General features: G+C 34.4%; 2 protein-coding genes across 4 annotated transcripts; both read left to right on the forward strand.

The window, feature by feature from the left end:
• The first annotated feature begins 8,219 nt into the window (after positions 1-8,219).
• LOC127093464 (gibberellin-regulated protein 1) lies at positions 8,220-51,719 on the forward strand. Of its 2 annotated transcripts, XM_051032392.1 has the most exons (4): positions 8,220-8,522; positions 8,633-8,672; positions 8,784-8,885; positions 51,403-51,719. In XM_051032392.1, exons 1-4 carry the CDS (start codon positions 8,442-8,444, stop codon positions 51,480-51,482), a joined length of 303 nt encoding a protein of 100 aa, XP_050888349.1. In that variant the 5' UTR covers positions 8,220-8,441; the 3' UTR covers positions 51,483-51,719. The 2 variants fall into 2 exon arrangements, with proteins under 2 accessions (XP_050888349.1, XP_050888348.1); XM_051032391.1 differs by lacking the exons at positions 8,220-8,522; positions 8,633-8,672; positions 8,784-8,885 and adding exons at positions 50,745-51,067; positions 51,151-51,190 and having other exon boundaries at positions 51,301-51,719.
• Positions 36,292-42,573, forward strand: LOC127093465 (gibberellin-regulated protein 1). 2 transcript variants are annotated; one of them, XM_051032396.1, is made up of 4 exons: positions 36,292-36,538; positions 36,802-36,841; positions 36,949-37,145; positions 42,447-42,573. In XM_051032396.1, exons 1-3 carry the CDS (start codon positions 36,458-36,460, stop codon positions 37,128-37,130), a joined length of 303 nt encoding a protein of 100 aa, XP_050888353.1. In that variant the 5' UTR covers positions 36,292-36,457; the 3' UTR covers positions 37,131-37,145; positions 42,447-42,573. The 2 variants fall into 2 exon arrangements, with proteins under 2 accessions (XP_050888353.1, XP_050888350.1); XM_051032393.1 differs by lacking the exons at positions 36,802-36,841; positions 36,949-37,145 and adding an exon at positions 42,104-42,143 and having other exon boundaries at positions 36,376-36,538; positions 42,250-42,573.
• Positions 51,720-72,089: the final 20,370 nt, after the last annotated feature.

The raw sequence follows: 72,089 nt of genomic DNA on the forward strand, positions 1-72,089 counted from the left end.
TTTAATCCTAACACACATATCCTACAATAATGTAATCAAATGATTTTATATACAAATTACTTCATTGAAAAGGAATGCAACTTTTGAAATGAGCTTTTTCAAGAACTTTTACACTTTATGTTGAAAAAGTAAGCACTTGTATTGATTTAAATATTGTTTGTTCTATGTGAGAACTTAAATTTTAAACAAAAAACACTTTATCATTTCACAAATCTTAATTTCATAAAATGGATAAGTTACTTATATTCTTTGAGAAAAAATAGATACTAAGTTGTAGTAAGTTATTTATATTGAGAAATATAAGATATAGTCACTTGGATGAGGAAATACTTTATTAAATATAATTAGTATATTGAGAAATATAAGGTATAGTCACTTGGATGAGGAAATACTTTATTAAATATAATTAGTTGGATTATAATAAAAAACATCTTACGTGTAAAGGGATTAGACGTAGCTTTGAATTGTGGGTGAGAAAGGATAAACAACGTGTGTCTACTCTCTCCGTTATCTCTTAACCTTATCCTTTTTATTTATCATCTATGTTCATCTTCAGCGAAACACCAAAAAGTTTTTAAACTCAACACAATTCAAATATTCCATTCTTGTATTTTCATACCTTCAAATATGTGTCATTTATATAAATTAGATGAAAGTTTCTTCCATAACTTACGAGTTAATTTGTGGTTGTTGAACTGGTTGACTTGGAATGAGTGAAATGTTTTTCTTCATGATAAATTTTAAGGATTCCTCGACCCAGGATTATAGGTGTTGGAATATGGAGGGTTGTCATATCCTTGGAAATTTCCCATGAAATACAATTTTTGAATAGTTCTTTCTTACAGAGTGAATTTCCAATTTACAAGACCCATTCCATAGAAATAAAATCGAAGGATTTGTTATGGAGTGTATTTTCCATATTTATTGTAGCCAATTTCTTAGTATCGTCTCGAGTTGGACACTAATTAACTTGTTGTTTGCTAGAATACATTACTATTGTCAACCTCTAACATACTTCTATGTTTAACACCCCTAATGAGTGCACAATATTCATTATGCACCATGTGTTTAATCATTTCCTTGGCCTTTTCATCCAACTTGTTGTGAATTGTACTTCAACCTAAAACATCTAGAAACACTCAAGTAGTTTGAGCTCTTAACCATTGTATGAACACCAACCTATGAATCATATACTATAACAAGTGATCGAGATTTTAGTGCGTGAGACACTTTTAGTGAGGAGAGAAAGAGAGAGAGAGAATGAAAAATAAGGATTGTTATTATGGAATGTGATTATGAAAATTGAATTACAAATGCATATATACAAAAGTAACTAACTTCCAAGCCAAGTAACTAATTTAGACATGTGTTTGGGTTACACAACTTGTATTATATCTCAATATACCCCCTTATAATCCAAGTTGTCGAACACGAACTTAGTCATAGTCGATCTGAACTATTTTTAATTTCTTTCTCAAAGTTAGGAATTTGTCGATCTTCAGTCCTTTGGTGAGAATGTCGGTCAAATGTGCTTCACTCGAGAAATGCCTCACTTCAAGTTCACCCTGATTTACGTTCTCCCTTAGGAAATGAAACATAACCTCAACGTGCTTACTTCTTCAATTTTCACCTTCATTAATTCTTCAATATATCTTATTCACTTTTAAATATCCAAGACCAAAAACACCTATCCAATGATCTCCATGATCTTTCAACCAAATATCATGTATTTGTTTCTTTAATTCTATCTAATTGATATGCATATTTCTTCTTCTATGATGAGTGTGCTTTTTTTAACATTTGATTTTTAATTTTGTTTTTTTGGGATGTTCTCTGAGGAACACAATTGAGTTTTTTAAATGCATATTTACATCATTTTGTTGTGGTCGAGGGGATCCGTTGCAATTTGCGTTTGCAAAAAGTTTCAAGTTTTTTATTTCCCCTACTAACAACTTTAGGTTACACAAATAGCAACTTAAGGATACATCACAACAAAGCAACAACATTAAAAACCAATTAAAATCATAATATTGCTTAAATGACCTAATACACTACAACAATTAAAATAGTTTCATCTCCACCATTTGTAGCTTGCCACAACATATATGACACATCAACATTATGTTTAATTGGTTGCCGTTATCATCCACAATTGATATGTATTACATATATTTATTAGCCGTTCTTTTTTTTTCTTCTATTCAGGTGTTCTCTTAATAAATAATTTAAGCATTCCTCCAACTGCGTTATTTTCTAATAAATCTCAAAGTTGATGTTGGGATGAGGCTTGTTACTCATAAAAAAAAATATCACCAATAACAGTCATGTTAAAGAACTAAAAACAACTTTCTAAAAAGAAAAGAGGAGTAGGTGTGCAAAAATAATTCACAATACACTTCTATTTATATAAGATTCGTCACATACATCTATATGATAAAATAATATGTAATAAATAAAGAGTTTAATTGAAATGCATTAACCGTGTAAAGAAATTTTACACTGTCAGTTAATCACAACCATTGATTTTTTTAGAGAAGTTTGACTTTTTCTATAATCACATATAAAGTAATCCAAACGGATGATTGTGATGTATTAACAGTGTAAAATTTTTTACACTGACAGTGCATAACAATTAATCTCATAAATAAATATTATATAAATGAAGAAAAAAACAAGAGCATATACTCTTAAGTTATTGACGAATCCTGTTAAAATTAGAAAGACACTCAAATAACATTTGAAAATAATGAATATGAGTGAAGTAAAACAATATTCTTTTCAAATCACTGAAGCTTGTACCCAATTTTTTTTTATCATTCTTTTTAACATATCAAATGATTTTTGATTTATTTAAAATTTTATAGACGTGATCTATATGATAATAGTTTTCAATCCAACGATAAATTATATTATACTGACATAGAATGAAGAGTTATCGAAAATGTTATGTTATTAAATTTGTTTGATTAATTTAATTTAGAATGAATTTTAACAATCATAACAAATTTTGCATGCTATGCAGAAAAAAAAGTGTGTTTACTTTAGATAGCCTACCACATTTGATTAGCACAATACAGCTGGAGTGCCTTCACAAACAACTGTCAAGGTCGGCCTTCTCCACATCTTTCATGCATCTAATTCCATATATATCACCATCTGCCAAACCCATATATTTCATGACACTTTTTCTTTGTTGCTAATTTTTGGATATCCAAAATTTAATTCAGCTCTTGTAGATTTCTGTCTGCATAAAAAAAATTGAACTCCTACGTCCATTTATGATGCAAACTAGCTAACTCTATATTTAATAATCGGAAGCTTACATGTCAAATCATTTATAAAGTGAAAATTTAAAACTTTAATTTTAATAACCTAAATATTTTTTTATATAAGATTTAAGATATTATTTAAAAGTTATAATTTATGTAAAATCCGTATATATTTAGCTACAACAATAAAAAGTAATTTTAAGAACTATAACAAGTACTTATTTTTTAATTTGTTTTTAGATTTTCTTCAAAAACAATTTTCTTATTGATATAATATTTAATATTTAAGAACTATATATATAATATTTTCTTATATATATATATATGTGTGTGTGGAGGAACAATTTTCATTTTAAAATTCAGTTTTATAAATTTGAATTCGATTCAAGTATAATTCTAGAAAAACCAACACATAAATGTTATTATTGAATAATTTGATGAAAAAAAGACAAATGTAATTATATATGTTGATCACATTTTTTGTTCGCGTGAAGAAAGTGAACTATTATTGGATGACAAGCTCCGTTGTTTTAGAATATATCATTTCATGTTGTAGCATGTAATAGATTAGACCAAACATTTGAATGTGTAAGAGTTTGTAAGTATAGATCATTATGCACATGTGTAAAGGAATATTGCATGTCGACATGAGTTCTTCATGCATGAGCACTCCATGCATGAGTTAATATAAATATGAGAGTGCTATGACTTATAAGGTTAATTCATTAAAGCATAATGCTACATAAAATTCACATATTTTATTAGGGTATCATTCACCTAATTCAATCTATTCTGCATTTTAACCAACTCTAGTTCGGTTGTAACTAAATTTTTGTTACAATGTTTTGTAGTTTTAAGTCTGGTTTGTTGACTCAGGTACCTCTCATCATCATCTTACTCTCTATGCTTATTTCTTGCCCATCAAAAAAATCTTATGCAGGTCAAAGTCATATGCATAGCAAATGGTCATTCCTTAATCATTAAGTGTGTATGGTTCTCATGTGTGATTCTCAAATCCAATCAAACTATTCCTCATGCTCTTAATGTTATACTATATGTTCCTTACATAAAAAGAAAATTTCTTTCAATCTCTGAAATTTCAAAAGATAATAAGGATGTGTTTGAATTTGTTACTGATAAGTGTTATGTTAAATCTCAAAATTTTAAGCTTACTCTTCTTAGAGGCTACATTGACTCAAGTAACTTTTATTGCTTTCCACAATTGCTAGTGGAGCCTTCAAGGACATCTTCCCTGAGTCACCGTTGTTCTTTTTCATCGCACAAAACTGTAAATTCCATTTCTTATTTTGTTATTTATGATGTAAATAAGCCTAACACCACCTTTTTATGACCTTGTAATATACACGACCTTTTTATGACCTTGTAATATCAATAAAGTCTGACTCATTTTATTACTACTAGACTTGCCTAGCTCATTTTATTACTATTAGACGTGCTTTAAAACATTGTAATACCAATATCTCCAATAAAGGAACTAATTTATTTTGTAAATCTTGTTTCTTAAGAAAATATCATAGAATACATGTTCTCTTATCTTCTTCTATGTATGTTGCTCCCTTTAAAGTTGTGCAACTGGTCTTTGGGGCCCTGCACCCCATCCATCTAGTTCAAAGTTTTACTACTACATTGTCTTTGTGGATGGCTACACCAAATGCATTTGGACATGTTTCTTGTATTATTAGTAAGAGGCCTTACACGCCTTCAAATTGTTCCTTAGTTTTGTCAAAACTCAGTTTAACACTACTATCAAGACATTACAATTTGATTATGGGATAAACCTTTCGTTAAGTATCTTTCTGAAGTAGGCATCTCACATGGGTTGAATTATCCTCAACCTCTCATCAAAGTGGCACAGTTGAAAGAAACATAGACACATTGTGGAAAAGTGGCTTACTTTGTTGTCTCATTCTTCTATTCCCATCAAGTTTTAGGATCATAGCTTTACTACCTCAATACACATTATCAATAACTCTAAACTATTGGCCTAACCAAGTTACACCCCCTTTTTATGCCTTGTATCACAAGTTACCTAGCTACCAATCAATCAAAGTTTTTGGTAGTGTAAGATTTCCCTTTTACAAGACCTTATAACAAACACAAGTTAGAATTCAAAAAACAAGACTGTACATAACTAAGAGTTTCATCTTAAACACAAAGGTTTCAAATGTCTTAGCAAATATGGGAAAATGTTCATTTCCAAAGATGTTTTTTTATGAGAATCACTTTCCTTTCCCTATTATGTTTCAATATGATCTCATTCCTTTAGGCCATCATAATTATCAATCGAAGTCCCTTACATTTCCTCAATTGTCCTTTTATCAACCATCCAATATAGTCACAAATTCAATGAACATTATCGTCTCTCCTAAAATTTTGCATGATATCATGTCATTTATTCAGTCACCAACTGACAATTCAAGTCCTAGTACTAACATTGTACTTGAACACAACTGACCTCAAAGTACCTTAAGCAATCATTCTCAATTGTCTCAACCTAATAATAGAGTCACTCCTTTTTAAAATGTCTGTGATAGTACATATCTTGATATGACATTTCCTACACCTTCAACCATTGGTCATGGACCACATGTCCTTACTAATATCAATTGGTATGAGGAGTCTCTTTCACCCTCCATACATATATCCACACAACCAAAAATATTGCATATCAATGAACATCCTATGTTGACAAGGGATAAAACTCATCATTCCAAACCTAAAACATTTCTTAAATATGTGGAACCTCAATCTGTCAAGCAAATTATATCCCAACATAAGCAGCATCAAGCTATGCAGCTTTAATATGATGCTCTCTTGGCCAACCAGATTTAGACTTTGACATCTCTCCCACCTCATAGAAAATATGTTGGATGCAAATGGGTTTTCAAAGTCTATCAATTGATGACTTTGACATTTCTTTTAGTTTAAATAAAGACTATCAATTGATGACTTCCCCTTATGATTCTCATTTATCTGCAGTTAATAGGATTTCGCGTTATCTAAGTGGCATCATTACACGTGGATTAACTTTCACTCTAGCTTCATTACCACAAAAAATACCTCTAAGGGCCTATAGCGACTCAGACTAGGAAAATGATCCAGATGATCGTAGATTTACTTCTGGTTCCTACGTTATTTTTGGCCTAAACTTTTGCCATGGAGCTCCAAGAAGCAACCTCTTATTGCTAGATCAAGCGTTGAAGTCGGACATCGTGTTTTGGCTCACACTACCTCAATAGTGCTTTGAGTATACTCTATCATCAATGAACTTGTTGTGTCATTCCATTCTCCCACTCTTCTTTGTTATAGTCTTAATTCAATGCTTTTGTCACACAATCCAATTCTTCATGCTAGGACAAAACATATTGAGCTAGACATCCACTTTGTTCTTATAACAAAGAGGGTGAAGATCGAACATATTCCTAGCAGTGTGCAAGTGACAGACATCATCACAAAATCGTTTTCCACTTCTTCCTTTCAAAATCTTCTAACCCAACTCAAAGTCACAACTTACATCCCTCCTTGATCTTGTGGGGGAGTATTGGAAGAGTAGTATAAGATAACATTTCATGGTGTAACATGTAATAGATTACACCAAACATTTGTATGTTTAAGAGTTTGTAAGCATATAGTAACATGCACATGTGTAGAGGAATCTTGCATGGTGACATGAGTTCTCCATGCACGAGCTTCTATAAATACGAGAGTAGCATGACTTGTAAGGTTAACTCATTAATGTACAATGTTAAATGAAATTAACATATTTTATCACGTTGAAGATCCAAATGTTCTTCAGCTCTAACTCATTTGTCATGTTGAAGATCCAAGTGTTCTTCAGCTCTAACCCATTTATCATATTGAAGATTCAAGTGTTCTTCAGCTCTAACCCAACATCAGAATATTTCCAAACACCCCAACGTTCAATTTAGTGACAGTTGTAAATGATAGATTTTAAAGTTAAAATAATATGTACATAAATATGATTTTATAATAAATTTTCGACAAAATTATACCAAGGATCCTTTAAGTTATTTTTTTATAACAAGTTGATCCTTTAAATTTTTTTTTATAAAAACTTGATCCTTTAGGTTGATTTCTACATCATTTTTCTCACATTTTAAATATTTAAAAATGTATGACTGTTGTATTTTTTGTTGTACTTCATCATTTTCATACCACTCAAAATAATTGCATCCACAATTAACACTTTCCATCTGCTAAAAATAGATAACGGTGCATCTGTTTAGTAACTTAAAGGAATAAGTTGTTATAAAAAAAGCTTAAGATCAACATGTTCCATAAAAATAACTTAAACAACCCTTAATATAATTTTGACTAAATTTTCTAAGTGATATCGTGATATTTGAATTTCTAAAACATTCTTTAAAAAACATCTATTTTGGATAACAAATGTATTTGTAGGTCACATATCCCCCGAATTTGACAACCTAATTTATCATCATTTTTTGAGTCTGATCAAAGTAACTCATCTAAACTCGATATTTCACTCTTCTTACCCGAAATCCAATTGCAGCAGTAAATTTAAGAAAATTTTGGATCGGACAAAGCGGGTCACGAGCGGGTACGAAGTTCTTGTCGACCTCTATTTAAAAGATATATAAGTTAAGCTATTTAATTATTTGAAAAAAAGAAATTGATGTGTCCATGGCATCAACCATCCAGCACGCCTTCAATTTAGAGAGACCGACGTCGGTAATACAAAGCAATATGCGAATGAAACTGAACTAGGTAACCCTTCCTTTGACTCATGTTTCAATTATTATCTTTAAAATTGACTCGAAATATACATATATTTTTGGATAAGCATTACTCACACGCACAATTTAATTAGACAAGAATTGTGGGGTTTTGTGAGAGTGAGGCAATCATATGAAAACAAAAATAGAAAGATCAACTATGCACTATTCAAAGCCAGCCATACTCACCCACCATGCAAATTTCACTTTATCATCATCCCTGGTTGCCACCAAATTATATACAGAATTTACATAATTTACTTTACTCCAAGAAAAGCAATACTCCAGCTAGCAAATTTTGTTGATATTCTTCTCATAAAGCTGCTCTCATCACCTATAAATACTACCTCATCATATCTCAATTTTCTCACACTTAATTTCCATTCTCTCAATCATGGCTTTCTCTAAGCTTCTAGCTGCTTCCCTTCTTGCTTCACTTCTCTTTCTCCATTTTGTTGATGCTGCACATCAATCTGTATGCTTTTTTTTCTCTTTTATAATCTAGTTACGTTTTTTTTTTATGGAAACTGTTAGAAATAACACGATCTACTTTTACTAATTTATGTATTTTTTGATGAACTGCAGGAATATACCCAAACACAGGGTTCTCTTCTTCAGCAAATAGGTACAACTACAACATACAAATTCATGCATAATAGTATAATATAAGAGTATTTAATATATGTGTGTGTGATTATAAATTTGATTAATTTGAAAACGTGATTCAATATTTCAGATTGTAATGGATCATGTGTTGCAAGGTGCCGTTTATCATCTCGACCAAGATTGTGCCAAAGAGCATGTGGGACTTGTTGTAGAAGATGTAACTGCGTGCCACCTGGCACTGCTGGAAACCAAGAAAAGTGTCCCTGTTATGCCAGCTTGACTACTCGTGGTGGCAAACCCAAGTGCCCTTAAAAAAACAAAAATTACCTTAAATGGAATTTGGAATCGGAATCTTTTAACACAAATATCCAAAACATTACTACCATGCATTAACAATAAATAAATAAATATTTGCTCACTATAGGCTGAGCCACATGGAAAATAAAATCCGTTCATGTTTTCAATACCTATTGAATTATCGAGTGTTAATTTAAAATAATAACAATCTTGTTTGTGATATGCTTTCGATTCTTGTGTATTGTATTTACTTCTTTTGTACTACTATCTATCGTTAAATAAGAGTTTCTTTTTTTCTCCGGACTCTTGTGCTAACATTTAATTTATTTAATTTTTTAAATTATTATTGATATCGCCTTATCGTGTCGGAGTCAAGTTTATGGTATATGTGTTTCATAGTTCATGGGTGAGGAGAAATTCCCTGCAACAATAAGCAACAGACTCTCCATCCATAACCTTTAAATTTGATAGCCTGATGAACACTGGTTTTTGAGATCTCCAAAGCAGACAACTTGATCATGCAGCATACCAGTGGCCAAACAAAACAAACACCTCATATTTATTAAAAAAATTTTTTTTGTGTTGAAGTCGAAATAATATATTTGTATTCGACGAATATAGAAATTAATTTGTGTTGAATAAAGTTTGTATTTGCTATATTTGATAAAAATCAAATATAGTCCGTCAAAGCATGAAAACGAATCATGAAAACTAATCATGTAGTTGAAGGAATCAAGATTAGTTGAAATGGTTAACTTAGTTTAATTTTAATTGAGTTAGTTATTTTATGATTATTTGGAGTGCAAGTAATTTCTTCTATAAATTGAAAAGAGCTCTATTTCAATTGAAAATGCAAGATTCAGTTTGCAATAGCTTTGTGTAATTTCGGAAATCGCAGTTATGATTAACACACATTATATCAAACACTTTGAGTGCAATTTGCACAACAATATACATTCATCTTCTTCCTCCAAAATTTCTCTTTTCTCTCATTTTCAATTATCTTATTTTCTTCTTTCAATTCTCCGTGTAATGTAGAATCATCTTGCAACCAAGGAGTGGTTGTTTCACCCAAGTAATTGGTGAAGAACAAGAGGTGTGATCAATCGAAAAAATTGATTCTTGTTCATCAAGATTGATTCGGTTAACTTCAAGATTGGAGTTTTCCCATCATCTGGTACCTATAGCACTGATTGTGATCTTTGGGACACATTGCATCACGATAAATCATCCGAATGGGAATTTCTCGACGAATCTTCAAATCTTGTAAAAATCGATTTTAGCATCGGCCAGAGCAAAGCTAATACATTTCTTAACTTTTTAAAGTTAACTTTAGCCTCGGCCAAACCGAAGCTAAGGGAGCTTTTCATGACTTTTTAAAATTGACTTTAGCCTCAGCCAAAGGTTTTGACTTTTTAAAGTTGACTTTAGCATCGGTCACACCGTAGCTAAGAAAGCTTTTCTTGACTTTTTAAAGTTGACTTTAGCCTCGGTGGAGCCGAAGCTAACAAATGTTTGATTTTTTAAAGTTGACTTTAGACGCGACCAGGCCGAAGCTAGTTGTAGGGTTGACTTTTCTTGGCATTCGATTTTTTAGCGTGGGCTATAAGTTAGACTCTGTGTAGACTCGGTCAAATCGACGTTATTATAGACACGACCGTAAACGATCGACGCTAGCGTGTTAACTTCGAACAATTTAGATTGCCTCCGACATCAACGCTAAATAGGTTGTAGCGTCGATTTTTAACATTTAGCGTCGATACACTACTGACGCTAACTATTGTTTTTCTAGTGGTATACACTGAGATAAAAAAAGAAGTACAAAAATCGCCCACATCTCTTCATGATACCATTCATCACCAACATCAACTCATCATCATTTTTGCCTAGCTAGTTACAATAACCTGCATCCAACATTCATCATATCAAACATCCATTGAAACATAGAATCAGTGGCCATACATAAACAAAACAAGAAGGCAAACATAAAAATAAAGCTTCATCAACACATTAACATAGCATTCCATACCACATACATATATACCTATTTTTTTAAATGAATTGAATAAAGGAATTAATCTTTTTTGGGAAATAAACTTCACAGCATAGCAAAACATGTGAATTGAAACACAATTATTCATCATCATCAACATGCTCACATACACATACATTACAACTCAAGTTGAATTAATCAAAAGTAAAAACAAATTGAACCAAGCCAATAAACTGCAGAAAACGCGTGACTAAGTGATTAACACAAATCCATGACATCTCTAATGCATCATACATACAACTATCACAAATTACCCATCAAACAAACACAATTCTTAACTGGATTTTCCATCAAAAAATAATCTCAACCTCTCATCTCAAACATCACGGGGATCACTTCATTTATCCCTCAAATTCCACTCTGCCTCTCATTTTCCTTCCATTAATCTTCACTCACTCACTATAAAACATAATTTATATTCACTCATTATGGACACACACAAATACATAAAACCTATAAGAAAATTATGCAAAAATCCTAACCTAAACATTAAAGCTCTTCCCCCACATATATATATATATATATATATATATATATATATATATATATATATATATATATATATATATATATATATATATATAGTTTTCTGATCCATGTAAGTCAGCAAATTTTTTATTTTGGTCCTTAATTGTATTAAGAGGATTCAAACCATTGACCTTGTATATACAAAAAAAAATGCCTCTCCATCAAACTACTTGTGTTTCTTATAATGTATTTGCAACGCATGCATATATATATATATATATATATATATATATATATATATATATATATATATATATATATATATATATATATATATATAATGCGAAAGACTAAATGCAAAAATGAATTGATTTTGTAATTTGAAGTTCTTCTTCTCCTTCTCCTCTAATCCGTATTCTTCTTCTTCCTCTCCTCTAATCCGTATTCTTCTTCGTCCTCTGCACTTTCATCTATGGCTACATATTCAATTGGTAATTTTACTCCGTTCCAAATCCTCATTACATAATTTTACTCTATTTCATTTAATTTAGTTGTTGTTTCTAATGATGGAATATGGTTTGCAAGCTTTATCACCTAATAGAATTTGTGGTAAATTTTTATTGTACAGTGGTAGTCTTTGAACTTGATAGAAGTGTGATAAATTATTTTTATGAAAAGGGAAAATAAAGAATAAATTAGTAATAATTTTGGATTTGAAAAAATTCAGGGTTTGTATGATGGTTAGGGATGAAGATATGACCACAAATCCAGAATTTTGGATTAAATATTCTTTTTGTCCTTATAAATTGGTGCATTTATGACTTTAGTGCCTGTAACCTAATATTTTTTTTTTTGGTTTTAGTCCCTAATTATGGGTTTAAATTTATATCTCCATGTATAACCTTCATACAAATCCAGAATTTTTTCAGATCGAAGAGAACATATGTGTTTGTTTATGAGGTATTCATGTATGTTTATTTAGTACTACACCATTTATAACTATAACTATTTTTGATAATTTGATTATTTAACTTTATTATTTACTCTTTCTCTCACAATCTTCACCATTACCTTCCATTAAAATTTTATCTTCATATTTGTTTATGAAGTAAGATTATGATTCTTAATTTCTCAAAGTACCAATGTTATTTTTACGTATGCATGATGGTGAAGTATTTTTCAAAACAAATACACTCATGCACGACAGTAGACGTTAATGACCAAGATATTAATCAACATTTGGCAATACCAACACCAACATTATTTTTTGAAAGTTTTAACAATAGAGCAAATGAAAATGTTATCAGAATCAATAAATATCCAAAATGGCAGTGACCTGCAAATTTTGTAGAGAATAATGGAATAAATTATGTAATATATACATGTGCGTTGTAAATATGAAATAAGAAACACAAGTAGTTTAATGGACAAATATCTTTATTTTAAATACAAAGTTCATGGTTTGACCCCTCTTCGTACCAATTTTTTGAAAATTTTGACTTTCATCATTTAACAAAAAAAAAAATTAGTCTTTGTAGAATTAAAAGAAAAAAAAAATTCGTCAATTTACCGAGATCAGAAAACTAACCTTATAATCTTGTCTATGACTAATAGATTTTTAAAATATTGATTTGAGATTTTTTACGATAAATTTGTATTTACATATTTGTTTGTTTATGTTTGATTTAAAGTAGTATATACTATATTTGATTAGTAGCACAATATAGCTGGAGTGCCGCCACAAACAGCTGTGAAGGTTGGCTTTATCAGCAATCATTTTCTTACTTTCCACTAGTGCTTCATTCCTTCTCTACATCCTTTTTGCATCTGATTCCATATATTTCACTATCTACCAAACCTAAACTACACTTTTGCTAATCTTTGGCTATCAAAATAGATTTAAACTCTTGTAGTTTTCTGTCTGCATGAAAACATTTGAACTTCCTATGTGTACTCACCGACCCTTTCTCCTCTTTACAATATGCAATTTAGCTAACTCTATATTAATAACCGGAAGCTTACATGTCTAATCAATTTTTAAGTATATTTGTTTAGAGAGGATTTAATGTTTTTTTAATAATTATAATTTGTTCGAACAAAGCGTGAAATTCTATGACTTGCATAATAGAATTGTGAAAACACTATTTATTAACTCAAATTGATACAATAATATATAGGTCTTGATCTAACTGAATAAATTATATTTTTTTTAAAAGCGTGAAAAATGATAATGTTGTGACTTGTTAGAACATAAAATTCAAATCGAAGGTTTGACAATGGTGGAAGAAAAGAAAATTGGGGAAGATGAAGTTGAGAGAGAATTAGAGAGAATAGAGTAATATTGGATGAGTATTAATTTTTGCATTAATTTTGAATTGAGAATATTACAAGTGTATTTATACATTGAGAATAAAATGATACAACTAAAGTGACTCTACAAAAAATAAATTCTGTTAGTTTTTGGAAGGATAAAAACAGAATTTAATTTTAATTAACACACTACCTCACTTTAGTTGCTCCAAGTCCACCATGCTCAAGCACTTCTTTAGCCTCTTGAACACATCATTTGTCACACCCTTTGTCAACAAATCCGCGACTTAGTCTTCGCTTCGGCAATAGCTCAATCCAAGCTTTCCATCACCAACCAATTCTCTCAAATAATGAAACTGCATCTCAATATGCTTGCTCCTTCCGTGTGCAATCGGATTCTTCGCAAGATTTATTGCGGAAACATTGTCTACAAACAGTGTGGTAGCAGCATCATCACCACATCCTAATTCCTTCAATAGATTCATAAGCCACATAGTTTGGCACGCACCTAACGACGCCACAATCTACTCGGCCTCACAAGAAGAGAGTGCTACAATCGGTTCCTTTTTCGAACACCAAGAGATTGGTGTGCTACCAAACATAAAGATGTACCCCGCCGTCGATTTTCGGTCATCTTTATCTCCGCACCAATTAGAATCGGTGTAGCCAAGTAAATTGCACGTACGCCCCGTGTCCGATGCGGGAAAGAGAATTCCGCAACCAAGAGTACCTTTCACATATCTAAGGATCCTCTTGACCTCCTCCAAGTGAGACACCTTCGGTCTCTCCATGAATCTACTCGCAATACCGACACTAAAAGCCAAATCTGGTCGCGTATTGCACAAATACCGTAACGATCCAATCAAGCTCCGGTAAAGCGTTGGACCGACATCATCCTCCTCATCACTTTTGGACAGCTGCACTCTAGCCTCACAAGGTGTAATAGAAGCATTGCAATGCTCCATATCACACTTTTTCAAAATATCTAGAGCATACCTCCTTTGGTGCATAAGCATCCCCACTTTTGACTTGTGAAACTCTATGCCAAGGAAGTAATTCATGACACCAAGGTCCGTCATCTCAAACTCTCTTATGAGCTCACTTTTGAACTTTGAAACACTCTTGTCATGGCTGCCCGTAATCAAGAGATCATCAACATACAAGCAAAGTATAATCATACCATCATTCGTATCCGATCTCACATAACCTCCATGTTCGGATACACATCGTTTGAAACCAATGTCAATAAGAAAGCCGTCAATACGTTTGTTCCAAGCTCTTGGAGCTTGTTTCAAACCATACAACGCCTTGTGTAGCTTGTAATACTTCATCTCTTGATTTTTTATCACGAAACTGGGTGGCTGCCCCACATAGACTTCCTCAACAAGAGGACCATTCAAAAACGCAGATTTGACATCCATTTGGTAAACCATCCAATTGTTGCTATGCGCAATACCAACAACCAAACGAATAGTCTCTAATCTAGCCACCGGTGCGAATACCTCCTTATAGTCTATACCTTCTCGTTGCAAGAACCCCTTCGCCACTAATCGAGCTTTGTGCTTGATTACTTCACCTTTGGGATTTGCTTTAACCTTATAGACCCATCGCACACCTATCGGTTTCTTTCCAAGTGGTAAATCGACCAACTCCCAAGTACCGTTTTTCTCAATAGATTCCAGCTCCTCTTTCATTGCACATATCCATTTAGGATCACTTAAGGCTTCTTCCTCATCTACCGGTTCGGATTCGGCCATAAGCGCGAAATGAACAAAATCACCATCATTATTCACTTTGTTATCTTGGAATCTTTCGTAATCTCGGAGTCTATGAGGCAAGGCTCTTTGCCTCACTGGTCTACCATTATTAACATCATTTTGCGCTACTGTAGGTGCTGGTACAGCGGTGTCGGAAGCCTCCGGATCAGTAATTTCAAAAAACTACTGTTGCTGTTTTTCTGTGAGTAATCAATTACTGCTATTTGGGTAATCGGTTACTGCAGCATTTTCTGCATTTTTTACTTCATCAAAAGTCACATCCCGGGTTATGAAGATCTTCCGATTTTTTTCATCAAACAACTTGTACCCTCCAGTAGAGTGATATCCTACAAATATCAGCTTCTCACCCTTATCATCCAATTTCTTCCGAAGTTGGTCTGGTACATGACGATATGCAATCGATCCAAAAACGCGCAAATGATTCAAATTCGGTTTGAAGCCACTCCAAGCCTCTTCCGGTGTGAGTTTCTCCAGCTTCTTAGTGGGACACCTATTCAATAAGTAGGTGGCTGTAGACACGGCCTCACCCCACAATTCCTTAGGCAAATTTTTCCCACAAAGCATACTACGCACCATGTTCATTATTGTACGATTTTTCCTCTCGGCAGCCCCGTTTTGTTGAGGCATATACGGAGGCACCACCTCACGTACAATTCCCTCAAGATCACAAAACTTCCCAAACTCACTAGAGGTATACTCACCTCCACCATCCGTTTTGAGAATTTTGAGCTTCCGACCGCTTTGGCGCTCCACCATGGATTTGAAATTCTTGAAAACTCCAAATACCTCATCTTTTCTCTTGATAAGATATGTCCAAAGCTTCCTACTAAAATCGTCAATGAAGGCAACAAAATATCGATTGCCACCATAAGTCTCTACTTGCATCGGTCCGTAAATGTCGGAACATACCACCTCAAGTAAGCCTTTGGTTCTTTGACCCGCATCTTTGCTAAACACATTCTTGTGTTGTTTAGCCTTCACACATTCCTCACACAATTCAGTTGGAATACTAATGTGTGGCAGCCCCGTTACCATTTCACTTTGTTGCAACTTTCTTAGATCCCTAAAATTAAGGTGACCAAGACGGTAATGCCATAACCACTCATCTCTACTTGCCGCGGTAGCTAGACAACGATGCTCTATAACCTTTAACTCAACCTTAAAGGTTCTATTGGCACACCATTTGAATCCAAAACGCGTAAAATCTTGTCCTCCAAACAAATTTTGTATCCTCTTTCAAGTAATTGACCAATGCTTAAAAGATTACACTTAATTCCCGGTATATACAAGACATCTTTGATCCTTGAATGTCCATCATTCCTTTTTCCGATCAAAACATCTCCTACCCCTTCGGCGCTTAAAGTGGTTTCGTCGGCAAATTTGACTTTACTTTTTGCCGCTTGATTGATTTGCACAAACCAATCTTTTCGACCCATCATATGTGTTGAACAACCGGAATCCAAGTACCACTCATCTCTCCCTTGGACTCCATCACGAACAGTAACCAATGCATTTCGATCCGAATGCATTTTCTCGCTATTTTCCGGAACGGTACAACTGCTGTCCCGCAAACTGTCACTACTGTAGCTGCTGCCCGGAACATCCGTAATGCCATAACTCTCCTCCGTGATCATTACTAGAAGTGTGTCCTCATCATCTACCTCTTCCCTAGCAACCTTGGCTTCATTATTGTGATTCTCATTCGATTTACCACGACACGAATTTGCAAAGTGTCCAAACTTTCTGCACTTGTAGCATTGCACCTTACTCATATCACGCTTCTTAAAACCATTGCTATGACCACTATCCTTGGAGTTACTTTCACCCTTTTCACTTGTCGAATGCTTTGAATTTTGCGAATCGTTTGAACCAAAATTCTGAAAATTTGATTTACCTCTCGCCGCAAATTTTCCTTTCGACCTCTTATTCTTCTCATTGAGATGCGCTTGCAAAGCAATCTCCGCTTTGGCTTTATCGGCGCCTCTTTCATTCATCCTTTGTTCATGTGCCTCTAACGAGCTTTGCAATTCATCCTTGCTCAAAGTTGTTAGATCATTTGATTCTTCAATAGCCACAACTATGTTGTCGAAACGCGGCGTTAATGAACGCAATACTTTCGATACAACATTCTGCTCAAGAATCGTTTCCCCACAAGATTTGATTTGATTAACTAACCGGGTAATGTGCGTATGTAGTCGTTGATCGTTTCTTTATCTTCCATTTGTGTTAACTTGAATTGTCGCTTGTAAGTTTGTAACCTTACAACCTTCGCTTTGACGGCACCGACATATGCTTTCTCCAAGATTTCCCATGCTTACTTCGCCGATTCACAATCGCCAACCTTCTCGAAATTGTCGTTATCAACACACGAATGAATCAAGAATAGGGCTTTGTAATCCTTCTTCTTCTCTTCTTTGTGCGTAGCTCTTTGAATATCGGTAGCCTCTGCCCCTAATTGTGTAACTCCATTGATGACGATTTCAAGCACCTCTTGATAACCAAACAAAACCCTCATTTGTTTTGCCCATTTATCATAGTTCTTCGAATCAAGAATCGAGAGATTGGTGGGAATTCGATAATTGGAAACGGTTGCCATTGTTGCAGCGGATTAGGATCGATAACCAAGGCTCTTATACCATTTGTTGGGGGAGATTTTTTCACTAGGGAGCATTGAACATAGTGAGACTTCTTTTTCTATAGCAACTTCTTTGTGAGAGACACACCACATATTCACCTAAAACCTTAAGGTGATAGGTGAGTGGGTTCTCTCACTTATAAATGCTCAAGTCTCCACATTATCAACCAATGTGGGACTATTATCCACACTACTCACACTTGACACATTCTCAACACTCCCCCTCATGTGTGAGTCCACAATGCTCCCCTCAAGTGAAAGCTCTACTTACTTCTCTTGTATCGCACGGAACGTTTCTTATTCACCCTCCTGACGCCGTTGACACTCTTCAATGGAACGTTTCTTATTCACCCTCCTGGCGCCGTTGACTTTTGATACAAGTAAGTCGGTCCCTTTTTGAAACCAAAGGATCATGATATCAAATGTTAGAACATAAAACTCAAATTGAAGGTTTGACAATGGTGGAAGAAAAGAAAATTGGGGAAGATGAAGTTGAGAGAGAATTAGAGAGAATAGAGTAATATTGGATGAGTATTAACTTTTGCATTAATTTTGAATTGGGAATATTAGAAGTGTATTTATACATTGAGAATAAAATGATACAACTAAAGTGACTCTATAAAAAATAAATTCTGTTAGTTTTTGGAAGGGTAAAAACAGAATTTAATTTCAATTAACATGACTTACATAATAGAATGATGAAAAAGATTGAAAGAATATTAAAACTATTATTCATTAACTCAGTTTGATACAATAAGTTAGATCGTAATCTATAGGGGTTGATCTAACTGGATTTTTTTATAAGCAAAGGAAATATATTATTGATCAAAAGCTTGTACTCATCCTAAATATAAGAGTCATACACCAAACAAAACAACAACGATTAAAGAAAAAGAAAGCTAGATGCACTAAAATAGAAGCTCAAACAGGAGCAACAATTGAAAGCAACATAAGAGAAACAAGCTGCCATCAACAAAACAGGAAGTCGCCAAATCATAGCAAAATACTATTTGTAGTAGTAGGGGTTATCGCCATCCCTTTCACACGTAGCTAATCTTAAGTGTCACACATTAGATAATATATGGTCTGAATATGTGTTTATAAGTATGTGTTTATAAGTTAAGATAATTCGCATCCTACAAACTAGTTTTGTATGGTTGAGTTAGACCCAATTACATTTCTTAATATGGTATCAAGAGTCTGGTTTAATATTCGGAGGATCACCTGCTAGTCACCCACCATTTATTTTTATATTTCAATTATTGAGTCCTGGGTGTGAGGGAGTGTGTTAAGAGTCTCACATTTGAAAATATATGCCCTGAACATATGCTTATAAGTGTAGGAAAACCTCATCCTACAATCCAATTTTGTAGGATTGAGTTAGACCCAACCACATTTCTTAACAGCCAACTTGACCCTTCATCTAAGAAAAAACCAATCCCACAACAAATACTATATCTGAACAACCAACAACACATTCCCTCACACGCCCGCGCCTGAAAAAATTAAACTTATTCAATGCAGTCCACACGAACCCTCAATCCCCAATCCAGATCAAGCTTGATTTTCTAAAATTTCAAAGCAGAATTATATAAACTCGGATTGGTATTCCAGTCTACCCAACAAATCATGGAATTACCTTTACGTAATGACAAAAACCACTCTCACATTCTAAGTTTAATGTGATTAACTATATCCCTAACCACCAGCAAACCACCTCTAAACAAAATGCAATTTCTAGTTCACTAAACCAACAGACACCAAAAACTGCAACTCATCTTGCCATTAAACTTATTCTTGCAATTGACAGTAAACTGATCCCAATGAATTGTCGTTGCCTATTCGCACTCTGCCATATGCACTCATAACCAGACTTTTTTAATGCCTTGCCTCATTTTTGAAATTTTATTCTCAATCTACCTCATTCTGGAAAAAAATATCCCAGAATACCCTGTTTTTAGAGTAAACTCGCTCATTGAAGGGAGGAGTCCAAGAAGCCTTTTTTGGGGAAGAAGTGACTCGGCCAATGGTTGGACGAGGAAAAAACATTTTTTTGTCGTGTGTGGACTCGGTCAATGGATGACCGAGTTGTTGAAGTCCATTTTTTAAATTATTTTAAGAGTTTTAATTAATTACTATTGCATTTAAATAATAATTTTATCACCCATGACATTCATTAACCGAGGGATGTCATTAATAGTAGAGTCTCGGCCAATGAATGGCAGAGTATTTACGTCTTAATTTTTTATAAATAGTTTGAATTGCAGAAATGTAGTTCAGATCACATAGCAAATTGTTTTGGTAAGAATGTTTGTTTAGGGTATTGTGTTTTATGGGCAAGACAAAAAAATCAGTGTCTGCCTAATTGATTACTAAAAAAAACAGTGTTTTGGTAAGAATGTAACTAGCGATGTTTAGATGGAGAATTTAGGCGTAGAACAGACAACTTCAGATAAAAATGGGGCTTCTGTGAAAATTATTTAGTTAGAAGCTCTATTAACACAGTTAAAAAAATAATTCTTCCCCCACGAAAGTAGAAAATATTCTTCATGCAAAAGTCTATATTTTACTACTAATTACTACATTCTTAATGCCAGATAAGAGTCACGATTTATTGCATTCATCTTGGTTACCTTTAGTAGGAGACCTGGAAAAATGCAACACATACAATTGGGGTTCTGCTTGTCTGGCAACATTATATAGACATATGTGGAAGGCAACCCAGAAAGGAGTGAAGAGTATATGAGGTTGTGTTGTACTACTCAGTGTCTGGTCATTCACACGTATACCTTTGTTTGCTTCTATTAGTACCGAGGTGTCATCACATTCGTACGCATTAAGGTACTCAAATTCATTAAATGCACTTTATTGTTCTCACAGTAAATTATACATAACATTAATACTTTTTTTGTAAACGCAAGATGGTGCCAACGAGGTATGTATTACGGAAATAATATTCCTCATCATCTACGTGGGTACCGAGTTTCAATTGAACAAATGGAAGAAAATGATGTAAGTATCGTACATTACAATCTTTAACTTATCTAAACTTCTTATTTACATTATAACAATTATATTGCTTATGACAGTTTATATGGAGGTCGTACCTACAATACCTAGTGTCTGATTATAGTGACAGTCGAGTCTGAAGTGCGACAACATATATAATATGTTTCTTTATCATTGAGATGCATCAGACAGATAGAGTCAAACTCCAATTTGGATTTGAACAACACATCCCGTCTCGGCCAATATGTCTAAGGGAACACCATAATATGACTATGGTTCAAGCTTGGAATACACATTGGCAAGATTTTCATAAAGAAGAGGTTAAAGAATGGAAAAAGAGAAGAGATTTGGTATTACAAGGGAACTCAGTACTTGGTGAGTCTAAGTCGGGCAGAGAATATATGAATTGGTTTTTGGAAATTCCTTTTATGCACGTTGTTCCGACACAATTTTTGAACGATCCCCGTCAACTTGTCTCTTCTTCAACCCAACAAACTACCTCGCCCCTGCATCATGACATTCCCCCCATGTACACATCCCAATTAGGGGCCCAACCATCTTCATTCGCCCAACAAACATACCATCACACCCAGACCACACAAAAGCACACATTTTATGCCACTTCATCCCAACACGAAAATCCCCACACTCCATTCCCTCAAACAAACTACTTTTACAACCAACAATATCAACAACAAACTAACCTACGCCCACCCATACAATACACTCCAATTCCTCAACCAAACTTTGATAACTCAAACCCCCAATCTCAACCCCAAACATTTAACACTACATTCGCACTACCCACTTCTACATTCAACCCTGATGATGTCTACTATCCTCCAATTCAACACACTCAACCCAACACCTTCACACAACCAACATATTTACTACCCGACTTTGATCTCACGGATGGGCAACTACTGGATATTCTTAATTTTTCCATTCAAGATTTCGATGGTATGTAAATGCGTCTCAATACATCACATCAACATCAAGATCTGTCTTCCGACTCATCTCTGTCTCTCCCAAGACAAAGAGCTGAAGACTTAGGCAAGGGAAAACGCAAAAAAGTAGGCACAAGATGTGGAGCAGACGGTCACTATAACAAATAAAATGTATTTTTTTCCATGTAGTTCAATAAAATGTTTATTATTTTTTACAATTACTTATATGCTTAATTAATATAACTATAATTTTATTGTAAAAACAAAATTTAATTTATTAAAAAATTATTTAAAAAAACTATAATTTTTATTATTTAAATAATATAATTGTTACAAAAGTATTTATTATTAATACTAAAATATATTTAAATTAAAAAAAATCGTTCCTTCATTCACTCGACCATCCATTGGCCGAGTCCTTTCTATTCAAAAATGGGCTTCACGAACTCGCCCCTTCAATGGGTGAGTTTACTCTAAAAACAGGGCATTCTGGGATTTTTTTTTCCAGAATGGGGTAGATTGGGAATAAATTTTCAGAAGTGGGGCAAGGCAGCAAAAAAGTCCTCCTAACCAACCGCAAATATCCTTCCAAACCTGAACACTAACCACACAATTAAAGAACAAGTTTAGTAAATTTTATTCTTCTTTGAAGTAGGGTGGACACACTTTGTTGTGCACACCTTCAATGATACCTCGCTTACAAAGTTCATCGTTGGTCGGTAGACTATGAAGTAATAATTTACATCCGAAATTTGAACTTTACTCGCTGATATACACGCCCACAAGCAATTCAAAGCATGCTATAAAACGGGTTCTGTTCGATTTTTCCAGCACCCTAAAGTTATTGCGAACAGAAAAATCAATGTTATCCTTCCACCAGATAAATGAATCAACTACTCCTAAAACCGGGTGGATAACCTATGAAATGTTCAGCAAGAAAGCTATCATAGTACAAATCCCATCACCTTAAACCAACAGTCTAACTCCATCCATATTCTGTCCACTGACCTATCTCGAACACTTTCACATTTGAATCCCGTGCACAACCAAATAGATTCAAAAAAGCTCCTTCAAATATTTGTGATCAAGCCATCTATTATGCCAAAATCGAATAATTCTCCCATCTCCTAACTTACACTGAATCGCATTTGCAAACCAATTTGCCTCATCCCCACCCAATTCCAATCATTCTCAAATCCTTCCACCATAACGAATCCGGCTTGTGGTTGTCTTTATAAGATGGATCAAGCAACTTGCTTTTCATTTCTCCATACCTAAAAACAAGAATATCCGTCCAATTTGATTTTGTTTCGTTCAAAATTCGCCAACTCCATTTCCACTTGCTTAAGAGCACAAGATTAAAGTGTTCACAATTTTTTTTTGTTAGATCTTGTATTAGGGGTTTACCATAAAACATGGGGGGACAAGAAGAAAATGAAAATGGTACGATAAAAGTTGCACAAAATAAATGGGTAATCCGCCTTCAGGATATTTTGCAAACCTTAACATCATTCGCACATTTACATTAATCATATAGATCAACGATATTTTACAGAATAAAGTTCTCTCATTTATTCTCATGCACTAGAAAAATAAAAGAATGACTTAGATATAATTTTGATACTTGAAACAAATAATTTTTGTATGTATTTTCAGTTTGCACAATATCTCTATTTATAGAGAAAATCGTGTCACTTACGGAAGGGAAACATCATTTGAATCATTGGTGGTTTAACATTGTTATGTTCATTTTCGTATGGGTTGTCATTCAAAGAATGCATTGTTCCAGTGGCAATCACTTTGCTCCAGATGTTTCTTTTGGCAGCTTGGTATTATTTTGGTCATTATTTGTTAAAATAACATATAAATTCCAAAAAGTATCCAAACCAAGTGTCAAACTCATGACACTTTAGTTCATTATTCAAGATCTGAACCAATGCAACATTAGAACAAATTGTGGTACAAAGTTTTATTAAATGAATTTAATCATTATTATCCCTGAAATAAATATTTTGGAAATCTCACCAACATTTTTCACGCCTAAGATTGTATCTTCTTTGTTTTGCACGCCACATCCCAACTCACCCAACAAACTTTTCTCTTATCATTACTTTCTGCTCTAAGTTTAGAGTGCAACCTAAAGGGGTGAATTAGGTTCTAAGACTTTTCGGTTATTTTAGAGATGTTATGGTTTTTTTATCGAAAAATTACGATTTATGGATGAACAATAAAGTATGAAAATAAAGTGCAGTAAGTAAATTGACATAACGATATATCCTAGTTCCCCTTTTTAACCAAGGATACATCTAGTCACATCACACCATGCGAAAGATTTTATAATATATTATATCTTTGTACAAGTCTTACACCAAGACCTATCACACAATCTTCTAACACAACAAAGAAGCACACCACTTTCTTTATTTCACAAGCATCAAACCTATGGTAGACTTTGAATTAAACCAAGTCAAAGGATCTTTAAACGTTATGATGATTATCATAAAACAAGAAAACACTCCACTTTCTATTTACAGTACATAGAAAGCGCGCGACTTTCTATCACAAACAAATGTCACCACAGTCTTGGTCATCAATACAAATTATGAATACAATTTTGAATAATCTTTTTAACTTGGCTTGAATTCAAAGATATAACAATTTTGATCTTCTCTTTCATTTGAATACAATTCAAGAATATATACTTAAGTGCTCAAAATAATTGAATGAAACTCTTTTTCAATGATAAGAAATTTATGCATAAAGTTTCATTGTAATAGATATGTGAACACTTGAAAAATTTGTATGAATTATATGAAAAATGATGTATGAAAGAGGTAATTGAAAACTGATGTATTTTGACTTAAATGCATCTCATCATGCCTCTTTGATTTGATGCAATGTTTTGGAAAAGTTTCATGATCATAGGAAATGATTTTGAATCGCAATGATTCATATTGCACAAAATAGTATGTTGTTCTAGAAATAAAAATTGTGCAAATTACAGGGATTTTAAACTACAACGGTGTATGAATCAGAGTGTTGTTTCAGAAAATAGTAAAATTACAACAATTTCAAACTCCCACAGATTACGAACCAATGTGTTGTTTAAAAAAAACAGCAAGATTGTGGGGCTTTCAAAACGCCATAATTAACTAAAATCATCTTCTCAAACAAAGAGCACGTAAATCGATTTACCCATTAAGTAAATCAATTTCCTCCCTTAAAAAATTGAAAACTTTCCTTTTAAAAGTTGTGCTTTGAATGGTAATCATGCATGAATGTTTAAGAAACATATAATGATTTAGATGTAAATATTTTGAACACCCAAAACTTATATACATATGAATTGTCATTGTACCTTAATCTTCATGATTCATTCCTTTGATTTCAAAAGCTTATCCAATATTGATACTTGATTTCAATCTTTTTCTTCTTGGATCTTTCTTCTGTAATAAGTTTTTGTCTTCATCAAAACTAAGGTAAGATGGATGAAGAATGTCTTTTTCATACTTCTCCCCTTAAAAATGAACACTGCAACTGAATAATCTCGTTAATAATAACTTTGGGTGCTTTGTAGAAGGATAAAAGGAAAATTGGAATATATGATAAGTTTGCATTAAGCATCACCACTCTTGCACCGATAGACATATATTTCCCTTTCCATGACGATAACTGATTCATTAGCTTAACTAAAATTGAATTCCAAGTTTCCTTTCTCCTAGGGTTACCCCCACTAGTACTCCCAAAAAATTAAAAGGAAATGACCGAATTTTACAAGATATAAATGTTATTGTAGCATCTAAGAAATCCTTCTTCAAGTTGAACCCAAATATTTATCTCTTAAGCAGGTTTATGCACAAACCGAAGGCTAGATCAAAACCTCTCAACATTACTTTGATGGTCCAAAGATTATTCCAAGATCCATTGCATTTGAGAATAGTATCATCAGTGAATTAAAGTAGCTCATATTGAATGTCTTCATTGAAATGCAAACCCCTTGACGCAAAAAAGTAAAAACAAGAATGGGGATAATGGATCCCCTTGACACATACAAAGTCTAACTTGAAAATCAGCGGAAGGGATACCGTTCACTAAAATGGACATTGAACTAGTGAAAATCAAAGCCTTCATCCACGTCCGCCACCTGCTCTCAAACTTTATTCTTCTCATTATGTCTCTTAGATAATCCCAAGACACACAATCATACGATGTTGCAAAATACACCTTCACCAAAAGACATCCTTTCTTATTTCTCTTCGCAAATTCTATCAGTTCATTAATCCCTAAAACCCGTCCAACATCTATCTTTTAGGGGAAAAAAGTTGATTGGTTCCTGGATACTAGCTTTCCCATAACCTTCTTAAATATTTCAGCTAAAAGCTTAGAAATGATTTTATATAAATATCTTACCAACAAAATAGGTCTAAACTTGTCTAAGCATTATGGATTATCTGCCTTTGGAACCAAATTTAAAAAGGTTGGTGTCACTGCCTTCGGAAGAGTAACCTTCTCGTGAAACTCATTGACAAGCCTCATCACCTCGTCTTTAATGATATGCTGACAAGCCTTGAAAAAACCTAAATTGAAACCTTTTAGACCCGAGATTTTGTCACCATCGATAAGCAAAATCACTTGTTTAATTTCCTCATACAAGAACGAATCTTCAAGTAAATTTATATCCTTCCTTGACAAAGAGTTAAATTGCATTCCTTCAAGTTTAAGCATGATAAAATTACACTCTTAAAATCTTTGCTCAAAATGGTTCTTCAGTTCTGCTTTTACCTCTTCAACTTGATCTATTATCCCATTTGCATTATTAAGACCCAAAATCCTATTTCTTTTAAATCCACTCTTCATTGAGTTTTGCAAAAACTTTGAATTTTAATATCCCTCCTTTAACCATTTGCATCTCAATTTTTGTCTTAAAATACTCTCATTATTTTGAATCATCATTCATACCCTGTCATAAGCTTAACCCCTATCTTCCTTTAGATTCAAACAAACATCCACCGGCCCCTCCATTAATTTGGTATCTAACTTGCTAAGCTTATCCCCCACTTCTTTCACCTACAAATCAAGAATGTAGAAAACCTTTTTGTTCCAAACTCTGAGTTGTTCTCTGAGAATTCTCATCTTTTCTTTTAGCACAAAAATCATCTTTCCTTCAATACTAGTCAAATCCCAAATCAAATTCACGAAAGGGGTAAAATTTATGCTATAGGAAGCAATTAAAGAACTTGAACAATTTTGGGATCCCAATCCATTTTACTAATTTTGATCCAAATTGGACTATGGTCTGACAAATCCCTCTTACCGACAAATTGACAATCAATCTTCCAATTGACAATTAGCCTCTCTGATATTAGAAACATATCTAACTAACTCATAGAACTACCATCTGATCTAAACCATGTAAATTTTCCTCATGCAAAAGGGACATCCACCAAATTTAATTTTCCAATGAAATCAACAATCTCAAATAGTTCCCTTGTACTAGACTAAATACTTCTCCCTTTCTAATCTGACTTCTTCCTAATAATGTTGAAGTGACCAACAACACACCAAGCTCCACCCTTAAACTTAGCTTTATAGTAACTTAAGTTCATCCACAACTCTCTTTTCAGACTTAGAATATAAGACGAGTAAATATTAACTATGTAAACAATATTTTTCCTCCATACTATGTGCATTCCTAAGAAACCCTCGCCCACAGAGTAGAATTGCAAGTCAAACGTAATGTGGTTATTAGATATTGTAACATAATGTGGTTTTGTTCGGTTTGTAAAATACAAATTGCAAACCAAACCGAATCGCGCGGTTTTGTTAGAAAATTGTTCAAACGTATTCAAACCAAATGCGATTTTTTTGCAGTTTATGGTTTAATTCAATTCGATTATAGGTTTTCTATTGCACCATTTCGGTTTTGAACATCCCTACATAATAAAATGTTGAAAAGGGAATTTAATTAAAAAATCTAACTAATTTTATAATATTCTCCGACATATTAACATATAAATTCTAACAAACTAATTAAACTAAATCGAGTCCATCATAATTTTTAATTTAAGTATGATTCTTATATATTTAGCTACAATAAAACACAATATTTTTTTTAACAAAAATAATAATAAAGTGATTTAAAGAACTATAACAAATATTTAATATTGTGGTTCTGGTCCGGTCAGACGATCCCGTATGAGTTTTTGCCAACCATATTGATCCCTGCCAATCATTAGATAAGGGACGCACTTATTCCAGAATATTTCTAATAAGCGAATATTATCATTCTAGTGACCATCAAAGATATCACCTGTAAAACATCCAACAACTCCATGCAATTTTCTCTTACTAATAGAAAGTTAGTTATTTCCTCTCTACTATATATAGAGAAAGCGCCAAAATCAGGTAACAAGTTTCAAAAATAATTTCATTTCACTCTTCTTCTAAATATATTGACTTAAGCGTTGGAGTGATAATCTTATAGTCCCCCACCCACACACCCTCACACACACACACACACTTATCCGCACCGGAAGCCATGATCCGCCATCACCATCATTCACATTCTCATTTCTGATTCCAAAACGAAATAATGGCACCGTCTCTGGGAATCAAGAAGTGATTCCTATAATTTCCACAAATTCACACTCGTTATCTGACTTTCTCCGTTCGTAACTTCTTTTGATCATCGGAGCAAGTACTTGCACTCAAACATGAGAATCTATCATGAGTGGATTTGATTTAGCATTATCTCAATCTTCTTTCCTCAGATCTCTAGATTCTCAGTTCTTACTTTCATCGGTGATGGCTGGATCTAAGGCTACCAGATTTGTTGCTGCTACTATATTAGTAAGAAATCAACCACCTCTTCCGCTGCCACAAAACACCGTAGATGCTAAAATGGTCGTTTCACTACATCCAGATCTAGTTCATGCTTCACAATTATCCAGATATGTTGAAGCAAATCGGATAGAGACTTATGTTCCATTTCTAATTATGCAACCTGGAGACTTGCCTTAAATCCAAACTCTCCCGGCGAACCTTAGTATGCAAGGTGTTAACTAACTGTTGAACAACATGTTTAACATCTTTGGATAAAAAAATGACATGTTTTCTAAAGATGTAACCCTAGAAGAAAACCATCACAACGCTCCTTTCCACAAAAATACAATTCAAGAAGTTGCTTCAAGGAAGACTCGTGTTGCCATCTTGGAGCCAACTAGGATAAAAAGAGATGATGTTCCTCAATCAAAAGATCAATGTAAAAATAGGAAACACCGAACTCCTCCTCCCAGCCCTGGTGGAATCCATAACAATCATGCTTCTTCCCCGGCTTATGCAGAAACTCATCTGGGAAGAGTGCAACCAAAGCATCTATTTTAAATAATAATACTAGAGAGAATGATCCCAAAGTCTATGGATAAACCATCCAAATTGAACGGTTATGACGGGAAAGGGGATCAAAAAGATCATATGATGCATGTGGATGATCAAATGAGTTACCTCAATGCTAACAACGTGATCAAGTGCATGTTATTTGCGATAACCCTGGTCGAACCATCTCAATTATGGTTCAATGTACTTCCAGATAGATGTGCTAATTCTTGGAAGGAGTTTCGTAAAAGATTTTATGTGCAGTTCATTGCTCGAAAGCGATAACCTGAAATTATATCGATTCACATGGGTTTATATTGAGGCGGAAGGAACTCAAGAAGGTTTCTTTTTCTTAAGGGACCACCCTTTCAAGAAAAAGTTATAAAAGAGGAAGGTAAAATTCGTCCAAGAAATGTTAACCATGGTTGAGCCTTACATGATCTTGGAAGAGAAGTTATCTATGCACTTTGATAATCCTGCCATCAACGATTCTCACTCTCATCGTCTGACTAGAAAGGAGTCCCACCGGCGTTGAGATGATCCTAATCGAGGAACGCTAGTAAAGTACAACAAGTATACTTCTCTAATGGTCTTCCGTGGGGATATTTATCAAATCGCATAAATATTAAATTTTAGAAAGCAGTAATTCGATCCCCATTCCCCGTCAGAGGGACATCTTGGACAGACAAATAAAAATAATCCCTCTTCCATATAAGCCACAACCATAATAGTGATGATTGCATCCAATTGAAAGATGCCATCGAAGAGCTGATAAAGAGGGATCGACTATTCGAATACGTGAAAAGAGTTAAGTGAGATAGAAAGGAATCCCTTAAGGGTAAATCTCTCTCGAAGATCATAATAGCCAGGACAAGTGGAGAAAGTGAAGTGGCAACCAAAGGCAAGCGCCCATACATTGCTTCCATAACCAGAGGATCATCATGAGAAAAACCTCTCATCCAAAGGTACCATAAAGAGAAAAATCACAGAGATGATGGCTATCTACCGCAAGGATGGTAACACGTCGACAAAAATCCCCGACCGTCCTATGCTGGATTACGGGACTCTGAAAAAGTCGAAGGATTTACCGACAAAGTTTTTTCCCTCGTGATCATCGCTATAGTTAGGAAATTTGATTTATATCTCATCCTCTTCGATGAAGGTAGTTCTTGTGACATCATGTACTCTGAGTTATTCAAGAAAATGGACCTGAATCGAAGCAGTTTACTACCATATGAAGTCTCAGACCTCCAAGCATTCAGCGGGACCCTTCCCTGAGGATATGTTGAACTAATAGTTCCATTGGCAGAGGAGAAGACATATGAGCGGTAAATTATCAATTTCTTGTTGTTCCTTGCTGGAATGTTTACAATAGTATCTTGGGATGACCCGTTACGGCCATGTTAGACGTTGTTGCCTCTCTGATCCACCTCAAGCTTAAATAACACAACCTATAGGGAGAGCCGACAACAATCAATGCCAATCTATAGGGAGAAAATAAAATATACCAGGCACTCTAAAATTACCAGGGAGAAAGGATATCCATAGAGCTCAATATCACTTACCTCATCAGGAAACTCAACAGGATTGGAATTCGTCCTCCAAAAATTGGCTGAAGAAGTCATAAGGAGTGAAAGAATAATTGGTGGCAAGCCCGCCTCGTTCTGTTTCCTATTCCCCAGTCATATAAAATACTATGTTGAAATCTTTTACCGCATATATACATATATCGCTATCAATAGAAAAATAAAGTGATGTTTTCTAAAAACTATTTCCTTTATGACTATGCATGGAGACAAGAAATTTGAGGTACCACCAAAGATATTTATGTCTAACACACATAAAGTCATAGGTGTTGTCGGAGACGCTTTGTATGTCCGGCTAAAACACTAAATCACCATATAAAGTAGGGAGTACTGTCGGAGTTGCTTTGTATGACTGGTTAGAGTAACCAATCCCCCACATAAAGTTAGGGGTGATGTCGGAGACGCTTTGTATGTTCGGATAAAGCAATCAATCCCCACATAAAATAACAACCCACCTCGTCTGATAGCTAGCCACTTCAGATGTCGTGGTGGGTTGGTCGCACATATATCTCTGACTGGGTTTTGATCTGGTATGGGGAAGGGGAACCAACCCCTGGCCGGGAACGACCCTAGTGATGTCTAATAAACTTCAAGGGAAGATCTCACAAGTTCCTAAATATCCATAGTTTTACGCTTAAGATCACGCCAAATACTTCAAATTTTGTATTCCTTCTTTCATTGCCACAATGACATCTAATAAAATTCGAGGGAAGCCCTCGTAAGTTCATAAATACCTAGAGTTGTGCACCCGAGATAGTGACAAATTCCTTAGAATAGCGACGTCTAATTAATTTTAGGGAAGACCTTGTAAATTCACAAAAAAAACCATATTCGTGCACTCAGAATCATACAAAAACATCTTAAACAAGTAACAAATGCATTTCATTCAAAATATGTATCACAAAGGTATTATCAAATAAGTACAATAAAAAAGGTGGTCAAGGACCCCGGTAAGCCTACTTCCACAGAGAAATGATCTTCATATCTATGATAGCTTGATCTGACCGAATTCGCTCCATGGGAAGTGTCAAACGATGGTGAAAATACTCTACTTGATCCAAAGAATTTTCAAATAATCGTGAAACCCCCTCAAGGGTAGAGCTTGTACAGATAGCCAATTGATGTGTTAAAAAAGAATTTTGAGAGCATTTTGAGAGAATAAGAGCTTTAATTCCACGTGAGAAGCCTCACAATACTTCAAAGAACATATATAGCTTGTTCTTTCATCGCCATGGTCCTCACCAACTCATCCACTTGGTCGAAAAGAGGACCAATGAACTTCAAGGTAAACAAAGCATCATTCACCTTGGAAAGAGAGGTAAAAGCTTCCTTTGATTTATGCAGGTACATATCATGTTGAAGCTTCGGGTCATGGATGTTTCCCTTCATTTGTTGCTTTTTAGTGTGGTGCAAGTCGGACCAGAAAACCTTATTGTAACCGGATGTACTAAGGGTCGGAGCATCTGAAGTTCGTCAGGGCATACTTAGCCAAATTTCCCATATCTTCCTCTAGAACGGGCCCACAGAGGTTATAAAAGTAAGTGAAATCCTCGTCCAAAGGAGGGAGTTGGCGACCTTTAGTAGAGAGAGAGAGCCATATCCCATCAACAAAGGGAGAGTAGCCTGGTCCGAGACGTTTGACGAAGTCAGCAGGTTCTTAACAACGACATTATTTCTTATCGGCCATACTCCTCACCTAAGAAGCTAAAGATGATCTTCGTTAACCATGCATTATGCACAGAAACGAGTAAAAATTACACATCAGAGTCATGCAGGTTAAAATTACCATAAAACTCAAAAAAGTCAATGCTTACCAAAAATTCTTTTTTCTCTCTTCCCGAGAGCGGGTGTTTATCAACAACTGGATGTTAATTAGACACTTTAAATGTTTCTTATCAACATCCATCATCGAGGTAACTCCCCATACATATCCCAAACTATTGATAAACTTAACCAGTCGACCTTTTTGATACAGAGCCTCTTCAAAGAGATCTTTTTCACTATATACGAAAAAGTTATTCCCTAGTAGAAAGTGACCCTCTATCCAATAATTGAAGAACATGTTGGCACATCTGCCCTCAGCTCCATTACTGACGTCACAAATTATAGCATGGGATAACGCGACTACCAGAAAGAACCGATCTTCAAAGGGCGGGAGCTCTAAGAGAGATTAAACCTGTTAATGATCGGCTTGAGACTTAGGAATCTTTTACCCCTAATTTGGGACGGCGAGTTATGAAAGCATTTGAAAAGGTGAAGAAAGAGGAACATGCATGGTATTTCATTTATATACTCACACCGATACTAATAGGATCTCATATATGCATAGAATAAAGGGTGAAGTTGCGAATGAGCCATGTCCAGATGTTTCAGAACCTCTATTTCAAAATAAATAAGAGGGAGAAGAAGACCCGTGGTGGAAAAACACACTCATAAAAATAAATGACACAAGCGCCATACTTGTCACATATTCCTTCGCCCTCAAAAGGACTAACGGTTCCTCAATTAGAGGATAAACCAACTTCTATCAAAACACCATCAAAACCACCTGGTCAGGCGAAAATGGAAGAATAAATAGGATCCATCCAAGGGAATGTAATATCCTTTTGAGGCTTGCTAACACTTTTCTGTAATTTTTTGTTCATAGTGCATTAAATTTGCAGTTGTAGGAAATGAAAGGCAGGGGAGCATAACAGTTAAACTGGAAAAAGAAAGTCTCATAAAAAGGAAGAAGATACTTATTCTCATAAAAGAGAACTGTGTCTTGGAAGTAAAAAAGTTTCATCAAACACATATAATCACTCACACGTAACACTTAAAGAAGCTTTGATTCCCAAAAACCGTAATGATGATATCTATGAAAAGTTTTGAAGTAGGATGCATTAAATGAATGGTTCCTTGAAAGAACTGAAACGATTCTTATCCATCTATCTTAAAAATATTCAGGGGTTAGACGACATTCGTCATTCTAATATCAAGCCCCCGCCTTCCTACTTACGGCAAGAGCTTAGGGGAAACTGTTATGCGCCAGTCAGACCGGCCTCGAATGGATTTATGTCAATAAAGGTCTGACTTCTTCCAGAATCTTCCTAATACGCAAAAATAAAAATATATTATAGGTGAGAAGTTGAGAAATATGATACCATATTAAAATATAGAGTATAATGCTATGAATTTCAAAAAAGAAGGATGAAAAAGAAACTTAACTAAAAATCTAACTATTTTTTTTTAATATTATCTAACATATTAACAAATATAAATTCTAACAAACTAATTAAACTAATTAGAGTCTAACATAATTTACAATTTATGTATGTTTCTTATATATTTATCTAAAATAAAACAGAACATTTTATAAAAATAATGATAATAAAGTGACTTTAAGAACTATAACAAATATTTAATATTATTGTTCTGGGCCGGTCAGGCCGACCCATATGTGTTACTGCCGATCGTGTCGATTTTGACAAACAATTAGATAAAGGTCTTACTTCTTCCCTAATCCGTAAAGATTATCATTCTAGTGATCATCAAAGATATCAACGGTAAAACATCTAATGGCTCTTTATAATTCGCTCCTAACTAATAGCAAGTTAGTTATTTTCTCTCTACTATATATTGAGAATGCACCAAAATCAAGTAACAAGTTTCAAATACAATTTTATTTTACTTTTCTTTTACATATACTGACTTGAGCATCAAAGTGCTAACCTTGCATGCATTCCCACTCCTTTGTGCCATCACCATTGTTCACCTTCTCATTTTCCGTTCTCGAACGAAACAATTGTTTTGATATGTTTTAATATTTTCTTCATAAATATATTTTTTAATGGAAAATAGATTATATAAATAGATAAAAGAGAAAGTAAAAACAAACAAAGAGCACAAGAAGTACTTTATAGGCAACAAACAACTAAGGGAAAAGACATGAAATATGCACTTCCTAATCCCTAAACCAACTCAAAAACCTGAAGAATGGATTGAGCAATAGGCACTGGCCTACAGAACCACCTGAAGACACTATATCAAATAACTCGTGGGATTGCACAATGATCGAAGAAATTGTCAACTTACTCAACATGTACTATGCACATTACGCAATTACATTAAAAGGCGGTCAATTATCCCAGCAGAAAGCCAACTCTGATATACTTTAGTCGACCTACTCTTTTCCCCTACCGTAAGAGAGAAAAGATGGACATAGGAATACTTCACTGAAAATTCCCTTGAAGGATCCTCTTGATCCTGTTTAACTCCCTGAATGAGCCCAAAAAGGACCCCCAAAAAGATCAAGCTCCCAAACAAACATACTCTGCCTCAAATTAAAATTCCAAACCCAGATTCCACCAACTCAATTCCCCATCCTACCAACCACCTAAGATTTCTTCTTAGAGATGATGAATAACCTCTCAAAAGGCACATACAATAGAAGAGGCTCGATACAAACATCGTGACAAAATCGAGTGTGTAAACCCATCATCACCACCTTACTAATAGAATAGGAAAACCAGTCTAAAGGCTCCACAGACTTAGAGCCATGGAGAGAGATATCTATCCACTATTGAGAAACCCTTCTAAGCCCCCTTCTCCCAGGGAAGAATTAAGCACGGAAGATCAATAACACTTTGAAACAATATCCCTCCACAATGAAGGCCCGTCTACTGTAGCCTTCATCACCACTTACTCAGAAGGGCAAGATTAACATGTCTCAAGTCCTTAATCCCTAAACCTTCCAACTTCTTAGCCTTACACACATCTTTCCACCTCACCTAAGCAACCTTGATCCATCCTTAAGGACCTTCCAAAAAAAAAAGTGCCTATGAAAACCAATAGTCTTCTTCCACATCTAGGTCAACATCTTAGTAAAAGAGAGAAATAAGTTGAAATGAAGTTCAACACAAAATTCAAAATGGCAACTATGCCCCCTAAGAATCACAATTAGAATTAATATATTAATTATTTAATACATTTAAATTATTATTTTTTAGTAATAAGAATTAAAAAGAGTATTCTTTTTTAGATAAGCATTAGTCACACCTACTAGTATAGACACATTTCAATTATACAAGAGGTGGGATTGTAATAAAGAGATCAACTATGCACTAGCTGCTGAATTAATATTATATTCTTCAAAACCAGCCATATTCTCCCACCATGCAAATTGCACTTTATCTTCAGTTACATATATATGATAATCTACTCAGTACAAAATTGACTTGAGTCTAAAAAAAGCAGTACTCCAGCTAGCAAATTTTGTTCATATTCTTCTCATAAACCTGCTCTCATCACATATAAATATTACCTCATTATATCTCTCATTTCTCACACTTAATTTCCATTCTCAATCATGGCTTTCTCTAAGCTTCTAGCTGCTTCTCTTCTTGCATCACTTCTCTTTCTTCATCTTGTTCATGCAGCCCATCAATCTGTATGTATATAATTTAAATTGTGTTTTTATTATTTTATTATTTTATATTAATTCTTTAAATCATATATATATATATATATATATATATATATATATATATATATATATATATATATATATATATATATATATATATATATATATATATATTGGGGAGTATGGAAAAGTGAGAAATTATTCACACTAAAACTTAAATCATCCACCTAAATTTTTAGATATATGATCTGCTTTACTGATTCATGTAAGTTTTTGATGAACTGAAGGAATATACAGAAGCAGAAGGGTCTCTTCTTCAGAAAATAGGTACAACTACAACATAAACATACAAATTCATGCATATAAGAGTATTTAATATATATGTGTGTGATTATAATTTTTGATGAATTTGAAAACGTGATTGCATATTTCAGATTGTAATGGATCATGTGTTGCGAGGTGCCGTTTATCATCTCGACCAAAATTATGTAAAAGAGCATGTGGGACTTGTTGCAGAAGGTGTAATTGCGTGCCACCTGGCACGGCTGGAAACCAAGAAAAGTGTCCCTGTTATGCCAGCTTGACTACTCATGGTGGCAAACGCAAGTGCCCTTAGAAAAACAAAAACTACCTTAATCGGAATTTGGACTTAGAATCTTTTATTATAAATATCCAAAAGGATACCATGGCAATTAAAATTATGTATTCCTGTCACTATGGTATGAACCACATGAAAATAAATCTGTACTTTTTCAATACTCTTAAAATACGAGTGTTAATTTAAAATAATAATAACTTTTTTGTTATCACTTTTATTGTTTGAGAGTTTGAGGAACGTCAGAAGTGTCAATGACCTAAACATTCAAGATCAGAGAGACTTTGACATCACATATTCACACAAAATCTTAAGATATTGGATTTATAAGTCTTTTTACTTATAAAGTGTGTAACATCCGGTTTTTATCCAATGTGTGACTCATACTCATATTTGATATATCAATAATCACTCCCTCAAGTGTGAGTCAATCCATTCTTATGGGTATTCTCTTTCCTTAAATGGAAGTTTTTTTCCATCCTTATCTACTTGCACCGCTATTGAATGACCTCAACGGAACACACCGCCTGATCATATTGAGGGGAAAAGTTAAACCATGTGATAGGCCTGATGGCAAATGGAAGAAGATGAATCGAAATTCTTGGTATATCAAATGTAAGCATGAGTCTCACATTTGATGGAAAAGTGGATGTTAAATATTTTATAAGTGATAAGACTCATAAACTCAATGCCTTAAGGTTTTGGGTTAATATGTGGTGTCTCTCTCACTTATGTGGTTGCTGAAGGAGAATTGCCATCCAAGGCGCAGCGGAATTTAAAATTTCTCCATTTAGTGATCCTTACGAATGAGCATGATCAGTGATAGAATCGTTATCTCTTATGGCGATTCAAATCTTTGGTGCAGATCTCTTGTAACGATCAAAACCTTGGATACAAATCCACGGAGCGATCACGAACGTTGAACGATGACAACGTCACTACTCAGTCCACATGAACGGGTTCCTTCAATCTCAGTGCTAGCTGGTACGAATGAAGGCTTTGAGTGAAAGAGAGAGGGAAACGAAATTCCAAGTCTTCACTTGAGTGTCAATCTGAGTGACAATGCTTCTATCCAAGGATTCTATTTATAGAACCACTTGTGCGGGCTTCAAGCTAAAAAACCCACTTAAGTGTATTTTGGTCCATATCTCATAATATGCCAAAATCACTTAAGTATTTGGTTCCTTACCATATTTCGTATTCTACTTAAGTACACCGTACCTTACGATGTTCCTTAGTTACTCTATCTCTCATCAATCTGTCCTTTGTGTGTGACCCTGTAGGTTTTCGCGGCGTTGGCAATTATATTAAATCACGCATTTAACATAATAAACAATGAGCGGTATCTAGCAACACATCACCGCTACCCAAGTCACGAAAATGTCATGTGATCTGACAAGTCCTTCTGTGATAATAATTATGTGTATAATTACCCTTTTGCCCTTATGTCTATATTGAACACAAGGTATAGATCGTGTCATCCTTGTCCAGTTCAATATTGGGCCCATAGACATTTATCCTGTTACGCAGGATGGGCAAATTCCATCTAGGTCACTCATGTCCCTCAGCATGCTTCGTGGAGTACCCATCAACTGTCTTTATGGTTATCCAGTTACGGACAACGTTGGATCAGCAATAAAGCACTCGACTCTACATCTAGGATCCATAGTGGTTTCAGGTCGAAGAGTGGTATACACCATTATCACCATGAGAATAACTTATGACACTTTACATAACTTTATATATAGTATTCTCATAGCGGGTCAATCCGGTATAAATATTACTCTTAATATTCATACCTATGTTTAAGACTTGATAACTCTTTATCCATGATCCATGAGATGTGATCATCAGTCTACAAACATAATAGTCTCAATACTTTAATGTTATCCCACTTCACAATAAAGCTCGACTACGGATACTTTAAGAATAATGTCCTTATGTTTAATGTGATCTCATGATTAAGTCATACTTGATACATTAAACGGACTAGCTATTCTAGGAACTTTATTAATCAAACATAATAAAGAAAAAGCCTTAAATAATTCGATATAAGTACCAAAAGTATTAGCCTCTAGGGCTTACACCAACAGTTGCTCCTAAAAATTCAGATGTGATGATCCACGAACCTCCTTATGATATAATAGTGGTATTAGAGTTTGGTTTGACTAGGTGTTAGGTGGGAATTTTGTTTACTGTGAAAATTGGTAAACAATCGTTGGTCTTCCAAATTACAGCAACTTTTGCTACTCACATGATCGATCAGATTGATCCTAGGACATGTGTTATTGTTCTAAAAATCTTATATGAAAATATGGACATTTCGACAATATCCTTGAATAAAAAAATATTTGATGAAAGCGTTCTTAAGAAGATAAATGGCAAAAATGCAAGTGAAGTATAAAACAATATTTGATAAATGACTGATAGTAAAAGATAATTGTTAAACAAGAAGATGTAAATAAGCTTTAATTGATATAAGTATAATGGTGTTATCAAACGTACATTCTCAATTGTACTCTTTTCTCTATACATTAGATGCTTTGAGTAAATATGATTGATTGTACAACAATTTGAACACACCAATCATAAAATTAGGATGCATATTTATACTAAATTAAAATAACTGTGTCCAACAAATCTTTTTTCAGACGTCGACACGTTACACTCGGCATGCCTTCGACTCATAAGAATAAATAGGGTTACTCCTTTGCCATTCAAAATTCAAATATATGTCGAACAACCCTTCCGTCGAAGTAAACTTCTGAACTTGAGATTATCCCTAAGCTTCACATTCATATTCCTACACAGAAGGCAGACTTCGACGCATCCTGAGTTTCGTATTCTTGTCGAACAATACTTTGTATTGAAATCCTAGATAATTCCAAAGAGCATTCTTCTTCCTTGTTTTATCACATCCAACCTAATATCGAAATTCCCACCTAACAAATTTCTCCCCAAACAATGCCTCTTTTCAATCTATAGAAGAAAAAAGGTATTGTTTTGTTTCTTGACAAACTTATTTCGACATCACACAACTTTTCCTCTGTTATGACGTCATCGTCATGATGACCACTTTAGCAAAACGCCGCTTCAGAACCCACGTGAGGATCCATAGGTAATCATCATGTTTCCTAGTCTTTAGGAAATCGTGTCTAGCCATTAACTGCTATCCTTCATCATGACCATTTACACTTACACGTGCCCACTTTCTCTTTCCCCATTATTGCCTACAAAAAAACGTTTCCAATTCCCAGTTTATAAAAAGACATCCTTAACATTTTTTCTTTCTTTTTCTCTCTCAACTCTTCGTATTCTAATCCTTCTCAAAGAACCACATTTCTTCCACTCTTCATCTTCCTTAAACAAAACAAAAAAACCTAATTCACTTCCTCCTTCCAACAATGGCATCATCTACGAAAATCACTAAAGAATCCAACAAAAACACCAAAGATTCCAGGAAATGTTAAAGTCTTCCACTTGTTGACAAGATCTTGAGCCCAAACACCGTGGGTAACCAACGATACGTTCCAGAACCATTAACTGAAGAACAAAGGATGATTTTTCAATCTTAGGTACTAATTCCTATTTCTATTTCTGGGGAAGCGCATGCAATGCTAGGACCTCTGTCAACCCCAAATGTTGATTCTGACAGGCTCAAGGAATATTTCCCCACCTACCATAGATATAAACCCATAGCTTGCTTTAAAAAACCCAAGGCTAATGAGGAAACTCACACTGATGAAAACCCTCATCCAGATAACAAGGGTAACCTTTCGATTGAGGAACCCATCAACTTGACTTATATGAACCATGGTTTTAGGGTATTTCAGTCATGTCCCTCATTTCGAGATCCCTCCGATTATTAAAGTTGCCTAGAAAAAATTGAGAAAAAGAAATCCCAAGTCTGGAAAGAAATGGGCATCTTTGACCTGATACAATTGTCGAAAGTAGGACCAGGCTATTGTCAGTCTATGCTAGTTTCTTCTTTGTATTTTTGGGATAGTACCCATCACACTTTTCACCTTCCCTGTGGTATGATGATACCCACATTGTTCGACATTGCTGCCATAACAGGACTCAAACCTATGGGCGAAACCTATTACCCAAACTTCTTATCTAAAGACGGTATTGGTTTCGACACTTCCAGGCCAGCCTTCACCATGCATATTGCTTACTACCATGACAAAGATATTGAGGAAGTTTATGACATTGAACATATTGTTTTCCTGGCTTTGTGGTTGTCTCGTCGTGTCTTTTGTTCGAAGTTTTTCCAAGTAGCCAAGAAATTTCTTACATTGCCAAATCAGCTTCATGTTGGGTGCAACGTATGCCTTAGCGAAATGATCTTAGTCAATCTCTATGAATCTCTGGGCGAAGGAGTCACTGCCCTAAAAAATATTCGAACAAAGGAAAATGTGCTATTCTCTGACCCATTTTGGTTGCCGCAGTTATGTTTAAATGCAAGCTTTGAAGCATGTCTTCCAACCCACAACCCCATTGATGCGGGGGATGTAGAGGTGAGAAATAGGAGAGTCAAAGGAACGCGCTTAACAATGTTAACTATAAGCGATGAAGGTTGAAACCTTCAGCAAAGTTTCACTAATTACGTGATGATATTCTTCTCATAAAGTTGCTCTCATCACATATAAATATTACCTCATTATATCTCTCATTTCTCACACTTAATTTCCATTCTCAAACATGACTTTCTCTAAGCTTCTAGCTGCTTCTCTTCTTGCATCACTTCTCTTTCTTCATCTTGTTGATGCAGCCTATTAATCTTTAATTATATATATATATATATATATATATATATATATATATATATATATATATATATATATATATATATATATATATATATATATATATATATATATATATATATGGAAAAGTGAGAAGTTATTCACACTAAAACTTAAATCATTCACCTAAATTTTTAGATATATGATCTGTTTTGCTGATTCATGTATGTTTTTGATGAAGCGAAGGAATATACACAAAGAGAAGGCTCTCTTCTTCAGAAAATAGGTACAACTACAACATAAACATACAAATCCATGCATATAAGAGTATTTAATACATATGTGTGTGATTATAATTTTGATGAATTTGAAAACGTGATTACATATTTCAGATTGTAATGGATCATGTGTTGCAAGGTGTTGTTTATCATCTCGACCAAGATTATGTAAAAGAGCATGTGGGACTTGTTGCAGAAGATGTAATTGCGTGCCCCCTAGCACGGCTGGAAACCAAGAAAAGTGTCCCTGTTATGCCAGTTTGACTACTCATGGTGGCCAACGCAAGTGCCCTTAGAAAAACAAAAACTACCTTAATTGGAATTTGGACTTAGAATATTTTATTATAAATATCCAAAAGGTTACCATGGAAATAAAAATTATGTATTCCTAAGTCACTATGGTCTGAACCACATGAAAATAAATCTGTACTTTTTCAATACTGTTGAAATATCGAGTGTTAATTTAAAATAATATTAATAACCTTCTTTGTTGTCGTTTTTATTGTTGGAGAGTTTGAGGAACGTCAGAAGTGTTAATGAGTTAAACATTCAGGATCAAAGAGACTTTAACATCACATATCCACATAAAAGAGACTTTAACATCACATATTCACATAAAATCTTAAGACATTAAGTTTATAAATCTTTTTATTTATAAAGTGTTTAACATCCGTTCTTTATCCAATATGTGTATCATACTCACACTTGATATGCCAACAATCTCTCTCCCTCAGGTGTGAGTCAATCCATTTTTATGAGTATTCTCTCTCCTCAAATGGAAGTTTTTTTCATCCATATCTACCTGCACCGCTATTGAATGGCCTCAACGGAACACATCACCTGATCATATTGAGGGGGAAAGTTAAACCAGGTGATAGGCCTGATGGCAAATGGAAGAAGATGAATCGGAATTATTGGTATATCAAGTGTAAGCATGAGTTTCATATTTGATGGAAAAGTGGATGTTAAACATTTTATATGTGAGAAAACTCATAAACATGCCTTAAAGTTTTGGGTTAATATGTGGTGTATTTCGTTGAGGTCATCCAACGACGGTGCAAGTAGATACGGATTAAAATGGATTCTTTAATCCCAAAGCACTACAACAAATAAGAAACTTAACAAGCGTTTTAGAGAACTGCAACAGAGAAGAGAATAAACCTCAACACAGGTTCCACTGGTGGCTCAGGTGGAGCCTCTTCAACTTGCTCATCATGATAAGGTTCTTGGTCATTTGTTATATTTTCATCATAAACAATGTAGACATCCCTGTCATGTGGAACTGTTGTCGTGTCTTTGTCATTTTTCAATTTAAGCTTGCATTCAGCACTAGTTTTAACCCAAACATCTCTCATACCAACAACTTCACAAAATCCCTCATTTCCCTTTTTTACAATTCCAAAATCACCAACAATTTAAGATAAGAAGAAACCTCACATAGGAGTAACATGGTACGAGGCACCTGAATCAATAATCCAAGTTGAATCTTGACATGCAAGGTTTATGAAAAATGATAATAACACGACAGCGGTTGCACATGACATTGATGTATACATTGTTTATGATGATAATGTAACCAATGACAAAGAACTTTATCATGACGAGCAAGTTGAAGAGGCTCCACCTGAGCCCCCGACGGAATCTACGTTGAGATTTATTCTCTTCTTTGTTGCAGTTCTCTAAAATCTTAAGGTGATAGGTGTGTCAGTTATCTCACTTATAAATACTCAAGTCTCCACTTTTCTAATCAATGTAGGACTTCCCTACACAACACTTTCAACTCACACTTGTTTTTCTTAACACTCCCCCTCAAGTGTGAGTTTATCCACAATGTCCCCTTCAATCAGAAGTTCTTACATCCACATACACTAGTATAATCATTGCCACTTTTTCAGTGGAACAATTTTGTCTACCAACCACATTATGGGGAGAATTTTTGATACAAGTGAGTCGGTCCATCATCAAACCAACGACTCGGAACCACTTGTTGGAAAGTCTGGGGAGCTCTGAAATTGTCAATGGGCCAAATGTCCAGGATCCAAGAGACTTTGACACCACATATCCATCCAAAACCTTAAGATTTTGGGTTAATATGTGGTGTCCAACTCATTTTAAAGTGAGTGTTGAAAGCCCAGTGTGATAATCTCCAGACCCCTTATGAACCAACAGTGGTATCATGAGCTGTTGGTTCGAGTGAAGGACCAACTCACTTGTATCGAAAGTCCTCCCCACATAGTGGTGGATAGGAGGCATCGCCCCGTTGGAAAAGTGACAACGGCTATACAAATGTATATGGATGAAATAGTTTCTGCTTGAGAGAGCATTGTGGATAGACTCACACTTGAGGGGGAGTGTTAAAGAAAATAAGTGTAAGTTAAAAGTGTTGTGTGGGGAAGTCCCATATTGATTAGAAATATGGAGAATTGAGCATTTATAAGTGAGATAACCCACACAACTATCACCTTAAGATTTTCGATTAATATGTGGTGTGTCTCTCACAATGTGTGTTGCTCATAAAGAGAGACCCCAATATAAAAATACACCCTCATGTTGACACCCAAAGAGTTGATGATCCAATAGTCATTAAATAAATTATGTCCAATGTATTATTTCACTATATTAAAATTTTTATATTGTCACACTCACCATGGGTGTGGATGGATGAAATTCAGTGGATCATAAAGGCTAATAAGGGTCTATTTTGTTCAAATGAGGGGGAGGAGAGGGGAGTGATTTAAATGGAATGGAGAAAATGGGAGGGAAGGTGGGGGATTTTTTTAATCAGATAAGTGTTTGGTTCAAAAGAGGGGAGGGGAGGGGAAGTGAGGGATTTTAATTAAAAATGTGTTTGGTTCAAGAGGGGAGAGGAGGGGAGGGGTTTCATTAATAATTTATATTTTTATCCTTATGATCTTATATAAGTGATATGATGTTCAAATGTGAAAAATTCATGCATATTTTTTTTGGTAATAAAATTATATTATTGACTGACTAAAAAAATATTAATTTACCGCACACGTTAAAAAATTGAGTACACTTGATTCAGATTATAACTCTTCAACACAATTTAAATTATATGTTGATAACAATGTTTGAATCGTGATGAATCATCTAACAAAATAAATATATAAAATAACTTATTATTAAATATTACTGGTTCAATGTTTAGTAAAATGACTAAATAAAAATAAATAAAGTGAATGATTTAAAATTTGATATAAAAGAAAATATGATCGGATACATAACAAAGTTAGAAGAAAAACAAATATAAATAAACATAAAAGTTTTTATAAAGAAACAAAAAAAAAGTGCAATGATTAAGATTTATTTTAAGTACAAAAATTCGAAAATAGTTTGAAGGTGGAGAACAAGTATAATATGTTGATGGAAGCAATCGAGAAAAATCACACAGAAGAAAAACGGTAACACGAAAGAAAATAAATAACTTTAAAATATTAAAATTAAACTGAGGATATTTTAGTAAATATAATAATATTTTAAATATCAAAACTCACATTCCCTCCCCTTCCCTCCAAATCCTCCCAATTCGGCGGGATGCAAAAAGTGTGTTTTGGAGGGATTTTGCCCCCTCCCCATCCCTCTCTCCCCCTCTTAAAATTTGAACCAAACATATTTAATTATAAATTTACCCTCCTCTCCTCTCCATCTACCCCAAACTAAACACACCCTAAAGGAAAATGATTGAAGGCCCAACTTCTCAAGACTACATTTGCAGAAACGAAGGCCCAACTTCTCAAGATTACTTTTGCATAAATGATTTATGAGAGCTAGAAGCATAGAGATGACATGAGCTATGGTGACTTTTGTAAGTAATACAAACATAAGTCAACAAATTATAGACAATGCAATTTACAGGACATGGGCCTAGTCCAATTTGAGAGTGCTTGTGGGCTGGATCTTTTTGGATCGCCTGGTACATACATGTTTTTGGTTAAATCAAATCTGATTAATTCCAAAAAAATTATTCTTATATTGCCTCCCTGACTTTGTTATTTCTATCCACATGTTACACATAATTATTTTGTTATTATTACTCATGTTTAATTTATAAATTTGTGTATGAAAATCAATATGCTTAATACAATCCTCGTGGAATCGATACTTTTTCTTAACAATTTCTAATAGTTTGACCATGTATACTTACACATGCAAAATAGTCAACACCAATATTTAAAGTAAACCAAAAGTACAATAGAACTAGATAATTTGGTTTTATGGCCATTGTTCAAGTTTGTAAGGCCTATAACTAAAAAGGATGATGATTGTTGAACCACTTACTGTGCATAGATAGACTAGGTCAATAGAGCACCTCAAGAAGCAAAAGACAAGAAGTCAGATGTGGAACATCACATACTTCAAAAAAAGAGAACACTCACGCATTATGCGCATAACAAGATGACTGATGTAGCATTTTCTATAGGCCATGATGTCATGAATATTAAGATAGTTTCCTTTATGTATAACACAGTTTGCAAGTTATTCACAACATCATCAAATAAGTCATTTTTATGTACGTTATAGTTTTTATTTTCTTTTATTTTTATGAAAATTTTAAAATAGTACTTTTCTTTTACCAAAGCAAATTCACTGCAATTCATTAATTAATGTTTAATACAAGGAGGAACCGAATTAAACACTCTACGCCTAGATCAAGAATTGGCAGCCCTAGCAAGAGAATGGACAATCGAATTCGTTTGACACTTTATAAACTTCACCTCGAAGTTGTAATTAACATGTAATAAAATTCTAATAGATCTAGTAATGAAATAAAACTCGGATCCACCGATATGATTAGAGTGGATAGCTTGGACTAGTCTTTGGGAGTCACTTTCAAAGATGACATTTTCCATATGCAAGTCAATAGCTACCTGAATTACCTCTTTAAGGGTCAAAACTTCAGCCTCAATGACGGAGGGGTACCTGAATTACCTTTTTGGGAGTCACCTCTAGGTTTAATGGGTGTTAAGCGCTTGGACATAATGAATTAGGTGTTATGTTGAATTTAATTCATTGTGTGTATCTTACTTAGAATACAAGTAAGAGTTGGTTAGAAATAAAATTTTATTTTAAATAAGTTAGTTAGTTACTTGTAATGCAAGTAACAACTACATATACTCTTGTAACGTGGTCATTCAAACTAGTGCCATACATATTATTCTCTCCTTATCAATATTCATCTTTTCTTCAATCCAATCAAAGGTGTAAAGTTTGTGTGTCTGTGTGTGTGTGTATGTGTGTGTGTGTGTGAGAGAGAGAGAGAGAGGGAGAGAGAGAATAAAGCTTAAGCAAATTGTGTGGATCATCCATATTCTTGTGTTTTTGTGTTCAAGCTTGAGAATTATTCCAACATTGATCAACTTTCTTCGAATATCATTTTAGCGTATTTTATTAATTTTAATTTATTATTTATGACATATTCCCTCGGTTCTTCAAGGATAATGTGTGTTTGTTTATTTAAACAACAAATCTTTGTCGTCCATTTATACACTACTACAAAAAAACACTTTTAATCATGGTTGAAAGAAGGATTTTACCACGGTTGGAGGTCTGTAATGACAAAGGTTGTGATTGTAAGTCTTCTCTTTTTCACCACGGGCTAGTAGTTATGGTAAAAATAGCATATCGCACAATATTTCACAATTGTTGTAAATTCCGACTGTAGTGAAAGGCGTAATGATCATGGGTTCGATACCCAGGTATAACATTTTGGCATTTTAAAAAGGCTGATGAGGAATGCCTGTTTCACCAACCACTCACTAAAGTATAATCATTCAATTTAATTTAAAAAATAATAATATAAAAAATTAAGTTTCATTTGAAGAACAACTTACATTAATCAATTTTTTTCTTCGAGCTTTTTGCAACTCAATATCTATATCTCGCTATTTAATAGTTATAATTTGATTCAATATTTCTAATTTTTCAATCAAGACTTACTTATCTACTAGTTCATTCTTCAAACTATCAAATTTGTTGAGAAATTTTGATACATCATCATCATAATGATGATGAGTCATAAATTTTCATAAAAAAATTTGATGCTTTGTAGAATAAACTAGTAGAGAAGGAAGTGTTAATTTAAGAACTAGAATTATTGAAGCTAATTAAAACTATTAAAGAGCGAGATATGTATAATGGGTTGTAAAAAGCTTAAAAAATATTGATTAAAGTATCTTGTTCTTAAAATATAACTTGATTTTTCAGATTAATATTTTCTAATTCAATTTGACAGATTATATATTCAGTGAGGGGTTGGTAAAATACGCAATCCACATACGATATAATAAACTCAATTGTATCTTCTATTATATGCTCTAGACATGTTAGGCTGAAAGAAATGAAAGTTGCATAAGGAATAACATTATCAACAACAACATAGGGCGACAAAAAAACAATAGCACAACATTTTGCTTATATCAACAAAAGAAAAACATAACTCAACAAAAACAACAACGTAACTCAATAAAAATATTTATCATTAATACAAGCCTTTTAAAACAACAACATAACTCAACAAAAGCATCACCATTAACACAAATCTTTTATTTGTATCAACAAAAACAACAACGTAACTCAATAAAAACAACAACATAACTAACAAAAACCACAACAATAAGACAAGCATTTACTTATCTAAACAAAAACAACAACATAACTCAACAAAAAGATCAACATTAACACATATCTTTTACGTGTGTCAATAAAAACAACAACATAACAAAAAAAAACATAACAATAACACAATTTTTTTTTACTTATCTCAACAAAAGCAGCAACATAACTCAACAAAAACATCAACAATAATTCAAACATTTTACTTGTATCAACAAAAACAACAACATAACTTAATAAAAACAACATAATTAAAAAATCACAACAATAACATAAACCTTTTATTTATTTAAACAAAAATAATATCATAAAACCTTTAATCTCATCTTAACAACAACAATAACTCTAAATCTTTTATTACCTAAACAAAAACAACAAAATAACTAAAAAAACAACCGTATATAACCTATAGGGTTTAGTGTCTCAACAAAAAGAAAAACAACAAACCCTAATGGACAAATAGTTCGAACAACAACAACAACATAACTCATCACTTGAATGGAGGGAATGTTTAACGTGTCGAATATGTGAAAAGGAAGACAAAGAAATGAGTTAGTGTTTATGTCTTGCAAATTTTGTATCACATTTTCTTAATTATTACGAGTTTGAGAAAGATATGTTGGTGTTTTATGAAGAAATGGTGTGCTGAATTGTATGGAGATTGGGATAAGCGTAAGAGGTTGTAGTTTCGCTTATGGAGTTAGGGCACAGTTCTGTTTAGAAGTGAAATAAGTATCACTTATATAGATAACAGTTTTCACTATGGTTAAAATAAGCAATCGTGTTGAAATGTCCTCATATTTCACCACGGTTGTTAGTTTCTACTTTTAATTTAAAAATAGAAATTACAGGAAGACACCATTTTTGTAACGAAAAAATACAAAATTATTGGTGCTAGAATTCAAAGTGTGTCATTCATTGACCTTTCACCATTATTGTTAGTTTGAACTATGGTGAAAAGTGTTTTAAAAAAGGTGACTAATAAATAGATATAGTGTTTTAAAAAAGGTGACTAATAAATAGATATTACCTCGGTGGAATAAATTATCATTGTAAGAATTTGTTACGAAATGTATAATTTGTAGTAATAATAAAGTAACAATAGCCAAAATATTGTCAACTCACCGATCTACATGAAATATCAGTGGTCCGTAGGAAACTCACATCAACCAATAATGTAAATTAACAATTTATCTTTAAAACATGGTGCATAATCTTGAAAACACACTAATAATAAAAATATTACATGAGGTAGAAGTCATTCCATAGAATTGATTGCAGAGCAAATACATGTCTCAAGGTTGATTCTTTAATATATTTTTTTTTGTAATTTCTAAAATTATTTTCTTTAATAGATATTGATTAAAATTATTTGATGTTAGTTAGAAAAACATGGACCTAACTTATGAATGTTTGTTGTTACATTCTTGTTGTTTTTGTTTAAAAAAATATTAAAATCCAACAACAACAACATATATGATTTATCCTAACAACATTAATTTTTTTTTCAAAAACATGTATATTAAAAAAAAAATAGCAATTAATATTATAAGAGAAGAGGAACCAACCTTAAGTAAAATGTTTATTTATTCTTACAATCCATTATAGAAAATAATTGTGTAATGTTTTGATTTCACCTTAATAAAAAAACCAACCGAAGAGAAAAGTTGTTTATTTAACCTCGATAGAAAAAAGAGCCAGACGGAAAAAATAGAAACTTTCTATTACACATTTTGTTATTTCACCCACTAAAATGAAGGAAAAGCTATGTTTCAAACAAAGTGAAAAACATGTTTCACTACATAATATGAAAAAATGTTAGTGAGTGTTTTTAATTTTTCAAGATGTCTTTTTTAAATGACAAAGCCGTGAGAATTTTTAAGATTCTCGTATATCCTTTAGATTCATTTTCTCATATACATCGAATATCACAAACAAAAATTTATCAGTTTATGAGAAGATATTCAGTTTGAATACAAAGTTAAAAACCATCCTCGTCCCACTTCACTGTCTTGTCTATCCACCATGCAATTGCTGTTTACCATCCCTGGTTGCCTCCAAATTCGACCTACTCTTTTTTGCCACTTGCATATATCTATCATATTCTATTGACACGAGTCTAAAAAAAGCAGTACTCCAGCTAGCAATTTTTGTTCCTACTAATTTCCTAAAGCTGGTCTCATCAGCTATAAATACTACCTCATAATATCTCTCAATCATGGCTCTCTCTAAGCTTCTAGCTGCTTCACTTCTTGCATCACTTCTCCTCCTCCATCTTGCTGATGCAGCAGATCAATCGGTACGTATATAGTTTTTGTTCATTAACTAATCACTTTCAATATAGTCTTTTACTAATTTATGTATGTTTTTGATGAACTGCAGCAACATGCAAAAACACAAAGCTCTCTTCTTCAGAAAATAGGTACAACTACAACATGCAAATTCATGCAGAATATAATATAAGAGTATTTAACATATATATGTGTGTGATTATAATTTTGATTAATTTGAAAACGTGATTACATGTTTCAGATTGTAATGGATCATGTGTTGCAAGGTGCCGTTTATCATCTCGACCAAGATTGTGTCAAAGAGCATGTGGAACATGTTGTAGAAGATGTAACTGCGTGCCACCTGGCACTGCTGGAAACCAAGAAAAGTGTCCTTGTTATGCAAGCTTGACTACTCATGGTGGCAAACGCAAGTGCCCTTAGAAAAACAAAAACTACCTTAATTGGAATTTGGACTCAGAATCTTTTATCATAAATATCCAAAACTAAGGTTGCCATGCATTAATGATAAAAATATAAGTATTCCTTAGTCACTATGGTCTGAACCACATGGAAAATAAAATATGTACGTTTTCAATACCTGTTGAGTTAGAGTGTTATTTCGTATTCACTTCTTTTGTATCATTTGTTCTAATGAGAATTTCTTGTTGAATATTTTAATTTTGAAATAATTCATTATTATTTTGCTTTCAAATATTTGTGGCGATTGGCAAAGTAGTTGTTATAAATAAATAGATTTCACAAGTTATATATATTTAAGATTCGAGTGAAATCGTTAGGGGTTCTGAGTTGATACGGTTTTAAAATATTAAACTTAATGGATTAATTGAGTTTTAAGGGTGTTGTTCCGATAGGACTAAGAATACTGCAAATAAAATACAATGACAAATATATAAAATGATTAAAAACTAATGTAAAAGATTGTATGAATTTAAAATAAAGTAACAAATTTTGTTCACATTGCATCGAATAAAGTGAATCTTGATACAGCATATGTTTGAATATTATGGGCTAGTGTTTTGGGAAGAAATGAACTAAAGATTAATCTCCTATTTATAATAGACAACCTTGTGTGCATGCCTAAAAATAACATGTTTAAACGAAAACTATCTTAACAACTTAGAAACAGTTCCTTAAACAAGTTTATTATTACATATATGAATTAGTTTATTTTTAAGTGGAAAAATGTTAAGTAAGATGTTACGAAAGTTGTTGGAACATATTGACTTTATTATTCATTAATGTGCAAATTTTGTAAAGATTTGGAATTTCTAATTGAAAATTGTTTAATTAAGAAAGATTTATATTGCAAGAGATTGGATGTGTTATGAATTTGTTTGTATCAAATGGATTTTTTAATTGGGTTGATGTCTAGATTGATTTTCCATGTGAATGGACAAGACAAAAGAGAATAATCGCATTCTGATAGATTAAATATTAAGTATTATAGTGTCTTACTTGTGTTCAACTCTATCATAGTGGTTGTATTTCGTGAAGCTTATCATGTTTTTATTAGGAATATCTGCAAACATTTGGAAAAATATTTAAGTGGAAGCGAGTGAATCTCATATTCAGAGGAAGTTTGAGTTGAAATTGATGAGTCTTAATAGAATAAAAATAAGTATTTGTTTTTATCATCTCCATCCGGACTTATCCTATATTCAAAGTTGTTCAATAAATTTTATAATTGTAAGTCAAATCTTTGAAAATTTTGTTTGTTTGATAACTAGGTTAACCTACCATTGAATGAAAATAGGATTTAATATATGAAATTGAGATGTTGGGATTATATTTCATTACCTATCCTTATACATTCTCTTGATCAGTTACATATATTCTTAGTCATCAATTAGTATTATCACATATCGCTATGTGTTTGTGATTCATGTCTAAACAACGATGTGAAAATATTTGTATTGCTTACGAGACGATTTCTCAACTAGTTAATCAATATGATAATATTAAGTTTCGACAATACTATCACGGTGCGAAAAATACCCGAGTGTAAGGAACGCTCAAAATATAAACAAAACAGAGTTGTTGTCATACGGTGAACTGGACTTTTTGTGGTTTTAATCGCAATGTCGCGGTTAGCAAGAGTCGCCACCGACTTTTCTTTTATCCAATAAGGAAAGGTGGAAAAGAACAGGAAAGGCCTTAATTTAGATTTTGGGTTCGGGAGGTACATTATACAAAGGGAAGGTGTTAGCACCCTTTGTATCCATGGTTATCCATGGGCTCTTAATTGCTCGATCACTTATATTATTTTTGTCTAAAAAAAGTGTTTGTGAATTGTTTGGAAAATTGTTTTGAAAAGAGAATTTAACTTTGTAATGATTCTTGTATGAATGTATACAAAGTGGTTATCTCGTTTAGTTTTGAAAATTGTTTAGAAAAATATAACTCGGTAATGATTCTAGTATGAATGTATACCAAGTGGTGATTTTCTAAAGGTATTTTGAAAGGTGTGAGGTGCGAAAAAGTGTTTTAAGTTGTGAGCCAGCAATTAAGAGTTATACCGACCCAAGGTCTTTACGGGCATTTCCTATCCTTATGAGGGTAAAACTGTCCTTATTATTGAGAAATAAGTAGTTTTATCCTTTGGATGTAAAAGGGTCATCGTAGGGTCATCGATTGGTCATTGAAGGCAACAGTTATGAGGATACCTTAGCATTCGAAGGGACTATCATCATTTAATCGTAGGCAACACCGGAGGGTCATCGAGGGACAAAGTTGTATATTCGAAGGCAACATCCGAGGGATTATAATTTATTTTATGATGATTTAACCGAAGGGTCTTTGCTAAGGGTATCCCCACATTCGCGGGACATGACCGTAATATCGTAATCGTAAGGCAACAAAGAGAGGTCCAAGATCACTTATTCAAAGGCAAAGTTTTACAACTAATTAGGTGATTAGGAGGAATTCTCCCACATTAAAATTAATACATTAAAATTAATACATTAAAATTAATACATTAAAATTAATACATCAAAATTAATTAGGTAATTTAGGGTGAAAACTCCACAAGGGTATCCCACAAATAAAGTGGAATACCTAGCCAATAACCTTTTCCTGGGATATGTGAACCTTTTCGAAACTCAAAAAGAAACATGTCAGAATACCAAATCAGGGTGCAATCGAAGATTACACCGGAAAAATATCGCAACAGTAAATAGGATAGGATGAATAATGCATGGCTATGATAAAAACATAAAAAAAAACAGACTAGAAAAATCAGGTACTGTCTCGTTCGCCTCTGCCTCGCCTAGCGAAGGCCAGGCGAACGGCCACGGATTTTGAATTTTGAGAAAAACAGCCCCATGTTAGGAACCTTGAACTTTATGGCATTTTATCACAGGAACAGCATGGTCAAACATTCAGGGTATTCAGGCATATTTAAATTCACATACGAAAGCAAATTATATATCAACATTTAATCATGATGCATTATATGTGTAGATATGGCCAATTGAAAGTATAAACAATAGAGATACGCAAACCTGTTTGCCAATTCAAGGTTGAAGGGATTGACCACTTGTGGTATCGGAATGAGTTAGGCGGCGGGAATTGGGCGGCGATGGCTTCGGGGCGGATGAGCTGCCTTCAGGGTTTCTTTATTCTGAATTCTCCGGGTTGGCAGGGTTCCTATGCCAAAGTTCCTATCCGTCCTTCTCTGTTCTCTCTCTTTCTTTTTCCTCAAGGTTTTGTTCCAAGGAAACCTCAGAGTATTTTGCTTCTCTTCCTTCTTTCTCCAGTGAATCTCCCAGTGTAAACTCCAAGTCTAACTCCCAGTCCTTTTCCTCTACTGAAACTTCAGTATTTATAGACTAATTTTGTGGGTAATGGGCTTGGAATGAGGGAGACCCAAGTCCAAAATAATTTGTTATATTTTATTTATTTATTTATTTTAATTATTTAATTAATTAATTAATTAATTAATTAATTAAATTTTTTTTTCTTTAGACTGTACTTGAGTTGAAGAAGGTCAGAATGGATCGTACGCTAGATCGTATCTGAGTTGTTGAGGGTCAGAATGGATCGTCTGTTAGATCGTATCTGAGTTGAAGAAGGTCAGAATGGATCGTACGCTAGATCGTATCTGAGTTGTCGAAGGTCAGAATGGATCGTATGCTAGATCGTATCTGAGTTGAAGGAGTCATATGTTGAGCTGAATCAGAATGAACCGTATGTTAGGCTGTATCTGTATACGTTGTACTTGCAATAAATGTCTGGGATGGGCTTAAAGATGCCATCGCTAGGAGGATATCGAAGTGTTGTCAGAATGAATGTTCCCATGAATTGCATCTGGAATATGTATCTGAATCTTGTCTGTGATTGATAAAGGCGTCTGCCTGAATGAGCCTTTTACTTTGACTATATCAGGAGGATAATTAACCTGCAAAGTAAAGTTAGCTTTATGCCATGTCATGATGCATGAGATGTTTTATGCTTTCGAAAATAAATGCGAATGTTGTATGCATGCGTATGCTGTGAAATGATGCAATGAATGAGTTATGCGTATGAGAAGTTCTGCTTAGGGACTCTACTGGGGAAAATAAATCCCCATCTACTGATTGGAGATATTCGTGTCGAGGACCCTCTCTCGGCTGGGGGTTCTGATTTCTGTCTGATGGTAGAGATATTCAACAGAGCCTGGCTGGGGATGGATGAGATGATCAATCTGTCTGATGATGCCGACCTCTGTTGGGGAATAGCTGGCTGTGCCGGGGAATACTGCCAACTTCTTCTGGGGAAAAAAACAGGCTTGCTGGGGGGAAGAGAATTGGTAGTGGATTCATTGGAAGCATGATTAGACCTTTTCCTTGATCCTGAAGTAGGGTAGTAATTGCTATTGCTATTCTATGCATGTATTTTGGTAAACATTGGTCATATTCAAATGCACATATTAATTCAAATTAAATCAATGGACATTTACGCAACCAAAACAGAAAATTAAAAAACAAAAGCATCTTTTTTGAAAGAGTGTTGTATTGATTTTTGAAAGAAGGCCTATAAACAGGCAAATTGTGTACAAGGAGACAGAAATCCTAGTAAGAGGAAATTGTCAAAAACAAAGAGAAAGCTATGCAGAAAAAGTCCTATTGATTTTAAGTCTACTACTGCCATTATGTCTTCAAGCATCTCATCCCCTGCTGTCGGATAGAAGTGATTGGCTTGGTCAGTCCCTTGAACTTGGATGAAAGTTGACTGAGAACGGGACATAGTCATACGCTTTAATCCCTAATTTTTGCCTGGACCGCCTTTTCAGGTTTTCAGTCCACCAGGATACCCTTTTTTGCCCAAGCCACCTTTTCAGGTTTTCGACTTGCCGGGTGTACATTTTTTTATATATATCCCTAATTTTTGCCCGAACCATTTTGGTTCGCCGGGATGCCCTTACTTTTGCCTAGATACGTCGATCTAGCGGGTCTTTTTCATGCGTAGTATTTTTTAACTATGTCCGCGTTCACGGGATGCGGGAAATCTTCGCCATCCACTGTAGCAAGTATCATGGCTCCACCAGAGAATACCTTCCTAACTACAAATGGCCCTTTGTACGTGGGAGTCCATTTGCCTCTGGGATCAGTTTGCGGTAGCACGATACGCTTGATTACCAAGTCGCCAATTTGATACACTTGTCGCTTGACCCTTTCGTTGAATGCCTGGGTCATGCGTTTCTGATATATCTGCCTATGACAAACAGCCGCGAGTCTCTTCAATCAAATTTATCTGATCGAGTCGAGTCTGAATCCGTTCCTCTTCATCTAAGCCCGCCTCTTTCATGATTCTTAGCGAGGGAATCTGAACTTCCACTGGTAAGATGGCTTCCATTCCATAGACTAAAGAGAACGGAGCTGCCCCTGTCGAAGTGCGTACTGAAGTGCGATAGTCATGAAAAGCAAATGGTAACATCTCATGCCAGTCTTTGTACATTACTGTCATCTTTTGTATAAGCTTCTGGACATTGTTAGCAGCCTCCACGGCGCCGTTCATCCTTGGCCGGTACGGAGAAGAATTAGAGTGTTTTATTTTGAACCGCGTGCAGAGTGCAGTAACCATCTTGTTGTTCAAATTAGCACTATTATCAGTGATAACTCTTTCAGGAGACAACAAGTTTCTCGAATAGATATTTGATAGAACCCATCTTAGAAATCAATAAAGTGGTATGATTCAACATGTACTGTCTTAGTCGGCGAGCAGCCCAAGCCAAAGCGCAGCAAGCTTTCTCGAGCTATGAGTATCTTGTTTCACAGTCGGTACCTTTTGCTAAGGCGGTATATGGCATGCTCTTTTCGACCAGACTCGTCATGTTGCCCCAACACACCTCATTGGATTTTCTAACACGGTCAAATACATGATTAGAGGTCTTCCTTCAACTGGTGGTGTCAGAATTGGAGGTTCTTGGAGACACTTCTTGATTTTATCAAAAGTTTCCTGACATTCATCATCTCTTGACTGTCCTCAGTAATTTGAAGATAGGTTTGCAAGTAGCAGTCAAGTAGGATATAAACCGGGCAATGTAATTCAAGTGCCCCAAGAGGCTTCTGACTTCTTTCTTGTCTACTTTTAGTACTCAGATCGACAGTTTCAATTGACTCCTCATGCGGCTGTATAGTCCTTTCTTCTTTCAGTAACAGTCTGGCAAGTTCTTCAGGTACTTCACAATCTTCCTCACTTCCATCTTCGGCTTGGTAGATCGGATTTTCGAAGTCATAATGAACAGTAGCAGAACTATTATCAACAGGATCCAGAGTGGATGTGGATACGCAATTTGTTACGTGAGTGTGTGCAAGAAAGCATAGCTTATTTGAAAAATGACAGGAAAGATAAAGAGCGCAATATTTGAATGCAAAAAGTCCATTGATTTATTGAATATGAATATGCTTATGAGAATGACAAAACATTTAACCAAATTTGATACATTGAATAAACAACAAACAATTACTCCTGACTAAAGGAAGTTGGAATAGTGTCTTCAGCCTTCCAATTATCCAAGTTGCAATCGCTATTCACATCTTCTACAGCATTAACAGTCTTGTCATGATCGGGCATAGGAGCAGTGATGACATTAGGAATATCCAGAGGATCAAATTCAAATTCCCCAGCGTCGATCATATCCTGAATCTTGTTCTTCAGCGACCAGCAATCATTCGTATCATGCCCGGGGCTATCGGAGTGATAGGCACACCTGGCGTTGGGATTATAACGAGGAGAAGTAGTGTTGGGTTTTGCAGGAGGATCTCTGAGGGTAATTAAATTTACTTTTAGCATACCCTGCAGTGCTTGTGCTAAAGTCATATTGATCTTCGTAAACTGCCTTCTTCCCGGGTTAATGTGCCTCACAGATTTCTTGTCCTTTTTCTTCTTGAGCAAGAGAGTCTTTAGTTCCTCCTGCCCCTTGGATAAGTTCAAGATCATCTCCTGGAGTTGAGCATTCTGAGCCTGGAGATCTTTGACAGTTTGTTCGAGGTCCATTTTTCTGTTTGAAGGAAAACCGTGAGAATACTGATCCTTTTAGAGTACCTGTTATGCAATGTCATGTTATGCTATGCAATGTATGAAATGTTTTCAAGGACTTTTGGAATTTAATTTTGCATAAACTACCAAAAAAGAAAGCCACTTTTATTAATAATATTTGATTAATATTCATTATAATAAGAAGTAAAATACAATAAAAGCTCAGGTCTCCCAGGGACGACTTCTTTTTGGGCGAAGATATGTATTGAGTCTTCGTTCCTCATTAAGCTGGCCGGTGAGCTCTAACACCTTCTTCCTTGTAGCACAGAACTGGGCTTCAAAAGTATCCCTTTCCTCTCTCAACTGGATCCAGGACTTCTTTAACTCTTCAACATCGGTAGGCATATCTGGATAAGGAACGATCTGAGGAGTACCTCCTTCAGCTTCTGGTTCAATAATCAGTGGTCCGACTGCCAGTTATGGCATGACAAGTTCACGAGCTCTTGTGCGGACCCATCTGAGATAAGGTTCCATAAGAATAGAGTTTTTCTGTCCTAAAGTACTTCTTTTCACCATGCCCCAAGCTCGAACAAATCTTTGACGGAGACCTTGGGAATCGTTATCATAGTCAAACACCGTGCCTTGTATAATTATTTCATGTGGACCATCTCTTCGAGCACAACCAAACTGACGTAGGGCTAAAGCAGGATTATAAGTAATACCTCCTCTTATCCCCATGAGTGGTACATTAGGGAATTCTCCACAACGGTCAATGATGATATTGTTTTCTTTGAAATGAGGACACCAACGGATGTCTGAGTGGGAGAGCGACATTATCCTTTGAGACCATCTCAAACTTTGCTCATTCTTCAAGACTGACTGAGGAAGGTGCGAAATAAACCACCTGGATAATAAAGGTATGCAGCACATGAGAGTCCCTTGCCTCTTCATAGTACGAGTGTGAAGGGAATGCAGAATGTCGCCGAGCAAGGTAGGCACAGGGTTACGAGCGAGAAATATCTGAATAGCATTCATATCTATGAATTGATCTGGATTAGGGAATAACACCAAACCATAGATTAGTAATGCTAGAATCTCCTCGAAAGCATGGACATTCATGACTTTTAAGAATTCTCGGGCCTTATTCATCAGAAATTTGGCAAGTAAACCCTTAACTCCACTTCTTGTTACCCAATTAGCTTCAATATCTGACTTTGTCATGTGTAAAGCTGCGGCAACTTTTTCGGACCTCGGAATCTTTTCTAAACCACTGAAAGGTATTTGATCAAGAATAGGTATCCCAAGCAGCTGGGAAAATTCTTCTAATGTGGGCACCAACTGATAATCTGGGAATGTGAAGCAATGATGTTTAGGATCGAAGAACTGGAATAGGACTCTCATCATATCTTCTTTGAAACCAGTGGTAACCAAATCGAGGAGAGAACCATGCTTTTTGACGAACTGAGCCTGATCAGGAAGTTCTGACACTAAATCCTTGAGTTGAGGAGAGATGACTACAAAATTTATCCGGATAGTCTTCCTGGGAGCCATAGCCTTACAAAATAGAGCCAAGTTAAATCCCTAAGTCCTCGAAGTGATTAGTGCAATGTCATAATGTTATGATGTTATGATGTTATGATGTTATGATATTATGATATTAAACAAATAACAAGCATAAGTAAGTCATACAACAATCATTCCTAGGTTTTAAGGCTTGCATGAGTTCCATAGGTAAGTACCCTCCCCACTGAAGTTTGGTGGGTTCAACCTGTCTTAGAATAGTAACCGGGTTCTAGAAGGATCTCAAATCATTGACCTTTCCTTAAGTCCACTTCAGTGCAACACCAAGTGGTTGACCGAAGCTTCCCTAAAGTCCAATCTCAAAGAGTGTAGTATCGAGTCTCAACCAACTCCAGTCGGAACCGAAGCCAGTTATCTCACTACTTTCTAATGGTCAGGATGAGTCAATTAGGGTTCTAAAGGTCTGGTTAATGCTTTTATGACACCACGCGAATGCCAAATATTTCCTCAACTAACATGAGGAACATCAGGACATCCAAAGTGCCACATTAACCGTAGCCATCATTTTGACCATTCCAGTATACGCCGGACAGTCGCGATGATCTCTTGCTACTTACCTAAGGTACACTAGATCCGGGTGTAGGATCTTTCACTCAAGCATAACATACCCAAGCAATCCCTTAAAAATAAATCAGACAAATTGAATAAGTGATCTTGTTTTTAAGGTAACCTCTCTTTTTAAATATTCCCCAGCAGAGTCGCCAGTTCTGTCATACGGTGAACTGGACTTTTTGTGGTTTTAATCGCAATGTCGCGGTTAGCAAGAGTCGCCACCGACTTTTCTTTTATCCAATAAGGAAAGGTGGAAAAGAACAGGAAAGACCTTAATTTAGATTTTGGGTTCGGGAGGTACATTATACAAAGGGAAGGTGTTAGCACCCTTTGTATCCATGGTTATCCATGGGCTCTTAATTGCTCGATCACTTATATTATTTTTGTCTAAAAAAAGTGTTTGTGAATTGTTTGGAAAATTGTTTTGAAAAGAGAATTTAACTTTGTAATGATTCTTGTATGAATGTATACAAAGTGGTTATCTCGTTTAGTTTTGAAAATTGTTTAGAAAAATATAACTCGGTAATGATTCTAGTATGAATGTATACCAAGTGGTGATTTTCTAAAGGTATTTTGAAAGGTGTGAGGTGCGAAAAAGTGTTTTAAGTTGTGAGCCAGCAATTAAGAGTTATACCGACCCAAGGTCTTTACGGGCATTTCCTATCCTTATGAGGGTAAAATTGTCCTTATTATTGAGAAATAAGTAGTTTTATCCTTTGGATGTAAAAGGGTCATCGTAGGGTCATCGATTGGTCATTGAAGGCAACAGTTATGAGGATACCTTAGCATTCGAAGGGACTATCATCATTTAATCGTAGGCAACACCGGAGGGTCATCGAGGGACAAAGTTGTATATTCGAAGGCAACATCCGAGGGATTATAATTTATTTTATGATGATTTAACCGAAGGGTCTTTGCTAAGGGTATCCCCACATTCGCGGGACATGACCGTAATATCGTAATCGTAAGGCAACAAAGAGAGGTCCAAGATCACTTATTCAAAGGCAAAGTTTTACAACTAATTAGGTGATTAGGAGGAATTCTCCCACATTAAAATTAATACATTAAAATTAATACATTAAAATTAATACATTAAAATTAATACATCAAAATTAATTAGGTAATTTAGGGTGAAAACTCCACAAGGGTATCCCACAAATAAAGTGGAATACCTAGCCAATAACCTTTTCCTGGGATATGTGAACCTTTTCGAAACTCAAAAAGAAACATGTCAGAATACCAAATCAGGGTGCAATCGAAGATTACACCGGAAAAATATCGCAACAGTAAATAGGATAGGATGAATAATGCATGGCTATGATAAAAACATAAAAAAAAACAGACTAGAAAAATCAGGTACTGTCTCGTTCGCCTCTGCCTCGCCTAGCGAAGGCCAGGCGAACGGCCACGGATTTTGAATTTTGAGAAAAACAGCCCCATGTTAGGAACCTTGAACTTTATGGCATTTTATCACAGGAACAGCATGGTCAAACATTCAGGGTATTCAGGCATATTTAAATTCACATACGAAAGCAAATTATATATCAACATTTAATCATGATGCATTATATGTGTAGATATGGCCAATTGAAAGTATAAACAATAGAGATACGCAAACCTGTTTGCCAATTCAAGGTTGAAGGGATTGACCACTTGTGGTATCGGAATGAGTTAGGCGGCGGGAATTGGGCGGCGATGGCTTCGGGGCGGATGAGCTGCCTTCAGGGTTTCTTTATTCTGAATTCTCCGGGTTGGCAGGGTTCCTATGCCAAAGTTCCTATCCGTCCTTCTCTGTTCTCTCTCTTTCTTTTTCCTCAAGGTTTTGTTCCAAGGAAACCTCAGAGTATTTTGCTTCTCTTCCTTCTTTCTCCAGTGAATCTCCCAGTGTAAACTCCAAGTCTAACTCCCAGTCCTTTTCCTCTACTGAAACTTCAGTATTTATAGACTAATTTTGTGGGTAATGGGCTTGGAATGAGGGAGACCCAAGTCCAAAATAATTTGTTATATTTTATTTATTTATTTATTTTAATTATTTAATTAATTAATTAATTAATTAATTAATTAATTAAAATTTTTTTTTTCTTTTCTTTTTTTTTTTTTTTTTTCGTTTTTTTTTTTTTTTTTTTTTTTTCAGGAAAAATGATGGGTAAATTTTGGGGTATGACAGTTGTCATTAAACTTTATTTATTCCCAAAATGGGAAAGGGAAAATATCGATAAAACCCACGAAAAACAAAAAGAAATGGTTGTCACAACCAAATCGGATTCGGAAGTCAGTTATGCAAGGGGAAGGTATTAGTACCCCTCACATCCATTGTACTCAATTAGATCCATTTGGTTAATTTCGTGCAAGAGTGTTAGTGTGGTATTGTTTGCGATCTTCTACTTATCGAGTGAGAAAAAAGAAAAAAAGAACATTTTTTATTAAAGGGGTGTCTGACAAGATTTCTCAATCATGCTCCTATGTATCTCCAGATGCTATGGAGAACTCAAGGCTACGTAGTTCTACTAAAAGAGAACTAGTGGGTTGATTGCTTTTAGAGAGTGATGTTTTAGACATACCGAGTGATTAAACATTTACTTATTGCTCACTCTTGGAGGCTGAAGTCTTTGTTTGTTTCACGTCAATATGGATAAAGCATACTCGTTTCTGAAAATGTTTTCAGGATCGCACAAGGGCGGAAAACAAGTTTAATTGATTGATTTTCTTTTATCAAAAAAATTTGATCTTTGCCAAAGGTGAGTAAATATTTGAGCAAAGGTGTGCACCAAACGCGCGTGTACTCCGGGTATGCATGGATGTGGTCTCATTGTCCTTTTATTCCAAGTTTGACTAAAGTGTTTTTGATTTGAAAGACTAATAATCATTTTGAATCTGTGTGCTTCGGACATTCGATCACCAAAGGATCTGAAAAGATGTGCATCTCTTGGTCCTTTGTTTTTTAATTTTTATTACGAAAAAGGTTTTGCATCAACAACTTGACGTTGAATCAAGTGTTGCAAGTTTATTATGAAAATAAATTGGATGTGGCGGGGGTGCTCGACTTTGCAATCAATGTTGATTTAATTTGGGAAAAATACTCGACATTGGATTGAGGGTTTATTTTTTGTTCTTTTTTTAAAGTGGATGATTTTAATCTTTTGTTAACAATCAACTGACATAATAAAAAATAAATGAACACGGTAAACTTATTACACAATACGGGAATGAGGGTCTAATTTATCGAATGGGAATACAGTAAACTTGTCATTTTTGTTATGTGGGAATCCATAACCTATCTTTAACGTTCTGTGAGAATCCAGAGTCTTTTTTTGTTATGTGAGAATCTGTAACTTGTCACCTTTTGTTATGTGTGAATTCACAACATATCGTTATCATCCTATGAGAATCCAGAAACTTTCTTTTTCATTACGTGAGAATCCGTAACTTGTCACCTTTTGTTATGTGAGAATCCATAACTTATCTTTACCGTTCTATGAGAAACCAGAACCCACTATCATTTTTGTTCAGTGAGAAGCCATAACTTGTTAACCTTGTTATGTGAGAAGACGTAACTTATCATTATTATTGTGTGAGAAGCCAAAACCTTTCATTTTTGTTATGTGAGAAGCCATAACTTATCATTTTTTTTGTGAGAAGCCATAAATTTTCATATTTGTTATGTGAGAATCCGTAATCTATCCATTTTTGTTAAGTGAAAAGCCATAACTCTTTCATTTTGTTATGTGAGAAGCCGTAACTTGCCATTATTGTTCTATGAGAAGTTAGAACCATTCATTTTGTTACGTGAGAAACCATAACCTACACTTTCTTTTTCTGTGATAATCCAAAACCTTCCAACTTGTTACCTTTTGTTACGTGAGAATCTATAATTTACCTTTATTATTCTGTGAGAAGCCAAAATCTTACATCTTTGTTATGTGAGAAGCCATAACCTGCACTTTGTTATTATGTGAAAACTCAAAACCTTTTATTCCTTGTTACGTGAGAATTTGTAACTTGCATTTTTGTCATGTGAGAAACCATAACTTATCATTTTCATTCTGTGAGAAACCATGACCTTTCATTTTTGTTATGTGAGAAGCCATAACTTATCATTTTTGTTATGTAATAATCAATAACTTACCTTTGTTGTTCCATGAGAAGTCAAAACCATCCAATCATTCATTTTATTATGTGAGAAACCATAACTTATCTTTGTTCTATGAGAAGTCATAACTCATTTTATGTTACGTGAGAATCTGTAACCTACCTTTGTTGTTATGTGAGAATCCATAACTTGTCATTTTATTCTGTGAGAAGCCAGAATCTTTTCATTGAGTTACGTGAGAATCCCTAACCTACCTTTGTTGTTATGTGCGAAGCCATAACATGTCATTTCATTTTGTGAGAAGCCAAAACCTTTCATTTTGTTACATGAGAATTCGTAACCTACCTTTGTTGTTATGTGAGAAATCATAACTTTTCATTTTTGTTATGTGAGAGGCCAAGATCTTTTCTCTTTGTTACATGAGAATCTGTAACCCTTCATTTTATTCTGTGAGAATCCATAACCTTTTAACCGGTTTCTCTTTGTTACGTCAGAATCTGTAACCCACCTTTTGCTCCGTGAGAATCCATAACCTACCATTTTATTAAAAAGATTGTCAAATGCCCCTTGGTTTGTTCTGTGAGAAGCCATAATTGACCCTTTTTCTCAGAGTATCCTTAGTGAGTCTTTTGACTTTACCTCATTCAATCCCTAACATACCTCATTTACCAGTCATCTCAACAATCTTCAAAGAGTTTGTTTCACATTTCATATCCCCAGCAACGAAAACCTTCCATAAACCCATAGCATCTCATATCATCTAATCTCTCTAAGGGGAAAAAATATGGGTCCTTAGTATCTAACTATCTTCCACCACGATTATATGAAGATAAACATCCTTCATATTCTTTGGTCGAAGATACTTAAATAGGGGTGGTTGTCATACCCTAATTTTATCCATAGATAAATAAATCCATTCATTCATCATGACATTTGCATCATCTGCATATCATGACATGCATTTCCATAGATATAATTTCCAAAAAGTCAACCAGAATAAAATTTCGGTTTTACAGACATACAAGTTGAAATAATTTTCAATCACGCATAAAATTAACGGACGAAAAATTTAAAATTTGGACTTGCAACTATCTATTTTATTGATCTATGTTTCGTGAAGGTTAACTTGGTATGCTCATTTAATTTTTTTCAAATCTGTGTTTGTTTGTAATTTGATTAGTTTAAGTCTTTTCATCCGAGTATTTTTAACTGCGAGATTTGATCGGCGACTATCTGTTTTACTGAATTATATTCCACGTAGATTATTTTAGTACATTCATTTTATTTTTTCACATATTTGCAAGTTCGTTTTTTATTCATTTTTGTTCCTTTTTATTTTGTTTTTAAATAAAATAATTAAGAAAAATAAGTAGAGATAAATAAAAAAATATGTTTTATATAATTTTATATAAAAAATGCGTGTTTTATTTAATCAAAATTGAGGTTCATTTAGATCATTCCATAAAATATTTAAGGTTAGTTTGGACATTTGTTAAAATTGAAAACGCTAGATATGTGATGTATAAGCTTAATATTGTGGCCATGTATAAGACTCGGTCGCACCTTTCCATTCCTCACTCTCAGAATCCACAAAATTAAAGAAAATAAAAGTTAACTAAACAAACTGAAAAAAAAAAGACAGAGCAGCAAAGATTCTCTTTATCACTATTCAGATAACACAACAATTCATACAAATCCTGATATTTTATGTTGATGGATTCAATCACGCATATCAGGCTCTCTATTCTCATTTCATATTCAAAAATAGAGAATTAAACAATTCACTATCATGGTTTTAAATTGCGGTTGCGACTATGAATTTTTATAAATGAATGTTTGAAATACAATATTTAAAAACACTTAACCTTAAGTTAATTGAATTTTAGGATTCTAATATTTCAATTTTTGATGAAAATACTTGAAAAATCATGATTGAAACGGCTTGATATGATTCCTAATATAATTGGAGGTGTAATTTTAAAATCACACCGTAATTGCGAAGCTCACCACGGTATCCTCTTAGGTTCATAAAGAAAAAACAAAATTGAAGAAAATTGAAGAAGAAATTCTTCTTCATGCTTCTTCTCACCCACCTACTCTCTCCTCGATGCATCAGTCGGAAACCTCCTTTCAACATCCTCTCACCCCAAGCACCTACCACTGAACCAACCTCATTTTTCCTCCCTCCGCCTGCACCTTACACCACCACTTCCATAACCTCCTGCACCATAACACAACAACACCCTTTCTGCCATTGTTAACACTCAAACACTCACGCTAACCTCCAAAAATCACACCACCTCATTTAAATTCCTCTAGAGACGCCTTGCTCAACCACTGTACACCACTATGATAAACAAAAAATAGCCCTCCGTTCAGAACCTTCAACTCCGGTGACATCATTCTCATCAACAAACCATGAACAAACTCCGGTCGCCACACATTCAACTCCATTTCTGCTCACAAACTCTGGCAAGCACCGTTTAGCCACCAGGCGTCCATCATAACAACATTCATTAACTCTGATGCTGCTTCACATACTCACAGCACCGGAAACACGTTTCTTGCAGTAGCGATATTCAACTCGTTTGGTAACATTTGATTTCGCGAATTTTATTGAGTTCTGTTTTTTTTGTTATGTATTTAGTTTTTAATCCAATTGTATCTTGTTTCGATGTGTATGCTTGTTGTATTCTTATTTAATGATGTAAACACCCTTTAATAAGGTAACCATATTGGATTCTTTTGTGCTGCTTTATTTGTTCTGCTGTTTTCATGTCGAAATTGAGCTGAACTTTGAAACCGTGTCAGATTTTCGGTTTTGTGGCTTACGTGGTTAATTCGTTTGTGTAGAAGTTGTTTGTTTAGTATTGTTTAAATCGAACTCGTTTTTGTCAGCACCTTTGCGTTATGACATGTGATATGCTAATCGCATATTGATTCAATCATGATATAAGTATTCGATATTAGTGGTTGGTTGGATTTTTTATTCAGTTACGATGTTTTTGTTGCTATAATATTTGTTTTGTGTTATTGGTGCTCTTGTTTTCGTTATGTCAAAATAGATTTCGAAAATATTATGCACGTAAGCATTAGTTACGTTAGCAGTTTGTCGACTGATTTTCTTTTATTTACCTACGACATCTCAATTTTATTGTCGTCACGTTTAACTCAGATATGTATTGGTAGTTTGGCATTGCGTCAATTCACATTTGCATTCGCTACTTCGTGTTTCGTCATGTAACATTACTTTAATTGTTATATGATTTATTGTGTTCGATTTGATTGCGATGAGCGCGCTTCACGATAATAACTTATTGTTTAAGTCGTGTTGGCATACAACATTTCAATTTTGTTAATTTTAATCGAATTTAGATTTTGCGTTGGCAGTTCTGCATTGCACGTTCTCGCATTACGTGAAACTCAATATGTGTCCTTGCGTTATGTTAATTTGACATGTGAACATGATGTGTTTGTTTACTTTTCGATTCAATTGTAATAAATGTGTGCTTGTTGTAATCATATTGTACACCCATCGTTTATCTTGTAATTCCGTTACATGCTTATGTGCGGTATTGTGTTTTGAATGGTTTGTGGCGTTAAGTTATGCCATCGCATTAGAGTTCGCGCCATCGTGCTAGAATTTGCGACCTTGTATTTGAACTCGCACCTTTCAATTATTTTTCAACCATTTTCACCATCGATTCAAAACTAAATCAAACCATTTTATAAGTCGTTTTCAAACTAACACGAATAAATACTTGATCAACATCAAGTTTCTTTTTCGCTTGCTCGAAGCGTGTTGAAAATATTTTTCTCAAATAAACCAGATGAAAAAGGACTAATTGGGTGTAGACATCTTTTATCCCCGAGTGTTTGGACACTGACTGTAGAGCCCGTTCTTTCATAGAAATAAAAGATTAATTAGGTGTAGGCCTCTTTCTTCCCTGAGTATCTAGTCACTTGTTGTGTGAATACTCGTCTTCCATTAAGGAAGCATTACTCAATTCACCTCACATCTTTTACAATAAATTTGGACGAAAATGATTAATTGGAAGTAGACCTCTTTTATCACTGAGTATTCGGATATTGGCGGTAGAGCTCGATGTATAAATACTCGCCTTCCACCTAAAATAAACTCAACTAATAAAATCTCTTTTCCGCCTTAGCACGATGTTAGAATGTTTTCATAAATAAAAGATGCTTCATCCATTCTGAGACGATGCAAGCAAAGTTTCCTTCCTACCATACGCCAGAAGTTAGAACGCTTTCCGCTCGAATGTGACAAGAACATAACTCTGTGAGATTCCCAAGTTATGTTGTTCATTCTGATGCAATGTTAATGTTCAGTTTTCCATGTTATATGTATGTAGCAATTTTTTCCTGCTCGAGCGTGAACTAAGCATCTTCCGCTAAAATCGACCAACCAACAAATATTTGCTACCTAAAATTATGTAGCTTTGAATTCCTCATCACACCTGAGGATACGTAGGAGCGAGTAGGAGCGAGATTCAATGTCTCATCAGGAACCCTTATAAAAAATCTATTTTTATTCTTTTTCATTTTATTTTCAAACTCTTAATAACTAGAAGAAAGCAAACAATGAAAGCTAACTTTCCATTCGCAAAATAAACTAAACGGTTCCCATTAAATACAACGGATGTGAGGGGTGCTAATACCTTCCCCTCGCATAATCAACTCCTGAACTGAATTTGGTTGCGAAGACCATTTTATTTTTTATTTTAAGGGTTTCGATATTTTCCCTTCCTGTTTTGAATAAATAAATTTCGGTGGCGACTATGTTACCATATCGAGCGTGTGAGCGCTCAAGGTATTTTTCGCATTACGATACAGGTACGATGTCTACAACAGTCAGATAGTGTTAATGGTTTTAATGATGACATTACTATGATTTGAAGTCTTCATCTGCAGTTGATCAAGTTGTTTCTTCTTTTGAGATCAATTTGACAAAGCCAGGGATAACAACTAATGTCAAGCAGAGTTCAATGGAATCCCTAACAATATATAGTTAAGAAATCTCTATAATGATGGTGTTTATCAATAAGCCTTATCAAGCATTATCAGGTAGAAAATTTCAATTCCTATATGAAGTATTGAATCATTTATGAATCAAGCAATGGATCTTGAAGCTTCAGAGTTGTGAAAGAGAGAAATTGTGAAAGATCATCTAGTTCGTGTCTGAGTGATTAAAGTCTTGTAAAAGATATTAGAGTAATTCTTAGATTACTAACGCATTTCACATAGTCACTTAAAAGTGTTTTTTACCTCTTTATTTGATAAAACACCTTGAAATCCTTAGAAGAACCATCAAGGTACTTGTGGGATTGATCAAGGATGTTCCTAAATATTTAGGAAGCTTATATACACCTCATAATCAATTAAATCCCTTAGTCAATTGATTAGATCAAAGCTTAAAGCCTTTTAATCAATTTAGAACACTCTTAATCAATTAAGCCACTAGTCGTTGTAGGTTTTCCTTTTGGGAATTAGGGTTTCTGCTTTTATGAAGCTCATAATCGATTACATTTATGGTATAATCGATTATGCCATTTAGAGGCCCGTGGATAATTTTCCTTTTTTAGCCATATGTTTTACCTATAAATAGAGGGGTTCTCCCCACTTTCAAAGCACACAAGAAAACATACTTCATTATACTTTATCACTCATTTCTTTCTTCCTTCTTATTTTTTAATTTTTTTTTACTGAATTTCCTAGTGCTTTAAGAGTGAAAAATATTTGTTAGATATTACTTATGTGTTTTGGTGTTTGGGGTATTATTATAATTTGCACAAGAGGAATTTACCTCTCATGTAATATCTCTTGTGAGAAGTTGTTGTTTGGTTTGTGATCTTAGCCAATAAAATCTCTCGTTTGGTTCGTGAGATTTCCCGTGAAAACCTATGTTTGGTTCGTGAGCATCGCTTGGTGTAAAAGCTCTCATTTGGTTCCTGAAATTTTCCATGAAAATTTATGTTTAGATAGTGAGTTGAGCCTAGTGTAAAAACTCTCTCTTGGTTCATAAATTATTTTGGTGTAAAATGTTGTGTTTGGTTTGGAGGATAGTCAGTCTAAAACTCTAGTTTGTTTTTAAGAAAGTTTGTGAGCATAACCTGTGAAAAAGTCATATCTATTTTGGAAACTCTCAAGACAAAATTCTCGAGGAGAGGAGTAGGCCAAATGTTTAGACCGAGCCTATAAATCTCAGGTGTAATTCTCTTATCCTTTATCCTTTTTTATTTATTTCCGTTGTTCTTATATCATTACTTTAGTATGATTTTGTTTTCTTTACTTATTTCGCTGCCTACTCTTTGTTCAATTTATAAAGTTGTTATAAACAATTTATTTTTATCTAATTTTTTTAATTGGACATCATTTTTTAAAGCCACACAAGTCAACCCCCCCCCCCCCCCCCACACACACACACACCCTCATGTGTTTATGTCACTTGTCCAACACTAGCAACTCTTAATTCGAGGCAAGCTTCCGATCAAAACCAAACATAATTGAGCCTATAAAATCGAGTTTGCAAAGGATTTCCGTCAAAAGCCAAAAAAAACATTTTGTTTGATATTGTTTGACATCATGTAATACATAATTTCACGCAACTATAATGTCGAGGCACATTTTTGGGTTCAATACTCTTAGATTTAAAATGTAACCATCTCCAATAATATATTTTCACCTTTTCTCCCGTCTTTTCTATATCATTTTCCTTATTTCACAATATTTTCTATTTCTAGTGTTCCAAATACTCCATACCAAGAGAACCACACGACGACGATATTCTTAGACAAAGTTCTAACACTATCCAACAAGCCTTCGAATGATTTTAGATGCACTAACCCATCCCTCTGAAAAGCTTATAGATTTAATGCCAATAACATCGAAAAATAGGCGAGATGCAGACTCCTCACTCTCAAACCCTCCAATGTATAGGACATTTTCATGTTCCATCTCTCTTTCTTTTTACTATATTATCTTTGGTTGGGATTCTACTCTGAACTAATTTCCACACCAAATACGAGATTTTTAAAGTTATCACCTTATTTCACGCCCTAGACCGCAAGAGATTAATATTGCTTGGGATATTCAAAACTAGCCTCTTATAATATTCATTCATATAATACTCAATTGGAACTCTAATTTATCCATGCTAATTGAGAAATATCCATCCACCTTGTTGAACTTCCTTTATCCCGGGGTTAATAATTCCATTAGTCATCCCATATTTTTTACCAAGGCCATATAACATAATCCCTTCCTTTTTTTCTAACCCCATTTTCTTAAAAGTGCCACATTAAACTCCCTAATTATTCTAATTTCCA

The sequence above is a fragment of the Lathyrus oleraceus genome, chromosome 6 (assembly GCF_024323335.1).
Source record: "Lathyrus oleraceus cultivar Zhongwan6 chromosome 6, CAAS_Psat_ZW6_1.0, whole genome shotgun sequence".
NCBI lineage: Eukaryota > Viridiplantae > Streptophyta > Magnoliopsida > Fabales > Fabaceae > Lathyrus > Lathyrus oleraceus.

Coding starts and splice junctions, on each gene's coding strand:
- LOC127093465 (XM_051032396.1), top strand. CDS start 36,458: ATGGCTTTCTCTAAGCTTCTAGCTGCTTCTCTTCTTGCATCACTTCTC. Junction 36,539..36,801: donor TTCATGCAGCCCATCAATCT/GTATGTATATAA, acceptor GATGAACTGAAG/GAATATACAGAAGCAGAAGG. Junction 36,842..36,948: donor GTCTCTTCTTCAGAAAATAG/GTACAACTACAA, acceptor TGCATATTTCAG/ATTGTAATGGATCATGTGTT.
- LOC127093464 (XM_051032392.1), top strand. CDS start 8,442: ATGGCTTTCTCTAAGCTTCTAGCTGCTTCCCTTCTTGCTTCACTTCTC. Junction 8,523..8,632: donor TTGATGCTGCACATCAATCT/GTATGCTTTTTT, acceptor GATGAACTGCAG/GAATATACCCAAACACAGGG. Junction 8,673..8,783: donor TTCTCTTCTTCAGCAAATAG/GTACAACTACAA, acceptor TCAATATTTCAG/ATTGTAATGGATCATGTGTT.